The following is a 68,705-nucleotide window of genomic DNA, read 5'->3' as shown; positions in this document are numbered from 1 at the left end:
TACAAAAATTAGCTGGGCGTGGTGGCGGTTGCCTGTAGTCCCAGCTACTCGGGAGCTGAGGCAGAATTGTTTGAACCGGGAGGCGGAGGTTGCAGTGAGCCGAGATTGTGCCACTGCACTCCAGCCTGGCGACAGAGAGAGACTCCGTCTCAAACAAAGAAACAAACAAAACAAAAAAAAAACCCCATAAAATCCCCCAGATCATAACTCTGAATCTGGGTCTCCCAGCCTAGGACCCACCAAACCCTACCTTAGCAGCTGTGTGGGCTCTTCCCCCCACCTGGACTGCCTCCAGGTCCAGGTACAGGGAAAGGGCCTCTGGCTGGAAACATGAGTTCCACACTTAGCTCTGCCACTGATTCACTAAGTGACCTTGGGCAAGTCCCTTCTGCTCTCTGGGTCTCAGGGGGAATGTGTGAGTGATTTTTGAGGTTGTCTCTGGCTGTATTTTTCTACCCACATGCCTTCCCAGCTGGGGTGATATTACCCCCAAGGGGGCAAAAATTGGTTCTTTGGATATGAAAATAATATTAGTTATTCCAGCAGTGGTACTCCATTAAGCTTTAGTGCATAAACAGAGTTACAGTAGATCTGTAGAATTAAACTTTCATGGTTCATGGTAAGGGGGATGTTTAGGGATAATTATCTTAAAAAGGCTCCTTAGTGGGGTGATAATGGGGAAAAAAAGGTGAGACACTCTTTTCTTTCTTTTTTTTTAAAAAAAAGACAGGGTTTCACCATGTTGGCCAGGCTGGTCTTGAACTCCTGACCTCAGGTGATCCGCCTGCCTCGGCCTCCCAAAGTGCTGAGATTACAGGCATGAGCCACCATGCCCAGCCTCTTTTTTTTTTTTTTTAAAGATGGGGTTTCACCATATTGATCAGGCTGGTCTTGAACTCCTGACATCAGGTGATCCACCCACCTCAGCCTCCCAAAGTGCTGGGATTACAGGCGTGAGCCACCACACCCGGTGACACTCTTTTCTTTCTATTCTTTTGTTTTGTTTTGTTTTGTTTTTGAGATGGAGTCTCACCCAGGCTGGAGTGCAATGGTGAGATCTTGGCTCATTGCAACTTCCACCTCCCGGGTTCAAGTGATTCTCCTACCTCAGCCTCCCCAGTAGCTGGGATTACAATCATGTGTCACCACACCCAGCTAATTTTGTATTTTTAGTAGAGATGAGGTTTCACCATGTTGGTCAGGCTAGTCTCGAACTCCTGACCTCAGGTGATCCACCTGCCTCCGCCTCCCAAAGTGCTGGGATTACAGGCGTGAGCCACTGTGCTCAGCCTGAGACACTCTCTTCTATTGCAAAGTAGAGACTCCTTTCTAACCAGGTCACCCAATATGGGGATCTTTAGAGAAGCGGCACAATCACGGCTCACTGCAGCCTCAAATTCCTGGGCTCAAGGGATCCTCATACCTCAGCCTCAAAAGTAGCTGGGACTACAATGCCACCATGCCCGACTATTTATTAATTTTTATTTTTATAGAGACAGGGTCTCACTCTGTTGGTCAGGCTGGTCTTGAACTTCTGGCCTCAAGTGATCCTCCTATCTCAGATTCTGAAAGCTCTGGGATTACAGGCATGAGCCACTGAGCCCAGTGAATGGGGGGATTTTTATGTGAAAAATTCCCAACTAGATTATCAGTGTCTTTATGATCTTATTCAGCTTTATCTATTTCCAGTGTAGACAACACAATAATAATAATGATACTAATCATAATAGCTCAACAGCTATTGAGCTTTCTAGGAATGGTTCTAAGTGCCATACACCTGTGTAAACTTACCCACAACTGTGTGAGGGTAGGAACTATTATTTGTCCTACTTTAGAGATGAGAAAGCTAAGGCATAGGTTACATAACTTGCCACAGGTCATATAGAATTAATTGATGGAGCCGGGCTCAGTGGTTCTCGTCTGTAATCCCAGCACTTTGGGAGGCCAAGGTGGGCGGATCATGAGATCAGGAGATCTAGACCATCCTGGCTAACATAGTGAAACCCCGTCTCTACTAAAAATACAAAAATTAGCTGGGCATGGTGGCACATGCCTGTAGTCCCAGCTACTTGGGAGGCTGAGGTGGGAGGATCGCTTGAGCCCAGGAGTTCTGGGCTGTAGTGTACTATGCCGATTGGGTGTCCTTACTAAGTTTGGCATCAATATGGTGACCTACTGGGAGCGAAGGACCACCAGGTTGCCTAAGGAGGGGCGAAGTGGCCCAGTCCAGAAGCAGAGCAGGTCAAAACTCCCGTACTAATCAGTAGTGGGATCGCGCCTATGAATAGCCACTGCACTCCAGCCTGGGCAACATAGCGAGACCCTGTCTCTTAAAAAATAATTTAAAAAATTAAATAAAAATAAAATAAGAGCAACCTTCTTTTCAACATTTAATATGTGCCAAGAACTATGCTAAGCACTTTACATATATTACCTTCTTGAATCCTCAAAACAATGCTATTGATATATACCTAGCAGGTGGGTATTAGCCCCATTTTACAGATGAGGAAGCTGAGGCTCAGAGCGGTAACAGGACTTGCTCAGGGTTCTGCAGATGGTGAGTGATGAGGTCTGTCAGCCTTGCTGAAGCTAGCCAAAGCAGGCAGGGTCCTCTGAGCTGTGGCCCCTCTGAATCCCAGGGCCACAGATCAGGGGACCCAGTCATCTTTCCTCTTTGTCCCCAGAATATCCTGCGCCAGACGGAAGAGGGGTCCAGCCGCCAGGAGAATGCCCAGAAGGCCCTGGGTGCTGTCAGCAAGGTGGGCAGGAGGGATGCTGAAGCTGGGGGAGGTGATAAGATGGGAGAGAGAAATGGCAGGGAGTGAGGGCTGACTGCTGGGATGGATGATGAGTCTCCCCTTACCCAGATCATCGAGCGTTGCAGCGCTGAGGTGGGGCGCATGAAGCAGACTGAAGAGCTGATCCGGCTCACCCAAAGGCTGCGCTTCCACAAAGTCAAGGTACATCCCTGCCCAGGCTCCCCATCTTGTCCTGCCCCACAGTGCTGCGAAGCTAGAACCTCCTCTGCTTCTGTTTCCTCGCAGGCCCTGCCCCTGGTCTCCTGGTCACGGCGCCTGGAGTTCCAGGGAGAGCTGACGGAGTTAGGGTGCCGGAGGGGGGGTGTGCTCTTTGCCTCGCGCCCCCGCTTCACCCCTCTTTGCCTGCTGCTCTTTAGCGACCTGCTGCTCATCACTCAGCCTAAGAGGTGAGTCCTAGGGTAGGAAGGACCCCAGGCTGGAGTGGGCAGGAAGGGTCCAGCGGGACCCCTGCTGTCCTTCTGAACGACATAATCCCTGGGCAGTGGGCAGCGGCTACAGGTTCTGGACTATGCCCATCGCTCCCTGGTCCAGGCCCAGCAGGTTCCGGATCCATCTGGACCCCCTACCTTCCGCCTCTCCCTTCTCAGCAACCACCAGGGCCGCCCCACCCACCGACTACTCCAAGCTTCTTCCCTGTGAGTTGTGTTTCCTTCAGAAAACACCCTTGGGACCCTTATCTTACCTCTCAGACCTCCCCCAACTTCCCCAGTCTCTCTGTTTTGTGGCTCCTGCCTCAACCCCAGAGGATCTCCTGGGCCAACTGCAACATTTCCCAATATCCCTACCAGATCAGACATGCAGCGCTGGCTGGGAGCCTTCCCAACCCCAGGCCCCCTTCCCTGCTCCCCGGACACCATCTATGAGGACTGTGGTGAGTAGCCCCCTAGAAGGGAGGAGGGAAGAAAAAGTGAGTCTTAGGGGAATATTGGGGAAGAACCTCTATCCCACCTTAATGTCACCCACCCCCAACCAGACTGTTCCCAGGAACTGTGTTCAGAGCCATCTGCACCTGCCAAGACTGAAGGACGGAGTCTGGAGCCCAGGGCTGCCCCCAAGCACCTGCACAAGACCCCTGAAGGTGAGAGAGTCTTTCATTTATTTTTTAAAATGTATTTATTTGAGACAGAGTCTAATTCTGTTGGCCAGGCTGGAGTGCATTGGCATGATCTCAGCTCACTGCAACCTCCACCTCCTGGATTCAAGCAATTCTTCTGCCTCAACCTCCCAAGTAGCTGGGATTACAGGTGGCCGCCACCACACCTGGCTAATTTTTGTATTTTTCATAGAGATGGGGTTTCACCATGTTGGTCAGGCTGGTCTTGAACTCCTGACCTCAGATGATCTGTCTGCTTTGGCCTCCCAAAGTGCTGGGATTACAGACGCGAGCCACTCGTGCCTGGCCTTATTTCTATTTTTTTTTTTTTTAATTTCTTTTTTTCTTTTTCTTCTTTTTTTAGAGATGGGGTTTCTCCATGTTGGCCAGGCTGGTCTCGAACTCCTGACCTCAGGTGATCTGCCCACCTCAGCCTCCCAAAATGCTGGGATTATAGGCGTTAGCCACCGCACCCAGCTCTATTTTTTTAAATGGAGGTCCGGGGGGTCTCACTATGTTGCTCAGGCTGGTCTTGAACTCCGGACCTCAGATGGTCTGTCCACCTTGACCTCCCAAAGTGCTGGGATTACAGGTGTGAGCCACCCGCGCCTGGCCTTAGTTCTTTTTTTTTTTTTTTTTAAATTTTATTTCTATTTTTTTTTTATGGAGGCCAGGGGGGTCTCACTATGTTGCTCAGGCTGGTCTTGAACTCCTGACCTCAGATGGTCTGTCCACCTTGACCTCCCAAAGTGCTGGGATTACAGGCGTGAGCCACCTGCGCCTGGCCTTAGTTCTTTTTTTTTTTTTTTTTAATTTTATTTCTATTTTTTTTTAATGGGGGGGTCTCACTATGTTGCTCAGGCTGGTCTTGAACTCCTGGGCTCAAGTGATCCTCTTGCTTCAGCCTCCCAAAGTTCTGGGATTACAGGCATGAGCCACTGTGCCTGACCGTGTTTCATTTATTCATTTAATAAATATTTATAGTGCCACTTGCCGTTCTAGGGACTATGAATCAAACACACCACACTTCCTTCCCTGCTGGAGCTACGTTCTAGCAGAGGAGGTAGAGGATAAAGAATGAGCCAAGATAAGTAAGTTATAAAGTACATATGAAGGTAATGAGTGCTATGGATGAAAAAAAAAAATGAGCAGAGCAAAGAAGACCAGGAGTTCCAGGGTTGGGCAGAGTGAAATTTGCTTTTTTCTTTTATTTTCCCTCCCTCCCCCCCTTCCCTTCCTTCCTTCATTCTTTCTTCTTTCTTCTTTTTTTTTTTTTTTTTTAATGGAGTCTTGCTCTGTTGCCCAGGCTGGAATGCAATGGTACGATCTTGGCTCACTGCAACTCTCGCCTCTCGGGTTCAAGCAATTCTTCTGCCTCAATTTCCCAAGTAGCTGGGATTACAGGCGGCTGCCACCAAGCCCAGCTTATTTTTTGTAGTTTTAGTAGAGGTAGGGTTTTACCATGTTAGCCAGGATGGCCTCAATCTCTGACCTCATGATCTGTCTGCCTTGGCCTCCCAAAGTGCTGGGATTAAAAATGAGGTCATGGAGGTGGCAGGGACGGGATTATGGCGAAACCCTGTCTCTACTAACCCTGTCTCTACGTGAGCCACCGCGTCCAACCTACGAGTGAAATTTTCCATGGAGAGGCCGAGATGGACCTCACTGAGAAGGCAACGTGGAGCTTGATGGAGCTAATTTAGGCCCACAGTGACTGGGGGAAGAGTGACCCAGCTGGAGACAGCAGCCAGTGCAAAGACCCTGAGGCTGATATGTGATTGAGGAACTGTCAAGGGGTCAGTGTGGCCTGAGGAGAGACAACGGGGGAGAAGCAAATGAGGTCATAGAGGTGGCAGGGATGGGATCATGCAAGACCTGACAGTTTCCTGCAAGGACTCCACCTCTCACTCCAAGTGACATGGGCAGCCACTACTGAGAAGCAGCCCAGACCCTCCCCAAGCTGCTGTCACCTCCACTTCCGATGCCCTTTCTACTGATGCTCCAGGCTTGTCCATGAATTCTCACATCTACAATGACCCCGAAGGCCTGAGACCCCACGAGGCCCCCTTTCCCTCCTCACCTGCTCCTTGCTTCCACCTCACTGGAGCCCCTGTCTCTCTTCCCCCAGGTTGGCTGAAGGGGCTTCCTGGGGCCTTCCCTGCCCAGCTGGTGTGTGAAGTCACAGGAGAACATGAAAGGAGGAGGCACTTGCGCCAGCACCAGAGGCTTCTCGAGGCTGTTGGGCCTTCTTCAGGCACCCCCAGTGCTCCCCCGCCTTAATGCAGGCTGAGGAGAGGGCACAGGTTGGGAGACACCTACCAGTGTGGCAAGGAGAGGACAAAGCCCATTCATCCATTGGATTCACTGTCAGTGGAGATACTACCTCTTGTGGCAACCAATAGAGATCGAGCTTCAGGACAGGGCAGCCAATGAAAACGGCCGCCGGAGCCCACAGCAATAAGATGAATGAGGATGCCTTGACTGTGTGGCCAATGGAGACATAGGCTTAGTGCAGAGCAGCCAATGGGTCCTGAGCTGGCTGAGCCTACGGCCAGTGAGTAATCCTGCTACGCTCAGGACCAAGGAAGACAAATCTAGGTCATGGCAGTTAAAAAAGGGCCTCATTGGAGAAAAAGCCCTAGGATAAAATTGAGAACAGGAATGAGCAGGAACCCAACCAGTCAAAGAAAATAGTGATCTGGGCTCAAGAGACCAGTAGTCACCCTGCTTGGTTCTGCAGCAATGACTGGTCCTGTCTTTTGAGTCTGGGAAATACTAGTTTCCATTCCTGAGTGCTTCCTGTGCCCTCTCAAGCCAGTTTTTCTCTTCAGAAGAATTCAGAGTGTGTGTCTCAGAACATGTGTGTGTGTGCACGTGCATCTGTAGATATGTGTGCATATGCGACAGGGAAGGCATTCTGCTGAACGTGGTGTGTGTGTGGTGATTGTACCCCTCTCCCTCCTGCAAATGACTGAGAGCTCCATTTCTTCCTTTACCTCCCATTTTTCCTGTTACTCGCTCCAAGAAAGAGGCTAAGTCTGAGCTTCAGAAGAGACTGTGCTGGTGTGTCTCGACACCCAGGGGAGGAGAGCCCTGAGCTTTGGGTCTCTTGGAGACCAGCGTTCTGTGGCAGTTGCAGGGCTATCTTATGGAGCAGTCAACAGCCTGGCAGAGGAGCCCAAGGAACTGAAGATGGCTAGTAGCTGGGGCCTGAGGACCTTGAAGTCTGCAGGCCCTTCTCCTTGCCCCAAACACTGGCCTCTGTAATTCCTGCCTGTAGATCCCCCAACTTGAACTATAATCCATCAGCCAGCTTCAGCCTTGAGCTTCAGAACCACACTAAATTCCACATCCAGGTGAAGAAACGGGAGCTGTGGATCACAGGCCAGCCAGTGAACCCCCTGGGCTTTCTTGCCTTCGTCCTGATCCTCTCACAGAAACACTCGGCCAAACAGTGGGGAGAGATGTGAGAGCAGTGTGGCTGTCCAACCCCATCCAGAGAATCTGCTTCTGGATGAGCAGACGCCTTGCATGATACCAGAGGAGGTGAGGGACAGAGACAGCAAGGCAGACTGTGGCTGGCAGGGGGACCCAGGCCTGGGACAAGGCCTCCCCTTCAGCTCAGGCAGAGCAACTTGCCCAGGACAGACAATGTCACGTTGACCACAGGAGGAGCAGGGAGTCCGGGAGACTCAGAGGGAGAAGAGCACTGGCATTCGGCGTGTCCATGACGTTGGAGGCTCCCCTAGCATGGTGCCTGACATATGGGAATTCCTCAATAAATTGTGGTGCATTTGTACTGATGCTCTCCGGAGAAGTGTGTGCATATAGGAGCAGTGGAATCCAAGTGTGGTTTCACAAGGAGGATGGGGCTGGTGGGAAAGGAGTCCAGAGCAGGGGTCAATTCTGTTGGGAACTGGGGCTTGAAGGTCATGTGCAAGACTTGAGTGTGTCAGCCCACTCACGTTTCCTGAGGGACCTCAGGTGCTGGTGGTGGTGGCAATGGTGGTGGGTTTGCAGCAGCTGCAGGCTGGGCAATGCCTGGGGCTTTGGCAGGGGATGAAGATGCAGCAGTGAGGATAAAAAAGGCAGTCAGGGCCGGCACGGTGGCTCACACCTGTAATTCCGGCACTTTGGGAGGCTGAGGCGAGCGGATCTCTTGAGCTCAGGAGTTTGAGACCAGCCTGGGCAGCATAACAAAATCCTGTCTCTACAAAAACTACAAAAATTACCCGGCATAGTGGCATGCACCTATAATCCCAGCTACTTAGGAGGCTGAGGCGAGAGGATAGCTTAAACCCGGGAGGTCAGGGCTGCAATGAGCCATGTTTGCACCTCTGCACTCCAGCCTGGGTGACAAAACAAGAATCTATCTCAAAAAAAAAAAAAAAAGGCAGCAATAAAGACCCTTTACTGACCAGCCAAGCATCTCTGTGTTTAATTAAATTATACATATTTATTGAGTGGCTTCTATGTGCCAGGCATTGTTCTAGGATCTGGGGATACAGATATGAAAAAGACAAGGTCCTTGCCCTAGAAAGCCTACATCCCGGGGGTGAGAGGTGACAGGGACAATTACCAAGTCAACAAATTAATAAGGCAAGGTGGCTCATGCCTGTCATCCCAGCACTTTTGGAGGCTGAGGCAGGCAGATCTCTTGAGGTCAGGAGTTCAAGACCAGCCTGGCCAACATGGTGAAACCCTGTCTCTACTAAAAAGACAAAAATTAGCTGGGCGTGGTGGTGCACACCTGTAAGTCCCAGCTACTTGGGAGGCTGAGGCATGAGAATCACTTGAACCTGGGAGGAGGAAGTTGCAGGAGGTTGCAGTGAGGTGAGATTGTGCCGTTCCACTCCAGCCTGGACGACTGTCGAAAAAAACAAAACAAAACGACCCCCCCCCCCCACCAAAACAGATAGCAGTAAGATAAAATCAGTAAGCAGTAAGCAGAAAATACTGCAAGGGCCGTGACATAGAATGTTGTGTGTGTGTGTGTGTGTGTGTGTGTGTGTGTGTGTGTGTGTTTTGGAGGAGGGTGGTGGCTTTAGGGAAGATCCTAGAAGAGACGACATTTGAACTGAGACCCAGATGACTTCTAGAAGGAAGTAGCCGTGGGAAGATCTGGGGAAAGAGCATTCGAATGGAGACAACAGGGGATGATAGTCCAGGAACAGAAGGTAGTGGTAGTGGGGATGGGAGTCGGTACACGTGCCCCTTCAATTTTCCTGGTGGTGGGGAGCCCCTCCCCACCAAGGTCTCCCTCCCTCTTTGGCATAAGATGGAAACACACTGGGCTACTCAGAAAGATAGACCTCCGGGGGCAGACATGTGCTCCATATACTTTCTCTCCTGGCTCCTCACCCGCTAGAGTCCTGCCACTAAGGAAGCCCTGTGCTCAAATTCAGATGTTCTGATGGTGGGATAATGGGGAGATGCGGACCAGGTAAGGGTTACTTTGGAGACATGAAGGTGCATAAAATACAACCATATGTTCCAAAAGAGACTGAGAAGAGAGGAAGGGAGGGGACTGCCATGTTTCCTGACTTTTGGGGGTTGGTTTCTGTTATCTCAGAGCCCGCTTTCCATTTTGGGGTGACCTGAATGTGTTTGTCTTCGAGGGTTCTGCATTCTGCTGGCCTGTCCAAGGGGGCTGAAGGGCATGAAGCACAGCTAGATGGGAAAGGGGCAGATGTGGGGGAATGAGGCCCACAGCAAGGAGAGAGTGGACAGACAGAAGATGGAAACAGGGATGGGGTAGGGAGGACCGAAGAGGGAGGCTGATGGGGTGTTGCAGGATGGGTAGCGGTAGGTAACTCAGCTCATCCTGAATTGTCTCCCTTCCTCTCCCTCAGGCATCTCTGCTATGGCATCCTGGGGGTGTCCAGCGTCCCCTCCCTCCTGTGTTCTTCCTGCCCCTCTGGGTTGCCTCCTGCAACTTCCTCATAGGTGACATAGGAGGGTCCATGGGAGAAGCCTCTCAGGGGTGCCCTGTCTGCGTTCCAGGCGTGCTGGTGTGGGTGGTACAGAGAGGTTCACTGAGTCAGCTGGGGAGTCCTAGAGCCACCATCACCTTATTCCCTCACAGTCTATCATGCTGGGAGGTGGAGGAAACTGACATTTCTACAGGCTCAGGAAAGGTGCAGGCATCCCGGGGGGAGATTCCTGAGGGGACACGGTGGGAAAGCCGGGCCCCAGTTGGGGACCTCTCTCTGAGTCAGTGTGGGCACTCTTCACCCATGGCCCTGCTCCTTATAGCCGAAGCCTCCATATTCTGGGAGTCAATTGTCAACGCAAAAGGAAGAGGCTGAGACACAAAATGTGATTGAAAGAGTTTACTTGAGCCAAAGGGGGCCAGGTGTGGTGGCTCACGTGTGTAATCCCAGCACTTTAGGAGGCCGAGGCGGGTGGATCACTTGAGGTCATGACTTTGAGACCAGCCTGGCCAACATGGTGAAACCCCATCTCCACTAAAAATACAAAAAAGTAGCCAGGTATGGTGGCATCCACCTGTAATCCCAGCTACTTGGGAGGCTGAGGCAGAAGAATCGCTGCAACCCAGAGGTGGAGGTTGCAATGAGCCGAGATTGTGCCATCGCATGCCAGCCTGGGTGACAAGAGCAAGACATGGTCTCAACAAACAAACAAACAAACAAAAACAAAGGGAGGATGACTGCCAGGAAGACTCAGACCCAAGTAACCTTGGATATGAGCTCCATTAGGGCTTTGTTACAAGCAGGTTTTCAAAGACAAGGAAGTGGGCTGTGGGCTAATACAAAGTTGTTAGGAGTTTTCATTGGTTTACAGAACTCTCATTGAATAGTGATTGGCTATACACTGTTAAGCTACAGGGAGTGGGTTAGAGTGTCCAGTGTGGCATTACTAGGTAATTCATAGCTACTTACGGCAATAGCAAGCCAATGCAAGCAGTTTCAAGAGATGACTACATAGCTCAAAGGCAGTAATGGAATGTCACTGCTGTCTCCTTTTAATTCCCTCTCCGGGCCTGATTTTTTTTTTTTTTTTGGTCACAAGGTCTGGCTGTCACCCACGCCAGAGTGCAGTGGCACGATCTTGTCTGACTGCAGCCTTGATCTCCTGGGCTCAAGCGAGCCTTCTGCCTCAGTCTCCCGAGTAGCTGGGACCACAGGCAGGAGCCACAGCACCCGACTAATTTCCGTATTTTTGTAGAGATGGCTTTTCGCCTTGTTGCCCAGGCTAGTCTGGAACTCCTGGCTCAAGGGATCCTCTCAATGGGCCTGATAATTTTAAAAGGCTTGCCTTCCTCAGATAAAAAGTTTTTCTTTTCCTACAAGATAAGGCAGATCGTACAGGGCACGGATCTCTCTTCGCACTGGCCTTGTGTGGGCCCCAGGTCAACAGCTTCGTGGCCCATATCCCAGATAAGCGGGGGTGGGGGTTGTAATCACGCCCACAAATAACAGAGGAAAGAGAGGAGCCTAGCCCTCTTCCCCCTCCCCCGTGACCCCAAGCCTGCTCACTAGTTCTCTCCTCCTTCCACCCCCAAGGAACCCTCCAGCCCACTTCCTGTGATCCTTTCTGGAGCCCTTCAGCCTGGCTGGCTCTCTGGCCATCTTGGAAAGCTTCTCTTTCCTTCCTGCATACTCGCAGGTCTCCGCCTTCAGCTACAGAGATAACTGCAGGCTCAGGCTGTCCAGGGTGGCCAGCACACCAGCCCACCGTCCGGGTGCGGCAGTGCCTCTCGCGCGACAGCTTCACCACGAGCCTGGCCGGTTCCCGACCTTGGTCCCCAGCATGTCCTCTCCAAGCCACGGTCTCACCACCCTCCAGCAGCCTCGGGCGACACCAGGGTAGCAGAGCGCTGGAGCTCCTGGAAGTCCCCCCGACCCTAGTGGGGCGCCCCTCACCCTCCGGGGCGCGGCCAGGCCCTGCTCTGGCCCCGCCCCTCCCGCAGGGCTGCCCTTGACCCTGCGAGGGACCGGGACTCACTGCGTGAGTGCAGCGCGGCGGTAGGGGTTCCTGCAGCGGGTCTCAGCGCGTCTTCTGGACGGGCTCTATGGTCTCCCGGCCCGGCTGTGTCTCCGGGTTCTCAGCGGTCGCCTCCCACGCTGGGAGCAGTGTGTGGGGGCGTTACCCAGTGGAAAATCCTGGGGAAGTTGAGGCACTGGCTCCCGCTGTCCAGACCACTGCCCGACGCCCCCTCAGCGCGCCACTCCTCCTTCCCATCCACCCGCAGAACTCGAGGTCGCAGCGGCCGCCACGAGGTCCCGGGGCCTGCGTTCAGCTGCTTGATCCGACTAGGGTAGACTCCGGACCCGAGTGGGTCAGCTCCGCGCCCGATGGAGTTTTTCAGGCTGGTGCCTGCACGTGTCCCCGCCACGGGGCGTGGAGCCGTGGAGCGTGCACGAGAACTGCCCCACAACCACCGCTGACCGAAGCCTCTCCCATTCCTTCCACCGTTAGAAACCTCAATCTGCCCTCTGTGCGAAAGAGTTGGGGTTGAATCCAGATTTTGTGGGAACCTTAAAAAAATTGACTAAAAAAAAGAAATAAGAAAAAAAATTGACTAAAAATTGGACTTGAAAGTGAGCCTGAGTTTTTTTTTTTGTTTTTGTTTTGTTTTGAGACGGAGTCTCACTCTGTTGCCCAGAATGTCCAGACTGGAGTGCAATAGCGCGATCTCAGCTCACTGCAACCTTCGCCTCCCGAGTTCAAGCGATTTTCCTGCCTCAGCCTCCCGAGTAGCTGGGACTACAGGCGTCCACCATACCTGGCTAATTTTTTATATTTTTAGTATAGACGGGGTTTCACCATATTGATCTCAAACTTCAGGCTGGTCTCAAACTCCTGACCTCTTCATCCGCAAGCCTCGGCCTCCCAAAGTGCTTGCCTTCCTCAGATAAAACATTTTTCTTTTCCTACAAGATAAGGCAGATAGTACAGGACATGGACCTCTCTTTGCCCTGGCCTTCTGTGGGCTCCGGATCAACATTTTCGTGGCCTATATCACAGATAAGCGGAGGTGGGGGGTGGGGGTTGCAAAGTCTGACCATATGTTCCAAAATGGTCCAACCATAAGTTCCAAATGTTCCAAATGGCCAACCATATGTTCCAAAAGAGACTGAGAAGAGAGGAAGGGAGGGGACTGCCATGTTTCCTGACATTTGGGGGTTGGTTTCTGTTATCACAGAGCCCAATTTCCATTTTGGGGTGATCTGTGTTTGTCCTGGGGGGTCTGCATTCTACTGGCCTGTCCAAGGGGCCGAAGGGCATAAAGCACAGCTATATGGGAAAGGGGTGGATGTAGGGGGATGAGGCCCACAGCAAGGAGAGAGTGGACAGAAGATGGGAACGGGGATGGGTAGGGAGGACCGAAGAGGGAGGCTGATGGGGGTGTTGCAGGACAGGTGGTAGTAGGTAAAACTCAGCTCATCCTGAATTGTCTCCCTCCCTCTCCCTCAGGCATCTCTGCTGTGATTATGGGGATTACAGGTGTAAGCCATTGAGCCCAGCGCCTGAGTTTTATTCAAAATGACGAGCTCAGTTTTAAAAGCTGGCAAATACGATGACCAACATAAAAACCCAGAAAAACAAGATAATTTTATGAATTTCTTGACACATTTCTAATATTTTTCTCCTGTGGTTTTTGGCTGCATACTGTCATTGCCTTTTCATGTAATCACAATTTTATAATTTTCCACGGAGAGGACAATTCAGCTTTTTCTCTAGCTTGATGGAAATGTATTGTTGGTATTTTAGAAACAGTTTGTTCAGCTTCAATATTTATTGCTAATGTCAGGTACTTTTTTTTTTTTTTTTTTTTTGAGACAAAGTTTCACAATTTTTGCCCAGGCTGGAGTGCAATGGCACGATATCAGCTCACTGCAACCTCTGCCTCCCAGGTTCAAGCGATTCTCCTCCCTCAGCTTGCAGAGCAGCTGAGATTACAGGTGCCCACCACCACACCCCACTAATTTTGTATTTTTAGTAGAGATGGGGTTTCACTACGTTGGCCAGGCTGGTCTCAAACTCCTGACCTTAGGTGATCTGCCTGACTCAGCCTCCCAAAGTGCTGGGATTACAGGTGTAAGCCACCATGCCTGGTCATGGTAGGTACTTTTTTTTTTTTTTTTTTTTGAGATGAAGTCTCGCTCTATCGCCAGGCTGGAGTGCAGTGGTGGATCTCGGCTCACTGCAACCTTCACCTCCCGGGTTCAAGTGATTCTCCTGCTTCAGACTCCCAAGCAGCTGGGGCTACAGGCACACGCTACCACACTCAGCTAATTTTTGTAATTTTAGTAAAGACAGGGTTTCATCATGTTGGCCAGGATTGTCTCGATCTCTTGACCTCGTGATTTCCCGGCCTTGGCCTCCCAAAGTGCTGAGATTATAGGTGTGAGCCACTACGACCGGCATGGCAGGTACTTTTTAAGGAATGTCAAATTTGGGAAAGCTATCCAGTTTCACATATGATCTTAACAATTCCAGGGCATTGCAAGTTTCATATGCAGTTGCTAATCTTAAATGCTCTTTGAATCGACGGTACTCATTAACCAGTTTTTTAAAATAGATGTCCTCATTTTAAGAACATATTATGTGTTTTGTGCCAAATCATCAAAAAATTTAAATAATAGATGTTTGGAATTATTCCCTACATTTGTTTACTGGTTAACATATATGAGAGTTTTTGAAACTGAAATATTTCTTTATTTCGGGCTGATTTATTGTTGGTAATTATGTGTCCATTTCTTTTGGGACTGTCCGATTTTATCAGGACAGTATGTATCAGAAATGCCCAAAGTCCGCCTATATTTGAGGATTCATAAAACTTTTAACTTTTGGACCACTAGGAAGACAGTAAATAAATAAAGGAATCAAATAAAACTTTCAACTTTCACAAAAACATGCTTGCTAGTTGTAGTCATGCTACATATTTGTACCCTACAAACACAGGAATTCTGATAAATTCTAACTTATATGATTACCATTAGGGAAGAAAAAATGTACCTCCTGAGCTGAAGCGATCCTCCCATCTCAGCCTTCTGAGTATCTGGAACTACAGGTGCACACCATCACACCTGGCTAATTTTTTTTTTTTTTTTTTTTTTTTTTTGTAGAGATGGGGGTCTCGCTATGCCCAGGCTGGTCTAAAACTCCTGGGCTCTAAAACAATAGTCCTACCTTAGACCCCCAAAGTGCTGGAATTACAGGCATGAGTCACCACATCCAGCTCCTAAAACATTTATTTATTATCTGGATTTTTTTTTTTTCTGAGACAGAGTCTTGCTCTGTTGCCCAGGCTGGAGTGCAGTGGCACGATCTTGGCTCACTGCAACCTCCACTTTCCAGGTTCAAGCATTTCTCCTGCCTCAGTCTCCTGAGTAGTTGGGATTACAGGCGTGAGCCACCACACCTGGCTTTTTAATTTTTTTTGTATTTTTTGTAGAGACAGTGTCTCACCATGTTGGCTAGGCTGGTTTCAAACTCCTGACCTCATGATCCACCTGCCTCAGCCTCCCAAAGTGCTAGGATTACAGGCGTGAGCCACTGTGCCTGGCTTATTATCTGGATTTTTTTTTTTTTTTTTTTTTTTTTTTGAGATGGAGTCTCGCTGTGTCGCTCAGCCTGGAGTGCAGTGGCACGATCTCCGCTCTCTGCAACCTCTGCCTCCCGGGTCCAAGTGATACTCCTGCCTCAGCCTCCAGAGTAGCTGGGACTACAGGTGCATGCCATCACACCCAGCTAATTTTTGTATTTTTAGTAGAGACAATGTTTCACTATATTGGCCAGGCTGGTCTCAAACTCCTGACCTTGTGATCTGCCCGCTTTGGCCTCCCAAAGTGCTAGGATTACAGGTGTGAGCCACCGCACCCAGCCTATATGGATTTTTTTACAGAAAAAGTTTGTCAGCTCCTGTTGTAGGACATGTGTCGGAGATATCCCAACCTAGAAGCAAGGAATCTAGGGAATTTCTCTGTCAACTCTCCCTGTGTTATTAGTGGACAGCTGCCACCCTTCCCTTCAGCTGTCTTCTCCTTCCACCTTCCAGTTTACATCTTCTAGGCTTTTGCTTGGGCAACATCAAGGCTGATGACAGTTATGTTTATTTTGTGGCTATAATTAAGTCTTCCTTGCTTTGTTCATCTGTTGATTCCAAGAGTTGAAACTCAGCTAATAGTGTTTACCTTATACATTGTAACTATATAAATATCTTTTGTTGCTGAGTTAGTAATCACTAAGATTACATTTCCTTTCTTGAATTCTTTGTAATTACCTTCTGAAAAACAATGTTTGATACATTCACAAGATGATATGAAATCTAAGTTAGTTGTAAATGATTATAATTTAATGAATACCTGGCCAGGCACAGTGGCTTGTGCCTGTAATCCCAGCACTTTGGGAGGCCAAGGTGGGAAGATGGCTTGAGCCCAGGAGTTTGAGACCAGCCTGGGCAATACAGTGAGACCCCATCTCTACTAAAAATAAATTTAAAAAAATTAGCCAGGTGTGGTGGTGCAGTAGCACACCTGTAATCCAGCTACTCTGGAGGCTGAAGTGGGAGGATTGCTTGAGCCCAAGAATTCAGCTATGATGGTGTCATTGCACTATAGCCTAGGTGGTGACAGAGTGAGATTTGTCCCCCCCCACCAAAAAAAAGGGCCAGGCGCGGTGGTTCACACCTGTTATCTAGCACTTTGGGAGGCTGAGGCAGGTGGATCCCTTGAGGTCAGGAGTTGGCAGACCAGCCTGGCCAACAGGGTGAAACCCTGTCTCTACTAAAAATACCAAAAAAAAAGACTATCCTACTGGCTTGTAAAAAAAAAAAAAGTTAAAAAAAAATAATAAAAAGAATATCCATGCACCAATCACCCAACCCAGGAACTGGACTATTATTAATAATGTGTGCCAGGCGCGGTGGCTCATTCCTGTAATCCTAGCACTTAAGGAGGCCGAGGCAGGTGGATCACAAAGTCAGGAGTTCAAGACCAGCCTGACCAACATGTTGAAACCCCATCTTCACTAAAAATACAAAAATTAGCCTGCAGTGGTGGCGTGCGCCTGTAATCCCAGATACTCAGGAGGCTGAGGCAGGAGAATCGCTTGAACCCGGGAGGCGGATGTTGCAGTGAGCTGAGATCGCGCCACTGCACTCCAGCCTGGATGACAGACAGAATGAGACTCCTCTCAAAAATAAATAAATAATAATAATGTGTACGTGCCTGTGTAACACTCCTCATCCCATTCCTCTGCCTTCCTGAGAAGTAACCATCATATAATATTTTGTGTTTACTGTGCCTCTGCTTTTTAAAAACTACCATACAATCATAAGCTTACGTAAGCTTAAACAATGCTTTGTTTGTTGAGCTTGGTTATGAGCTCTATAAAAATGGCATCTTATGTACAGTGTAGTCTTCTGGGGGTCACATTTTTCAGGAAACATTCTGTTTCCGAGATTCTTCCATGTTGTGTGTTGCTGTGAGAATTGCTTATTATTAAAAACCCTTAGAAACTCCAGGAAAAGCTGAAAAACTAAAGAGGGTTTGAGGGAGGAAGCCCAATCCTGATGACGCTGGCTCTGTGTAAATGACATTCCCAGCAGGCCCACCACCTCCTCTCCCAGCATGCTTTCCCCTCTTTCTCCCGTCTTCAAGATTCTGTCTTCTGACCCAGTGCCCCGAGTGTGGCTGCTTATTCTAAGGGTGACTCTCAGGCCGGGCTCAGTGGCTCATGCCTGTAATCCCAGCACTTTGGGAGGCCGAGGTGGGCAGATCACCTGAGGTCAGGAGTTCAAGACCAGTCTGACAAACGTGGAGAAACCCTGTCTCTATTATAAATACAAAATTAGCCAAGTGTAGTGGTGCATGCCTGTAATCCCAGCTATTCGGGAGGCTGAGGCAGGAGAATCGCTTGAACCAGGGAGGTTGCGGTGAGCAGAGACTGTGCCATTGCACTCCAGCCTGGGCAACAAGAGTGAAACTCTGTCTCCAAAAAAAAAAAAAAAAAAAAAAAAAAAGGATGACACTCATCCCTGGTAAGGCCAGAGAATGTTTGGACTTGGGACAGATAGGTCTTCTCTCCGGCAGCTGGGGGTGTCTGATGCACAGCTTGGAGTGTGAAGACCACATTTCCCACCATGTGGACCAGAGCAGAGGAAGAGGCTGGTCTGCAGAGACAGAGCAAGATGCCCAGGGAGGAGCAGAGACCAAAGCCAGAGGAAGCACCCTTACAGGGTTTGAATTTCCACTTCCAACCGTTCCCGAGGTCCCACTGCACATGTGACATCGGGATTCATAGTTAACTCTCCTTTTGCTTACAAGGAGAGTTAATTTGGATTCTGTTCCATGATTTGCAGATGCCACTGACTAGCAAGGATCCTGCCAGGAATTATCTCCTGCATGTTCCGCATGTTTTCTCCTTCCCTGTTTGCTAGTATAAGACTGTAAAAACAATTAAAATGATAATTTAACAATATAATTACCAGTTACTGGGAATTTACTATGAACTAGTGAGTGCTTTTTGTTCATCATCTCATTCAGCACTCTTACCAAGTCCATGAGAAAAAATATTGTTCCTATGTTACAGATGAGTAAACTGAGGCATAAGGATATGACATCCAGGTTCACAGGGCTATTAAAAGGAAGACCCGGCTGGGCATGGTGGACACACCTGTAATCCCAGCACTTTGGGAGGCCGAGGCATATGGATCATCTGAGGACAGGAGTTTGAGACCCGCCTGACATGGTGAAATCTCGTCTGTACTAAATACAAATAATTAGCTGGGCATGGTGGAACATGCCTGTAATCCCAGCTACTTGGGAGAATCGCTTGAACCCCGGAGGTGGAGGTTGTAATGAGCCAACTGAGATCATGCCATTGCACTCCAGCCTGGGCAACAAGAGCAAAACCCCATCTCAAAAAAAAAAAAGAAAAAAAAGAGGAAGACCCACTTTTCATACCTTTGTCTGCTGGACCCCAAAGCCTATGTTTTGTTTGTTTGTTTCTGAGACAGAGACTCCCTCTGACCTGGGTGATGGAGCATGACTCTGTCTCAAAATAATAATAATAATAATCTTCTCAGATGGCATGACACCCCCAGGCCCCATTTTCATCCTACACCCTCCTCTTTCTGGTGCTGAGAAAAAAAAAAGAAAGGAAAATGAAAAGTCAAAAGAAGAGGGAAGGAATGGTGGTGATTGATTAGCAGTGAGTAGAGAGATGGGAGGGAGGTGAAGGCGTTGGGGAAAGCAGTGGGAAGCTTGATGACATCTTTGCAAGACATTTCCAAAGAACACTGGAGGGAGGATATTTTCCTGGGGACAAGCTCCTGCTCCCTCCCCCTGCCCCATCAGTGAGTATTTGGGGTTGGGGTTAGGGCAGAGGAAATAGGAAGAGGAGACTGTCCTAGTCCATTTTGTGTTGCTATAACAGAATATCTGAGGCTGAATAATTTATAAAGAAAAAAGGGATTATTTGGCTCACAATTATGATGGCTGGAAAGTTCAAGATTGGGCATCTGGTGAGAATGTCAGGCTGCTTCCACTTAGGATGGAGGGCGAAGGGGACCTGGCTTGTGCAGAGATCACAAGGTAAGGGAGGAGCTGAAACTGTGCCCCAAAGAGTTAAGTAAACCAGTGATTAACAGACATTTTTCAGTTTACAGGATGGCAGCTGAGAAACAGCTTGCTGAAATGCTGAAACTCCCTTGGCTTATAACAGAACTGGCTGAAATCAGTTGGAACCAATATGGCTGACTGCAATCTGCACAGAACGAGCTTGCTGATGTCACAGCCTGAATTTCCACCTGAAGTTTCATACTAATGCCACAAAGTTGCCCATGCAACCCATGAAGAAGCATGAAGAGATAAGTGCACATGGTCAAGGACTTTCTAGACTTCTCTTTTCTTTCCACCAATCACCCGCTAATCCCAGAATCCACCCCCTGAAACTTTTCTAATAAAAGTACCGTCTGAAGGCCAGTGAAGGGAGACAGATCTGAGCTGGATTCCTGTATCCTTGTGGGTCAACTCACAATAAAGCTTTTCTTTTCTTAAAACCTAGTGCCCTAGTATTGGGAATATTGGCTGCTATGCACATCAGGCAGTGAGCCCTCTGGCTTGGTAACAGTGCCAGGTTCTTTTAAACAACCAGCTATTGTGGGGAAATAATAGAATGAGATCTCAGGGAAGGTGTTCATCTGTTCACCAGGCATCTGCCCCCATGACCCAAACACCACCCACTAGGCCTCTCACCTCCCAACACTACCACACTGGGGAGCAAATGTCAGCATGAGGTTTGGTGAGGACAAATTCACCATCTCAAACCACAGGAGGGCCTCTCACAGACCACTGCTCATATGTAAAGGGAGGCAGAAGCTGGAGGGAGGTATCAGATCCACAGTTCTGAGCTGTGGCCTGAGGAGAAGGATTTCCAGAGTTAGAGCTGATTGGGTGTGGTGGCTCACACCTGTAATCCCAGCACTTTGGGAGGCTGAGGCAGGAGGATCATGAGGTCAAGAGATTGAGATCATCCTGGCCAACATGGTGAAACCCTGTCTCTACTAAAAATACAGAAATTAGCTGGGCGTGGTGGTGTACGCCTGAAGTCCCAGCTACTCGAGAGGCTGAGGCAGGAGAATTGCTTGAACCTGGGAGGTGGAGGTTGCAGTGAGCCAAGATTGCACCACTGCACTCCAGCCTGGCCACAGAACGAGACTCTGTCTCAAAAATAATAATAATAAAAAAGGAATTAGAGTTGAAGCCATGGGCCAGGCATGGTGGCTCACGCCTGTAATCTCAATGCTTTGGGAGGCCAAGTGGGGAGGATCTCATGAGGCCGGGAGTTTGAGACCTGCCTGGGCAAAATATCAAGACCCCATCTCTACAAACAATTGAAAAATTAGCCAGGCATGGTGGCACAATCTTACAGTCCCAGCTACTCAGGAGGCTGGGGTGGGAGAATCACTTGAACCTAGGAGTTCAAGGTTGCAGTGAGCCAAGGTTGTCCCACTGCACTCCAGCCTGGGCAACAGAGCGAGACCCTGTCTCTCTTTAAAAACAAACAAACAAACAAACAAACAAACAAACAAAAAACAAAAGCCAGGCACAGTGGCTCACACCTGTAATCCCAGCACTCTGGGGGGCCGAGGCGGATGGATCACCTGAGATCAGGAGTTTGAGACCAGCCTGGCCCACATAATGAAACCCTGTCTCTACTAAAAATACAAAAATTAGCCGGGCATGATGGTGTGTGCCTGTAATCCCAACTACTTGGGAGGCTGAGACATTAGAATTGCTTGAATCTGGGAGGCAGGCGGAGGTTGAGTGAGCCATTGTGCTCCAACCTGGGCAATAGAGCATGACTCAGTCTCAGAAAAAAAGCTGAAACCTTGGTCCCCCTGCCCCATCTCACTGTGCCCCAGGAAAATTCCGTGGCAGTTAGGAGAAGGAGACCTGTACTGCTGAATGGGTTGGGGCCTTCTCTTGGATCAAGAGTCTCTTAGGTCTCTTATTAGACTCCCTCATTCTTTCTCAGACCCCAGGCTCCATGGTGGCAGCTGATGAAAATATCTAAAAGATGAGAGACGACTTAGCCTGGAAGGGAAGGGGGAGATAGTGGGAGAAGTGATGCTCAAGATGGATGCAGGGGACTCTAGGAATGAGTTCCCTAGGTCAGAAGGAGGAAAAGACCAACATCAGAGACCTGGAAAGGAAAGGAAGAGCAGGGAGGCAGGCTGGGGCAGAGGTGCGCTGGGACGAGATGGGAGACTGCCGTCCTCCACCCTCTCCCTCAGCAGTAGCAGATCCTCAAACCAGCGCTGGAACTCTCTGCTGCCCTTTCGATGGAGAATCACACGCAGTTTCCACTGGATGGCCCAGGTGTTGGCTTCTGAGCTCAGCCTGGTTGCCTTTATCCTACTGTTGGTCATGGCCTTCTCCAAGAAATGGCTATGCCTCTCTAGGAGCTGCTTCTACGAGCGTTGGCCTGAAGATGTCAGCAACAGAATCTACACATCAGCCCACATCGTGTCCCTGGGACTCCTGTACTCCTGCAAATCCAGGAGCTGTTCCGACTTAGAGAATGGGAAAGGTGAGCCCCATCACCCTGCATCCCAGCCCAGGCCTCCAGCCCATCTTGGCCTCTACATCTGCACCCTGGATGTGTTCTTGTTCCCTCTCTCTGGTCATCTTTACTTTTTGGCTTGCAAGACGGTTCCACTGACACTGAGACCTCCAATGATCATTTCTCATCCCATGGCCTGGCTAAATAGATTTGGTTGGTGCAATGGAAAATGTCACTGCTTTTGATAAAACTCAGAGCCAAATCTGTGCTTCTAAGAACGCTGTGAGAGAGCTGGGCATGGTGCTGCACACCCGTAGTCTCAGCTACCCAGGAGGCTGAGGCAAAAGCATTGCTTGGGCCCAGGAGTTTGAGTCCAGCAGCCTGCGCAACTTAGTGAGACATCTATCTCTAAAAAAATAAATAAACAAAATAAAATAAAATAAAAATTGGGCCTGGAGAGGTGGCTCATGCCTATAGTCCCAGCACTTTGGGAGGCCAAGGTGGGAGATCACCTGAGGTTGGAAGATCGAGACCATCCTGGCTAGCACGGTGAAAACCCATCTCTACTAAAAATACAAAAAATTATCTGGGTGTGGTGGCAGCACATGCCTGTAATCTCAGCTACTCAGGAGGTTGAGGCAGGAGAATTGCTTGAACCCTGGAGGCGGAGGTTGCGGTGAGTGGAGATCGTGCCGTTGCACTCCAGCCTGGGCAGCAAGAGCGAAACTCCGTCTGAAAAGAAAAGAAAAAAAAGTTGTGAGGGACATGGACTCTTAGCACAAGGGAATCACTCATTATGGGGGTTTCCTTAGGCTTGCCTTCCCAGAGCTTTGAGAGGACTTCTTGCAATGTTCCCTCTCAGGCCCTGATCCCACACGCTCTCCTTTCCTTCTGCCTCCAGCCTTGCATTTCTGGACCATTTTCCTTTTGCCACATTTGGCTTCTGTCTTCCTTCCCTCCCTGAATTCTTGCAGCTGCTTCATTCCTTATTCTTGTTTATTTGTTTGTTTTGTTGATGTTTTTAGAAACAGGGTCTCACTCTGTCACCCAGGCTGGAGTGCAGTGGTGCAGTCATAACTCGCTGCAGCCTCAAACTTCTGGGCTCAAGGGATCCTCCTGCTTTAACTTCCTGAGAAGCTCAGACTATAGGCCCTGGCCACCACACCTGGTTCTTAGCTTCCTGAGTAGCTGGGACTACAGGCACGTGCTGCCATACCTGGCTAATTTTTGTATTTTTAGTAGAGACGGAGTTTCACCATGTTGGCCAGGCTGGTCTCGAACTCCTGACCTCGTGATGCTCCCACCTCAGCCTTCCAAAGTGCTGGGATTATAGGTGTGAGTCACCCGCTCAGCCTGTCTCTTATTCTTGTTAGTCTCTGGTTATACTCTTCCCTCACCCCTCAGGAATTGGGTGTTCTTTCTCAGCTCCTGGGGAAAGCCAGAGCTTTCGACCCTTATTTCCAATTTTTCACTCTCCTTAGCGTGAAAAAATCACACAGCTCTTATTTTCTTCCATTATGAAAGTATTTTGTCCTTATAATAAATTTGGGGAAACAAAAGCTATCATTTATTGTACATTTACTCCATTGGTTCAATTCAGTCCTCAGTCCACCCTAAGAGATAGGGATAATTGTCCCTATTTTACAGATGAGAACATTGGGACTCAGAGAGATTAAGTACCTTGCTCAGGGTCATAAAGATATTAGATTGAACCAAATGACATGCTAATATTTGACTGCTTTTCACCTACAAAAGGAGCAATTTCATATGGATCAACCTAATATGGCAGATTTGGAATTGCAATGCAGGTGTGTCTGGCTCCAAAACTCATGTAGGCGCCTTGCTATAGAGCTACTCAAAGACAGCCAGGTTTTTAATTTTTATTTATTTATTTACTTATTTATCTGAGACAGAGTCTTGCTCTATCACCCAGGGTGGAGTGCAGTGGTGCAGTCTTGACTCATTGCAACCTTCACCTCCCGGGTTCAAGCGATTCTCCTGCTTCAGCCTCCCAAGTAGCTGGGATTACAGGTGTGAGCCACCACGCCTTGCCAGGACTTTTTATTTTTGGTTGAACAAGTTTTGAATGATTTTGACATAGTTGTACTCATTCTTCAAAAACAATTTTACATTATTTAAATTATATTCATGTTTCGACTAATGCTAGGGATACATTCTGAGAAATGTATTGTTGGGTGATTTTGTTGCGTGAACATCACAGAGTATACTTACATAAACCTAGATGGTACGTATACTTTTATTTATATGTATTATTTCATATGGAAAACTATATCTGTCAGCATCGTTACTGAATATCAATCATTCCCCCTACTTTATCTGCAATGCCAGTATCAAGTGCCAGATATCAGGTTTCTATATTTGCTCCATTAATCTTATGGGATCACTGTTGTACATGTGGTCCGTCATTGGCCAAAATATCAGTACATGGCACATGTTTATATTTTTATCATTTAATATATATTATTAAAACTTTTACGTTTATAATATGTAACAAACTTTCCTTATTATAATATTCAACTTAATAGATTTATCTTTTACTTGATTATTTTATTTATTTATTTTCTTTTAGTCTAGTTATAAGTCTAGAAGGATCTTTTTTATTTTTCGAGATGGAGTTTTGGTCTGTCGCCCAGGCTGTAGTGCAATGGCACTGCACTATCTCAGCTCACTGCAACCTCTGTCTCCTGGGTTCAAGCGATTCTCCTGCCTCAGCCTCTCGAGTAGGTGAGATTACAGGCGCCCGCCATCGCACCCAGTTAATTTTTGTATTTTTAGTAGAGACATCGTTTCCCATGTTGGCCAGGCTGGTCTTGAATTCCTGATCTCAGGTGATCCACCTGCCTTGGCCTCCCAGAGTGCTGGGATTACAGGTGTGAGCCACCATGCATGGCCCTCTCCATTTTCTTTGGGGGCGGTGTGGGTGTTTTGTGGGAGGTGGGAGAACAGAACTGAGAACTGAGTTACATCATTTCCTGGTCATAGGAGAGGTAGAAGTGGAGGGGTTGACTCCTGGAACCTCAGGGTCTGGCCACCCTGTGCGTGGTGATGTGGTTTGTGGCCATAGCATAGCAGATGAGGAAGAACCCCCCTCAACCTCCCACCAGGGGACTCTTGCATGACAATGAGACCGCTCTGCTTCCTGTCTCCTAGTCACCTTCATCTTCTCCACCCTCATGCTGTTCCCTATTAACATCTGGATCTTCAAGGTGGAGAGGAATGTATCCATCCTCATTGGCTGGAGCTATTTCATTGGTTGGCTGGTGTTTGTCCTATATGTCACCTGTGGTGAGTGACCAGAGGGCCCTGGGGGAAGGAAGGGACATGGGTGGGTGAGGGCAGGGAAAGTGTGGAGGGAAGAGTGTGGCAATCCCCAGGGTTAGATTCTTAGGGTCTTATCTTCCCTTAGGCCTCACCCTGCTTGTCACTTTACCTCCCACTGACAACGTTCCTCTCCCCTGTCCCTGTCCTTTGCCAGCGATCCTTTGCTACTTCAACCGTAAACTTTTCTGGAGTCTGATTCTGAGCCTCCCCAGTGGTGCCGTGTCCTGCAGCAGCAGTTTCAGCTCAGTAGAAGAATCTCCAAGTGTGCAGATGATCACAGACACCCCCATCATCCAGGAGGGAGTCCTGGATCCTGAGCAGAAGGATACACACCTGTGACCTTTTCTGAACTCCTGGCACCAAGTTCTGTCCATTCATCTGACCCAGTCTCCTCATCTTCCCCTCAGCCCTTGAATAGGTTGGTCCTCATCATTGCAAGGAGTGAGAAAGGGGGTCGTCGGGCCAGCTTTGCACTCCTCTGCTTTCTCCTTGCCTTAATTGAGCTTGAGTGATGTGGAATAAATTGTCCATCTCTTCTTTCTCATATCGGGCTGTTGTTGAGGCCAGCTGGAGGAGGGAGAGAAAGGGAGAAAGAACAAGTTTGTCTTCCAGTTCTTCCTGCCCAGGAGACTTTTGGCATCCGTTGGCCCCTAAACCTGCCCAACCTCTACTTATACATGAGCATACTTATACATGGGCAAACACCTCCGGAGAGCTAAGCCTCTTTTTACTTCTGTTACCCCTAACCCATGGTTTGCTAGTTAGTGGGTGGAGGAGGTACAGCTGATTAGGAGAGAGATATCACTTACCACCTTGTTGGCTTAGGCATAGTGAAGGATTCAAAAGCCAAATGGCCCAAAGGTAAGAGGCAGATTAAATAATGAGTACATAATAGGAGTGTGGTCATCCCAGGCGTGTGTCCTGAGCCTCAGTCCCACCCTCTGTGTCCAGCTCCGATGACTGAGAATGCATAGAGCCTGTGCCCTGGCAACCACCACTACCACCACCCACCCTGGCTGCTATAACTTCACACCCAAGCCTCCCACACCGTCTACCACGTAACAGCAGGAATGCAACATGGCAAGAGGCCGGGCTCAGTGGCTCACGCCTGTAATCCCAGAACTTTGGGAGGCTGAGGCGGGAGAATCGCTTGAGCCCAGGAGTTTGAGACCAGCCTGGCCAACATGGCGAAACCCCATCTCTCTTAAAAATACAAAAATTAGCTGGGCGTGGTGGCATGCGCCTGTAGTCCCAGCTACTTGAGAGGCTGAGGCAGGAGAATCGCTTGAACCTGGGAAGCGGAGGTTGCAGTGAGCTGAGATTGTGCCACTGCACTCCAGCCTGGGCGACAGAGCGAGACGTTATCTCACAAAACAACAACCACCACAAACAAACAAACAAACAAAAAAACACGGCAAGAAAAGAAAGCATTAGAGTTAGGTCCTAAGACCAAAAGATAAGTTGTACATTTGGGTTTTAAAGCCAACTTGGGCAATCTGGCAATGCCCATCAGGGCTTGGACATGTTGCCCAGAGAGGCCAGCCTCCCAGGAGAGCATCCATAGCTGAACTTGGTCATGTTCATCCCTCCAGATGAAACCATGATACCGGCCAGCTACAGGAGTGCATGGACAAATTGTGAGTAGATCAGGTATGTTAAAAACATATGGATTAGGTTGGGCTGCATGAGGTGGCTCATGCCTGTAATCCCAGCACTCTGGGAAGCTGAGGTGGGTGGATCACGAGGTCAGGAGTTCAAGACCAGCCTGGCCAACATGGTGAAACTCTGTCTCTACTCAAAATACAAAAATTAGCTGGGCGTGGTGGCACATGCTTGTAGTCTCAGCTACTTGGGTGGCTGAGGCATGAGAATCACTTGAACCTGGAAGACAGAGGTTGCAGTGAGCCATGATCACGCCACTGCACTCCAGCCTAGATGACAGAGTGAGACTCTGTCTCAAAAATATATATATATACTGGCCGGGCGCGGTGTAATTACGCCCGTAATCCTAGCACTTTGGGAGACCGAGGTGGGTGGATCACCTGAGGTCAGGAGTTTAAGACCAGCCTGGCCATCATGGTGAAACCCCATCTTTAAGAGAAAAAAGAAAAAAAAAATACATATGTGTAATAACATATAATATAATATAATTATATATATAATATTAGGTTATAATAACCTAATACATGTATCTATGTATTAGGTTGAACTATATATGTTGTGTTAGCAGTTAAATGTTGGCAATTTTATATGGTCCAACCTAATGTATATATCTGACTTCTATTTATTTATTTATTTTTTCAGACAGAGTTTTGCTCTTATTGCCCAGGCTGGAGTGCAATGGTGTGATCTAGACTCACCAAAACCTCTGCCTCCCAGATTCAAGCAATTCTCCTGCCTCAGCCTCCCAATTAGCTGGGATTACAGGCATGTACCACCATGACCAGTTAAGTTTGTATTTTTAGTAGAGACAGGGTTTCTCTATGTTGGTCAGGCTGGTCTTGAACTCCTGACCTCAGGTAATCTGCCTGCCTCGACCTCCCAAAGTGCTGGAATTACAGGTGTCAGTCACGGCACCTGGGCTCATCTTGGCTATTGTGAATAATGCTACAAAAAACATGGGAGTTCAGTTATCTCTTGAGCATACTGATTCTATTTCCGTTGGATATGTACCCCATAGTGGGATTGCTGGATCTGAATGGCTCTTGCTCAGAGTCTCTCATGAGGTTACAGTCAGGATGTTACCTGGGGCTGCAGTCATCTGAATGTTTGACTGGGGCTGGAAGATCTACTTCCAAGATGGTTCCCTCATGGCTGTTGGCAGGAAGCCTCTGTTCTTTGCCACATGTAATTCTGAGAGCCAGCGGCTCTTGATGAGCTGTCTCTTAGCTCACTCTGGGAGAAGTTAGATCTAAATACTCAAGCAGTGTTTAGATCTAACTTCTCCCAGAGTGAGCTAAGAGACAGCAATGAGGGGGCCAACATGGAGAAACCCCATCTCTAAAAAAAACAAAAACTAAAACTAAAACAAAAACCACCCCTTTGCCCTGTGGTGACAAATTACTTATAGTCCTTCCACATGTAAAATATACTCACCTCCTGGTTGGGTGTGGTGGCTCACACCTATAATCCCAGCACTTTGGGAGGTCAAGGTAGGCAGATCACGAGGTCAAGAGATCGAGACCATCCTGGCCAACATGGTGAAACCCTGTCTCTATTAAAAAAAATACAAAAATCAGCTGGGAGTGGTGGCGTGCACCTGTAGTCCCAGCTACTCGGAAGGCTGAGGCAGGAGAATTGCCTGAACCCGGGAGGCAGAGGTTGCAGTAAGCCAAGATCGCGCCACTGCACTCCAGCCTGGTGACAGAGCGAGATTCCGTCTCAAAAAAAAAATATATATATATATATATATATATATATCTCACCTCCCAAGACCCCAAGAAGTCTCATCTTACTACAGTATCAACCAGCTCAAAGTTCCAAATCTTGACATATGTTATATGTCCCTCATGCCAAATTTCCATGCAGAAAGTGACAGTATTTGGAGATAGGCTTTTTTGTTTGTTTGTTTTGTTGTTGTTGTTGTTTTTGAGACAGGGTCTGGCTCTGTCAGCCAGGCTGGCGTTTGGTAGTGCTATCTCAGCTCACTGCAACCTCTGCCTCCCAGGCTCAAGTGATCTTCCCACCTCAGCCTCCCGAGTAGCTGGGACTACAGGCATGTGCCATCACACCCTGCTAATTTTGTATTTTTTGTACAGACAGGGTTTTGCCTTGTTGTCCAGGCTGATCTCAAACTCCTGGGTTCAAGTGATCTGCCAACCTCGGCCTCCCAAAGTGCTGGGATTACAGGTGTGAGCCACCACACCCAGACAAAAATAAGGTCTTTAAAGAGGTGATTAAGTGAATATGAGGTTGTTAGGGTGGCCCTAATCCAATCCAATCTGACTAGTGTCCTTATAAGAAGAAGAGATTAGGGTGTGCAAAGAGACATCAGGAACGTGTGAACACAGAGGAAAGACCATGTATCTGAAGTTTGCTGAAAAAAATCAACTCATGAAATTAATAAGAGAAAAGACGTTTAGTTAGTATGTATACTTGGAAACCATCAGAATGAAAACCAACACTCCAACAAGGTATGGGAACTTATACGTCATCTTGAGGTTACAGAAGGAATGTGGGGGGCTGGGCATGGTGACTCATACCTGTAATTCCCACACTTTGGGAGGTCGAGGAAGGAGGATTGCTTGAGCCCAGGAGTTTAAGACCAGCCTGTTGTTAAAACAGGATGCCCTATTATTCCAACCGGTACCTTACTATCCATTTAGAAGCCCTTTGAGTTCAACAGGTCTCCATGGTACTGTGGTCTTATAATTATGATGCCCTGGTTTTCTTTTTTGAGATGGAGTTTCACTCTTGTTGCCCAGGCTTGAGTGCAATGGAGCAATTTCGGCTCACTGCAACCTCTGCCTCCCAGGTTCAAGTGATTCTCCTGCCTCAGCCTCCCAAATAGCTGGGATTACGGGCACCCACCGCCATTCCCAGCTAATTTTTTGTATTTTTAGTAGAGATCGTGCTTCATTATGTTGGCCAGGCTGGTCTCGAACTGCTGACCTCAGGGAATGCACCTGCCTAGGCCTCCCAAAGTGCTGGGATTACAGGTGTGAGCCACCATGCCTGGCCATTACTTTGCTACTTCTAACTGCCTACAATCAGATATGGGAGCAAATAAATGACTTAAAGGTGGAACTTATCATTAAAAGGGAAGCAGAGAGTAAATTTTGAAAAATTTGCAGCCTGCCCATGTGATAGAGGAGGGAAGAGTGCTTTCAGGAGAGGAATCCAGGTGGTTGTGGAGTAACCACTTGCTAGAGGGATTAGCATGACTAAAAGGGAGCCAGATGCTAATAGTCAAGAAAATGGGAAAAGCCCTTTCAGAAATCTTCAAGGTCATTCTCCCATCACAGGCCCAGAAGCCTAAGAGGACAGACTAGTTTCAGAAGCAGCCCAGAGTACCGGGATGCCTTGAGATGCTGCTCCCCTGTATCTCAGCTGCTTTAGCTCCAGCTGGGACTCAAAGGGCTTGAGGAACAGTTCAGGCTACTGCTATGGAGGATGCACTGGAGTAAATAAATTTTTATCTTAAAAACAGCTTTTAAAAAAAATTATATTGTTGTTAGTTCAAGTTTGTAGTCTCTGGCTCTAGCCAAGATTAGCCAGTCAGCTCTGAGAGAAACAGAAAGAAGGTAAATAAAAACCAAATGTTGGGCTGAGCCCAGCCATGGAGGAGGCTGAGGCAGGAGGACTGCTTGTGGCTAGTAGTTCAAGACCAGCCTGGACAGCATAGTGAGACACCCAAGTATCTCAAGAGTATGAAAAGACAAAGCATGCACTGGGAGAAAATATTTGCAAAAGATATATCTAATAAAGGACTATTTTCCACAGCATGCAAAGAATTCTTTTTTTTTTTTTTGAGACAGAGTCTTGCTCTGTTGCCAGGCTAGAGCGCAGTGGCTCAATCTCAGCTCACTGCAACCTCCACCTCCTGGGTTCAAGCGATTCTCCTGCTTTTTTCTTGACTCATGATCCACCTGCCTTGGCCTCCCAAACTGTTGGGATTACAGGTGTGAGCCACCGCACCCGGCCGCAAAGAATTCTTAAAACTCAACTAATTAAAAAATGTGGGCCGGGCGCGGTGGCTCAAGCCTGTAATCCCAGCACTTTGGGAGGCCGAGGCGGGTGGATCACAAGGTCAAGAGATCGAGACCATCCTGGTCAACATGGTGAAACCCCGTCTCTACTAAAAATACAAAAAATTAGCTGGGCATGGTGGCGCGTGCCTGTAATCCCAGCTACTCAGGAGGCTGAGACAGGAGAACCGCCTGAACCCAGGAGGCGGAGGTTGCGGTGAGCCGAGATCGCGCCATTGCACTCCAGCCTGGGTAACGAGTGAAACTCTGTCTCAAAAAAAAAAAAAAAAAAAAAAAAATGTGCAAAAGGCAGGGCGTGGTGGCTCACGCCTGTAATCACAGCACTTTGGGAGGCTGAGGCGGGTGCATCACCTGAGGTCGGAAGTTCAAGACCAACCTGACCAACATGGAGAAACTCCATCTCTACTAAAAATACAAAATTAGCTGGGCATGGTGGTGCATGCCTGTAATCCCAGCTACTTGGGAGGCTTAGGTAGGAGACTCACTTGAACCTGGGAGGTGGAGATTGCAGTGAGCTGAGATCGAGCCATTGCACTCCAGCGTGGGCAACAATAGCGAAACTCCGTCTCAAAAAAAAAAAAAAAAAAAATTAGCAGGATGTTGTGGCAGGCTCCTGTAATCCCAGCTACTCGGGAGGCTGAGGCAGGAGAATTGTTTGAACCAGGTGGTGGAGGTTGCAGTGAGCTGAGATTGTGCCACTGCACTCCAGCCTGGGGGACAGAGTGAGACTCTGTCTCAAAAAAAAAAAAAAGAAAAAGAAAAAGAAAAACAAATGTGTAAAAGATTTAAAAATATGCAAAAAATCTACCGACATCTCACCAAAGATGATATACACATGGCAAATAAACATATGAAAAGATGCTTAACATCATATGTTCTCAAGGGAATTGCGAATTCAAACAATGAGATATGACTGCACCTATTAGAATAGTTAAAATCCAAAATACTGACACCAAAAACTAGTGATGATGTGGGACAATAAGAACTCACTTTCATTGTTGTTCGGATGGCAAAATGGTCAGCGACATTGGAAGACAGTGGAAGACAGCTTGGCAATTTCTTTTTCTTTTTTGAGATGGGGTCTTGCTCTGTTGTCCAGGCTGGAGTGCAGTGGCACAATCTTGGCTCACTGTAGCCTCTGTCTACCAGGTTTAAGCAATTCTCCCACCTCAGCCTACTGAGTATCTGGGATTACAGGGGTGTGCCACCATGCCTGGCTAATTTTTGCATTTTTAGTAGAGATGGGGTTTCACCATGTTGGCCAGTCTGGTCTCAAACTCCTGACCTCGGCCTCCCAAAGTGCTGGGATTATAGGCATGAGCCACTGTGCCTGGCCTGGCCCAGTTTGGCAATTTCTTTTCTTTTTTTTTTTTTGAGATGGAGTCTCACTTTGTTGCCCAGTTGGAGTGCAGTGGCATGATCTTGGCTCACTACAACCCCTGCCTCCCGGGTTCAAGTAAGTCTTCTGCCTTGGCCTCCCAGGTAGCTGGGACTACAGGCGTGTGCCACCATGGCTGGCTACTTTTTGTATTTTTTAGTAGAGCTGAGGTTTCACCATATTAGCCAGGCTGGTCTCGAACTCCTGACCTCGTGATCCACCCACCTTGGCCTCCCAAATTGCTGGGATTACAGGTGTGAGCCACCGCGCCCAGAGGTAATTTCTTAAAAAACTAAACATACTCTTACCATACGACCTTATGATCATCGTACTCCTATTTACCCAAATGAACCGAAATCTGTTGCCCACACAAAACCGCACACAAATGTTTATAGCAGTTTTATTCATAATTGCCAAAAATTAGGAGCAAACAAGATATCCTTCCATAGATGAATGCATAAACTGTGGTATATCCATACAATGGAACATTACTCAGTGCAAAAAAGAAATGAACTAACAAGTCACAAAAGATGCGGAGGAACCTTAAATACACATTGCTAAGTATAAGAAAAAGTCTGAAAAAGGAACATACTATATCATTCCAGCTTTAAAACATTTTGGAAAAGTCAAAACTATAGAGACAGTAAAAAGATCAGTGGTTACCAGGAGTTTGGGGAGTGGGAAGGGAGGGATGAATAGCTAGCTAGAGCACAGGGAATTTTTAGGGCAGTGAGACTATTCTGTATAATACTTTAATGGTAGCTACATGTAATTTTACATTTATCAAAACCCATAGAATGAGCCAGGCATGGTGGCACATACCTATAGTCCCAGTTACTTGGCAGGCTGAGGTGGAAGGATGGTTTAGGCTCAGGAGTTTGAGGCTGAAGTGAGCCATGACTGGGCCACTGCACTTGGCCTGAGCGATAGAGTGAGACCCAAACAAACACCATAGAATGCACAGCACAAAGAGTGAATCTGAATATACACTACAGACTTGCTGAGGCAGGAGAATCGCTTGAACCTTGGTGATGGAGGTTGCAGTGAGCAGAGATCACACCATTGCACTCCAGTCTGGGCAACAAGAATGAAACTTTGTCTCAAAAAAAAAAAAAAATGAAGTCCATTAACCAACAATAAAAAAGCACCCCAAAAACCAAGTGCCAAGTAAGAGGAAAAATTAATTTTCCTTTCTTTTTTTTTTTTTTTTTTTTTAATGGAGACAGAGTCTCACTCTTGCCCAGGCTGGAGCACAGTGGCACAAGCTCTGCAACCTCTGCCTCCCAGGTTGAAGTGATTCTTTGCCTCAGCCTCCTGAGTAGCTGGGACTACAGCCACACCCAACCACGCCTGTCTAAGTTTTGTATTTTTAGTAGAGACAAGGTTTCAGAATGTTGGCCAGGCTGGTCTCGAACTCCTGATCTCAAGTGATCCACTTGCCTCGGCCCCTCAAAGTGTTGGAATTACAGGCGTGAGCCACTGCACCTGTCCTAATTTTCTACAATGGAGAAAACACAAGGCTTATGATTTTCTGCTTTCACAGAGCATTTGGCAGAAACAGACCAGGAATCCCTATTTTGCAGCCAGGGGAAAGGAAGAATTGTTCTCAGTCGGGGACCACTGTTTCGGGTGAAGCCTGGTCAGTGCGATAGAAACTCCTTGGTATTTAGGGCTGGGCGTGGTGGCTCACGCCTGTAATCCAAGCACTTTGGAGGCCAAGGCGGGCAGATCACCTGAGGTTGGGAGTTCAAGACCAGCTTGACCAACATGGTAAAACCTCGTCTTAAGAAAAAAAAAAAAAAATGAAAAGAAAAAAAAAAAAGAAACTCCTTGGTATTTCTGAGAATTCTTGTTCCATGCCTATTTAGAAACTCATCAGACACCATATTCCAGTGAGTGCCAGGAAGATACCTGTGAACAGAAGGGGAAACCACACAAGGCCTGGAGGTTTTCAGGCAGCTTTTGGGATCTGCAACAAAAAATGCCAGACTTGAAGACAAGCGACTCTCACTCACGTGAATGCTGCCTTTGCAGGCCGAAGAGCAAACTGCCAAGTTACTGCCCTGCATTTCCACGGTGGAAGCTATGTCTCCTCTTTGGTGGGACCTTGTCAATTCTTCTAACTTTTTTTCGACATAATTGTAGACTTACAGAAAAATGCAAGAATCGTACAAAGAATTCCGACTCCTCATCCAGATTCCCAAAATGTTAACATTTTACTGCATTTGTTTTATATCTCTCTGTCCCTCCCTTCTCTCTCTCCACACACACACACATAGACACACACACATACACACATTTTCCTGTACTATTTGAGAATAAGTCGCCAACATAATGCTACTTTATCTCAAGATATTTCAACATCTATTTCCTTAAAACAAGGACATTCTCTTACATAACCACACTACAATCCTCAAGATCAGGAAATTAACTTTGATCCAATATGATAATATTCAGACAATATTCACATTTTGCCAGCTGTCCCGGTGATGCTTATTATAATGAAAGAAGATCCTGGATCAGACACTGCGTTCGGTTGCCACATCTCTAGCCTACTTTAACTGGAATTGCTCCTTGGTCTTTGTCTTTCTCAACATTGCTTTTTTTTTTTTTTTTTTTGAGATGGAGTTTTGCTCTTGTTGCCCAGGCTGGAGTGCAGTGGCGTGATCTCAGCTTACTGCAACCTCGGCCTTCTGGGTTCAAGCGATTCTCCTGCCTCAGCCTCTGGATTAGCTGGGATTACAGGCACACACCACCACGCCTAGCTAATTTTGTATTTTTAGTAGAGTCAGGGTTTCCCTATGTCGTCAGGCTGGTCTCAAACTCCTGACCACAGGTGACCTGCCCGCCTCGGCCCCCCAAAGTGCTGGGATTACAGGCATGAGACACCATGTCTGGCAACATTGCCATTTTTTAAAGGGTACAGGGCAATTATTTTGCAGAATGCCCCTCAATCTGGGTTTGTCTTTTGTCTCTTCTTAATTAGCTTCAAGTGGTGCATCAGTGGTAGAAATGTCACAGAAATGTTCTCAGTGCATCCTATCAGGAGCAGCAGTAGTTGTACGTACACTGGGGCAGCTAACTTTGATTACTGAGTTAAGGTGGCGTCTGCAAGGTCTCCGAGTGAGGATCCTGCTGATTACATTTCCCTGCAAGAAGTCCTCTAATACAAAGTAGGCAGCATGGAGAACATTCAGCAGTGATCCAAAACTTAGCCTGCGTGACTTCTCACTGAGCACTCCTTTAGACTTACAAATCTTTACTCTGTGCCCATTTTTCTGCATTTAGCAGTCTCTTTACTTGTTGGTACCTCCAAAGGCCAGCATGATGCCTGGTTACATACTTGGTGCTTACAAATGTCTAATCAATAAATGAAACTGACAGGCTAGAGAATGGGGTAGGTAAGGAGAGCTGGTCAAGGAAAACCCAGAATGACAGTGGATTTCAGAGAGGCTTTCTTCCTGATACAGAGAGCCCCTGCATCTAGAGATGAAGAAGGATGGCAGTTTCAGGTGTCTGGAATGGCTCTCTACACCCTATTCAGGACTGGGAGGCAGCTGTATTATTACAGGTGATCCGGGCTGTGTGTTGAGCAAGATCCTAATGGTCCCTACATTTAAGGCAGCCATTTCCAGGATTCCTGCCATTGCATCGGGAGAAAGAGAGGCAAAAAGAGAGGGGATGTCATTCAAAGAACAGTACACTGAACTGTGGGGGTAGAGTTGGGAGGAGGAAAGAGGCAAACATCTGGCTACTGAATGACTCGCCAAAGTTAGGAGTGAGCCATCTGTGCAAAACCCAGAGGAAAGGCTCACAAACCCTCATCTGCTACATACCCACCCCGTAATGTCGTGGGAAGTGCACAACCATAAAGAGAACTCTTATGTCAAAGTTCCAGGTGTGGAAAAGTTATTCTGAGCAAGGAGCTAGTCAACAGAAAGGATGTAGCAGTTCAAGTTAAACAGAACAATAAGATTTAACAAATTGAGATGTGGAGAAGCAAAAAGCAAAATATCAGGACCAAATTTTAACTGGAAAAGGGAAACCCTAACTAGATCCAAACCAAAATAATAATCATAAATCAATTGTAACTAAGAAAAGTAGACAAAGATAAATATGATTCTAAAAGGCAAAGTCTCACATTAAAGCGGAAGGGCAGTTTTACTCAGGAAGCTTACATTTCCTGCCTACTTTGTTTGCTTGGAAAACACAGTAGAGTCGACCATCTGGGGTAATTCATTCTAGGGTAAAAGTGTCAGAACCTGGGTAAACAAAGATTAGCACCAAGATAAAAATAAGGAGAACCAGGAACTAAAAAAGAAATCAAATTCAATAAGTTCAAAGGAATAGAATTCTGAACAAAATTCTGAAGATTCCAAGGACAGACTTCTTTTGCCATCAGTCAACTTTTTGAATAAGAGTCCTGGGATACCTCTTGCTCTTTTATATTTCACAGTATTTCAGGTTTCAAATCAATTTCTGCAAAACTTTCATAAAACAAGTGGAAGGAAGAACTGTAAATCACAAACAAACAAACAAAACCTTTTCCCTTAAAATTTAACAACCAAAAGTCACCACATTGAAGAAGGTTAAAGTAACTGCAGAGGTAACTGGCTTATGCGGTGATTGAACCTAACCTTGGCAAACCATACTTTAATGGTCTGTTTGCACTAACGTCCAGAAAGCATGCAAAATAATTTGGAAGCAGGACCATAAGTCTGAGCTTCTCAGTTGCCTCCCTCGCTGCCCTTCCTTCTCAGTACTAATTAATGACATTCCAATGCTTAGTCTCAAAAAACCATTGGTAATAGGATCTCAGAAATGTCAGAAGAAAATATTCCTTCTACCCCTAGAGCTGCAAACAAGCAGATTCTATTCCGCAATAGGAGGCCAAAGCTAGTTCTGAGACAGTGGTAAATAGAGAACATTCACAAAAGCGTTCATCTCTAAGCCTCCCATTTTCTCTCCCTCTCGGAAGTGGGGACATGTGCCCCAGCAGGAAGCTTGGGCTGGGGTTCTAGAAGAGGTAGGAAGTACAGAAGTACAAGATGGCAGTTTTCACACTACACAGAGCAGAACTGGAAGAGAACTTTAATACGAGTTGGTCCAATTGTCTCTCACTTTACGTGAGGAAGCCAAGTTCCAGAAAGAATAAGTGACTCTGGCAGTGCCTAGAGTAGCCAACGGCCTGAGTTTCTTCCTGCCACCCCACACAAAACAAGTGCAACCAGGAAATTCATGTGTCTAGACATGATGCCTCAATTCCAAAGCTGCAAAGGTAGTTGGGACCATATTATATTCCAACATGAATGCCAGGTTTAAGTTGTTACCCTGTGAGTAATGTGGAACCCCTGTGGATTCTTTTTTCCCCTTAAGTGCTGTGGTGCAATTATAGCTCACTGCAGCCTCCACCTCCTGAGCTCAAGAGATCCTCCCACCTCAGTCACCCAAGTAGCTGGGACTACAGTGTGAGCCACCATGCCTAGCTAATTAATGCATGCCTCACTATATTACCCAGGCTGGTATCGAACCCTGTGGCTCAAGCAGTCCTTCTGCCTCAGCCTCCCAAAGTGCTTGGATTACAGGCATGAGCCACCACACTTGACCCACTGGAGATTCTTGAGCAGGGGAGGTGGGTTACAAGCACAGACCTTGGACTTAACACTGAGGTTTGAGCCCTGGGCTAGTTATTATTTTCTGAGCTTCATTTCTTTCTTTGTAAGAGAGGAAAATTAAGTCCTTACTACACCTATTTAAACTAATTTCTTCAGCTTCAACTAACTTTGTAGGGCTGTAAGGAATAAATAAGAAAATGAATTTAAAGCTCAGTACTAATAATGTAGGTAAATCAGCATTTAGTAGTGTTAACTATTATTCCGAGCAGAGCTTTACTTCTGGAAGATTCACTAGATGGGTTGTCTTCCAATCAACCAAGGTAACAAGGGCTTATCCTGGGGGGAATGGAGAGATGGCAATAGATTTAAGACATTTCAGAGTTAGCTTATCAGTTATGTATTGTTGCTTAACAAACCACCTCTAAACTTCGTGGTTTGAAACAACAACATTCATTTATTTTGCACATGACTCTGGAATTTGGCCAGGGCTTGTCTCTGTTCTATACAGTATTGAATGGAAGATGAACTGTGGCTAGAAAGTCTACTTTTAAGATGACTCACTCACATGGTTGGCATGTTGGTTCTGTCTGTTGGCTAAGAGCTTAGCCAGGGATGAGGGCCCAGGGCTTTGGCACCTCTCCATGTGGGCCTCCGCAGGCTGCTTGGGCTTCCTCAGAACATGGTGACTGGGTTTCAAGAGTGACCATTCCAAGAGAATGAGGTGGTATTTTTATGACAGCCTCAGAAGCCACATATTATCACTCTTTTGTACTAGACTGGTCAAGGAAAGAACAAATTTCTGCCTAGGTTCAAGTAGAGGTGATAAAAACTCCATGTCTTGATAGGGAAGTGCAAAGTTCTAAAAGAACATGTGTTATAGATATACTGTTGCACACATATTTGGAAAATGTAATCTGGCACTGGTAGGGATGACATGATTTAGCAAATTGGCTAGTGGCAGTGAGGGAGAATGAGACCCTGAGGTTTCTGGCTTGGGTGAACCGTGGTGCCATTAATAGAACTAGTGGAAAACAGAAGGAAGAATATGTTAGGGGAGATTATTGACCCTGAGAAGCCCATAGTATTCAGAAGACTGGAGCCTGGAAGAGGCATAAGGGAGTCTTGCACAACAAAGTCACAGCTGAAACTGAGACTAGAAGAAATGGCCAAGGATGAGAAAGAAAATCATAACAGATTCTTAGAAAACAAAAATTTTTTTTGAGAGGGAGTCTCACTCTTTTGCCCAAGCTGGAGTGCAGTGGCATGATCTCAGCTCACTGCAACCTCCGCCTCTTGAATTCAACCAATTCTTGTGCCTCAGCCTCCCAAGTAGCTAGGATTACAGGCACTCGCCAATATGCCTGGCTAATTTTTGTATTTTTAGTAGAGATGGAGTTTCGCCACTTTGGCCAGGTTGGTCTCGAACTCCTGACCTCAGGTGATCCACCCACCTTAGCCTCCTAAAGTGCTGGGATATTAGGCATGAGCCACCACACTCAGACTATTTACTACTTTTTTATTTTTTTTTTTTGAGATGGAGTCTTGCTCTCTGTTGCCAGGCTGGAGTGGAGTGGCGTGATCTTGGTTCACTGCAACCTTGTGGCTCACTGCAACCTCCACCTCTTGGGTTCAAGCGAGTCCCCTGTCTCAGCCTCCCGAGTAGCTGGAACTACAGGTGCACGCCACCACACCTGGCTAATTTTTTGTATTTTAGTAGAGACGGGGTTTCACCATGTTGGCCAGGATGGTCTTGATCTCTTGACCTCGTGATCTGCCTGCCTCAGCCTCCCAAAGTGTTGGGATTACAGGCGTAAGCCACCCTTCCTGGCCCTATTTTCCTTTTAAATGGCATTATTTTCCATACCAGTTTTTATTTTTACGTAGCCAAATATATTAATATTTTCTCCATTCCAAGGTCACAAAACTTTTTTCCCCAATATTTTTATTACAGTTTTTAAAATTTTAATGTTTAAGGGTCAGACTTCATTTTTGTCAAATGGACAGTCAACTGATCCAGCACTATTAACAGAATAATACATCCCTTCCCACTGATTGAAATGCCACTTCTTTTTCTTTCTTTTCTTTTTTTTTGAGATGGAGTTTCGCTCTTGTTACCCAGGCTGGAGTGCAATGGCGTGATCTTGGCTCACCGCAACCTCCACCTCCTGGGTTCAGGCAATTCTCCTGCCTCAGCCTCCTGAGTAGCTGGGATTACAGGCACGCGCCACCATGCCTAGCTAATTTTTTGTATTTTTTTTTTTTTTTTTTTTTTTTTTTGAGATGGAGTCTCGCTCTTGTTACCCAGGCTGGAGTGCAATGGCGCGATCTCGGCTCACCGCAACCTCCGCCTCCTGGGTTCAGGCAATTCTCCTGCCTCAGCCTCCTGAGTAGCTGGGATTACAGGCACGCGCCACCGTGCCCAGCTAATTTTTTTTGTATTAGTAGAGACGGGGTTTCACAATGTTGACCAGGATGGTCTCGATCTCTCGACCTCGTGATCCACCCGCCTCGGCCTCCCAAAGTGCTGGGATTACAGGCTTGAGCCACCGCGCCCGGCCAGAACTGTGAGACTCAATTTCTGTTAAGTCACCCAGGTGGCGGTAATTTTTTATTTTTATTTTTTTGAGACAGAGTCTTGCTCTGTCACCCAGGTTGGAGTGCAGTGGCACAGTCTTGGCTCACTGAAACCTCTGCCTCCTGGGTTCAAACAATTCTCCTGCCTCAGCCTCCCAGTTAGCTGGGATTACAGGCACATGCCACCATGCCCAGCAAATTTCTGTATTTTTAGTAGATACAGGGTTTCACCACGTTGGCCAGGCTAGTCTTGAACTCCTGACCTCAAGTGATCTACCCGACTCGGCCTCCCAAAGTGCGGGGATTATAGGTGTGAGCCACGTGTCCGGCCAGGCTGTGGTAACTTTTTATAGCAGCCCTAAGAATAAATACACAGACCCAATCAAGTTTTCCCCTTTTGAGCAAGGACTACCATGTACAACTTGACCCGAGAGTGGGGCCTTCAGTCCCTTCCCCTGTGGCCTCTGGCAACAGTTCTCAGATGACTAATGCTCAGAGACACACCTGTGTGTGAGTCTCCCCAGCAGGCATCTGTTCACCAGCAGAGGAGGCCGGAAGCCCCTTGTGAGGTGCTGGGTACTGTAGCTTCAGGAGTGGGATCAATGTCATCATCCATATCAGATCTGTCAGCTCCAATCTCAGTCCTTTCTTCCTGCCTGATCCAAAGGCTATTTTCTAGCTGTTCTTCAGCAATTTCTAGCTCTTCTTCTGTTTGTAAAGTAGCCACAGTTTCCCGAGGCAAGTTTGAGGAATATAGCCCAAATTTGGCTTTACAACCAAACATTGCCTCAAATGGACTTTGCTGCAAGGAAACGTCGAAAGCCTGATTCCTCACCATCTGCACGAATCGGAGGCCTTTGGCCCAGTGACATGAGTAGTTACTCTGCATCCAGGCACTTATCATGTTCTTTATATCACGGCTTGCTCCTTCCAGGGAGTCCTGGGCGTTGCCAGGGTGGTGCTTACCAGACACAATCCTTAGGTCTGGCCACAACTCATTGAGCTCATGAACAACCTGGTTTGTAAACTCAATGCCACTGTTGGAGTCTAACACACTGGGTGTACCAAGAATTGTGAAAATATCTAACAAGACACTGACCACCTCATGGGTCTGTTTGCTTTTTAATGGCCGTAAAATAATAAACTTGGTCAAGTGGTCTTGGTAGTATAAAATGAACTTGAACTCACCATCAGCACTTGACTGCATGTCAAGTATTTCAACTTGGCATGTGGAATCTATGTCCTTAAAAGTCATGGGCTTGGGTGCAGGGCCTTTCTTGGGTACTGGGTTCTTCTGGTGGCACTGTTTACACAGAGTCAGATATAAGGCAATAACTTCTTTGGTGACATTCCCATATTTTCCCTGCAGTTCCTTGAGCATGCGTGTCCGCCCACCATGTCCAATTCTGAGATGTGTGTCATGCAGAATATCAAACAATTCTTCTTTATGCACATAATACCGTATTCGATCTCGTTCTCCATGAGTAGCCTCTATCAGTTTCTCTGTGCCCTGTACAGAGATCACATCGTATTTTGCTGCACGGCGATAATCACGTGATGACTTTTTCCCTTTTTCTTTAGCTTCTTTAACTTCCTTTATTGTTTGAAAGTACTTTTCTTTGGAAAATACCTTGCTGTTGTAACTTTTGCTTTCTACTAACTTTGTTACACTCAAAAGAAACTTTTCTCTCATGTTACTTATCTCCATTTCCATTTCACTTGCATTTGAAGCCCCAGGTGGATCATTTCCAGCTCTCTGAGGCATCATGGAGAACTGTAAGAAGGATCCTAAGAAAGGAAGAGAACAAAGTTAAATTCACTGACACTCCCACCTGGAAGACTTTCCCTCTAACGTTCCTCAATTCTTTCATCTAATTTTTGAAGATGATTACATGGAAGAATGATAATAGAATATAGTATAAAGCAGCTAGAAAGCCAACTAGAACCATCCAAAACCAGAGCATAGCAATAGAATTTGACATCAGTAAGATCACAAATATGTAGAGGTTTTAGACTTTAGGTGAACAGAAAAAACAATAAAGCCGTTAGTTTATAGCATGAAACCTAATCAACTGGTTATTATTAATTGAATAGGACAAAGGATAAACAGAAACTCCTAAGGCAGCAAACTAAAATCTTACCCTTAATATCCTTTAAAATAATATAAATGGGAGAACGCTGCTAAAAGGTACCATATAATAACAGCAAACTTTTTTTTTATTTTTTATTTTTTTGAGACGGAGTCTCGCCCTGTCGCCCAGGCTGGAGTGCAATGGTGTAATCTTGGCTCGCTGCAACCTCCGCCTCCTGGGTTCAAGTGATTCTCCTGCCTCAGCCTCCTGAGTAGCTGGGATTACAGGCATGTGCCACCACACCCAGCTAATTGACAGCAAACTCTTAAACTGAAATTAATACCAGGGATTGCTTCTGAGCCTTCCCATAATCAACAGAAACAATTTCTTGGCTGGGTGCAGTGGCTCATGCCTGTAATCCCAGCACTTTGGGAGGCCAAGCTGGGCGGATCACTTGAGGTCAGGAGTTTGAGACCAGCCTAGCCAACATGGTGAAACCTTGTCTCTGCTAAAAATACAAAAATCAGCCAGGTGTAGTGGCAGGAGCCAGTAATCCCAGCTACTTAGGAGGCTGATCTGATGCAGGAGAATTGCTTGAACCTGGGAGGCAGAGGTTGCAGTGAGCTGAGATCATGCCATTGCACTCCAGCCTGGGAGACAAAGTGAGATTGCCTCCAAAAAAAAGACAAAAAAAAAAAACCCAAAAACCAACAACACAATTTTTTAAGGCTGAAGAGTCTGTCTTTATTTTGGGGGAATCAAGAAGAAAACTGTGGGGATATTTTTAAATGACGGTTTCCCCTTGACAATTGTCTACAGGATTAATAAAGGAAGATTCTGAGTCCTTACCCTGTGGGACCATGTTCTCATAACTGTCCAGCATTGTGTCCCTGTAGTAATCCTTTTGAGAGGCTTCTAAATAATTCCAATCTTTAGTTATATCTTCAAATGCTGTTGCCTCTGGAAACAATGCTGGCTGCTGTCATAGGGCCTGGGCTAAGGAGCAGCTTCAGCAGGACTGGAGAAGAGACGAGAGGGCACCAGGAAAGAAGGCGTGCAGCATAAAGGACTCTGAAAGCAAGTGAGGTGAATAAATGGAAGAAATAAGAAATAGGTCTCATATCCAACACAATGAGTACAGCTTCATGGATGAGGGAAAGTTTTGCTTTCCTGGGGGGTCTATCAGTCTGGCCTGTTTTGATGCTGCCAGAGCTGCAGCTGATGAATTAATATTTCCAGAATAAAGCAGAGTCCAAGTGAATCTGGGCACTCCAAGGTCAGGAGATGCTTTCAGGTACAGGCTTGATGCTCTTAATAGGAGTGGCAGGATCTGTTTCCAATGGAAATACTATGTCTGTGTACACAGAGATATGTCAGGAGATTATCATGCAGAAAAGAGATACCCCAAATGGAGCCCCCATGCCACTGAGAACTTGATACTCAGATGTCTAAACTGGGATTCCTTAGTTAGAACAGCCCTAAGACAGGATGGTGATGAGGCCAAGAGAGTTCACATGAGGACTGCAGGAATTCCGGCAAGCTTAGGAAAACAGGATCCCAAGATCCCAGCTGTCAGATGCAGAGCTGAGGGGCAGGGCAGAATCCTGAGAAGCAGAGAAAGATGGAAACTGTTAAAAGCTCTGAGCAGGAGTCTCGGTTAAGCTGGACCTGCTTCCAGGTACTGAAGGTCCTCTACTACAAGGGCTTCAAATTCCCTTCCTCAGCATTACCGGTTAATCATGAATACTCCTGATTCTAAGACATTGCTAATTATCAAACTACTGACCTAATGACAACTTTGAGAGGAAAATGTATTAAGACACATTCAAATTTTAATATGTGAAAAATATGCATTTTTGTTTTCTTTTTTGTATTTTTTATAGAGATGGGGTTTTGCCATGCTGCAGAAAGCCTAGGCTGGTCTCAAACTGCTAGGCTTAACTGATCCACCTGCCTCAGCCTCCCAAAGTGCTAGGATTATAGGCATGAGGCACTGCGCCTTGCAGAATTGAAGAAACTGCACATTTGCAAAATGTTCTTTACTCTAAGCCTGTGTTCAAGATCTTTTGCAAACTGATGTATCAAAGGCTCTGAGGCTGGGCATGGTGGTTCACACCTGTAATCCAGTACTTTGGGAGGGCAAGGTGGGCAAATCACCTGAGGTTAGGAGTTCGAGACGAGCCTGGCCAACATGTTGAAACCCCATCTCTACTAAAAATACAAAAATTAGTCAGGCAAGGTGGTGCATGCCTGTAGTCCCAACTACTTAGGGAGCTGAGGCAGGAGAATCCTTTGAACCCGGGACGCAGAGGTTGCAGTGAGCCGAGATCGGGCCATAGCACTCCAGACTGGGCAACAGAGTGAGACTCCATCTCAAAAAAAAAAAAAAAAAAAGGCTCTAAGAAGTCCTGCAGTAAAGAAACCAATTTCACTTTGTTTCATCTACCAGTACTATTAAACCATTGACACAGGGCTTTGTTTCCCAAAGAATATCTATTACCATCCTATGGTCTTAGCATTTTTTTTTTTTAACACTGGGTACACCACCACACCCAGCTAATTTTTGTATTTTTAGTAGAGATGAGGTTTTGCCATGTTGGGTAGGCTGGTCTTGACTTCTGGCTTCAAGTGATCTGCCCATCTTGGCCTCCCAAAGTGTTGGAATTACAGGCATGAGCCAGCACACCTGGCCAGTCCTACTAATTCTAACAGACTTGAAACCACAAGGTATTCAATGGAATCTAGGAAGAGCACCTTCCAGATTCCTTTCTGAAACCAACATCTCTCAGAACTTGAGTACTGTGTTGGTTGCTATTTGAGTCCCTCAGGGGACTGCAATGGAAGGAAAAGCCTCATATTCATTCTATAAAAGAATGAAGGCAACTGGGCATGGTGGCTTACGCCTGTAATCCCAGCACTTTGGGAGGCCAAGGTGGGAGGATTGCTTGAGGCCAGGAGTTCACGACCAACCTAGTCAACATAATGAGACCCTGTCTCTAAAAAGAAAAGAAAAAAGAATGAAGGCAACAGGCTAGAAACAATTTATAATCAAAAGATGCAATATCTCAGTCTTTAGTAAGAGATACAGTCCTTACTATACCATGAAATATTACAGTATAGTCCAAGGGCCACAATTGTCTAATAGACCTATTTTGGTTGGTCCACTCTAGTGATTTTAAAAAATTTGAATGACTCACCTCTAATTACAGATTGGGAGACTTCACATTAAAAAAATCTCGATTTCTGGCTTTCTTGAAAAGAAGTTCTGGCTGCACTGGCTGCATGGTTGCCTGGCAATAACTGGCTGTAATGGAGAGGCGGCATCCTCCTTTGGATTAAACTTGTCCAACCTGCAGCCTGTTTGCTGCATGCAGCCCAGGATGCCTTTAAATGCAGCCCGACACAAATTCATAAACTTTCTTAAAACATTTTTGCAATTTTTTTTTTTTTTTTCAGCTCATCAGCTATTGTTAGTGTTGGGGTATTTTATTTGGGGCTCGAGATAATTATTCTTCTTCCAATGTGGCAGGGAAGCCAAAAGATTGGACACCCCTGCTTTAGATGGGGCCTGAACTCTCTTGTTTCCCATAATCTCTAAGGTATCTACTAACCTATTCATCTTATTTGCCCACTCCTGTAGATTTCTAAGCTTTCAGTGTCTTTTTTTCTTTTTTCTTTTTCTTGAGATAGGGTCTCACTTTGTCATCCAGGCTGGAGTGCAGTGGCAAGATCCCGGCTCACTGCAGCCTCAAACTCCCAGGGTCAAGGCATCCTCCCACCTCAGCCTCCCCAGTAGCTGGGACTACAGGCAGGCGTCGCCAGGCCAGGCTAATTTTTTTTTTTTTTTTTTTTTTTTTGTAGTTACGGGCTCTCGTTATGCTGCCTAGGCTTCAGTATCTTTTCCAAAAGCAACATGAAAGAGATGTGACCCTAAATCAATTAGCTTCTTGGTGTGATCTGTGCTGACAGCTAAGCGATAACCGAGTTGGTTAGAGGAAACTGGAAATAATTCCAAAGCCATGTTTACTCCCTTCACCCACCTGTGAGTCTTTGCTTTGGCTGTTTCCGACTTGGAATGTCCTCGCATTGATCTTCCAAATCACTGCCAGCTGAAATCAGCCTCCTTCCTGACATATTCAATAACTTCAGCTGATTGCCATCTCTCCTTTCTCTCTCAACAACCTGTACCACACTCACCGGAGCACTTTGCTTTGCATCTTTAGTAGACCAGTTCAGATGTTTACAACCCAGAAGGTAGGGACGGAGGCTTCTACCTGCCTGTACCCCCCGGAGGGCCCACGAATACAGAGCTGAGCACAAAAGATGTTCAAAGGACATTTAGTTTAAAATGTCGCTTATAGGCAGGTCTTTAATTAGCGAGACAACAGCGGTATGGCTGAGTCTACGCTTGGGAACTCATTTTCTGACTCTTACCATTTACGGACTAAAGCAGTTACTTGGACCTCAGTTTCCTTATCTACAACACGGGGAGTTGACCAGTACCTATCACAATCGATTGCTATGAAGATTCAATGATAATGCAGATAAGGCACCTAATACAGGGTTCCCGCACCATCCACACCACATGGGCACACCCACTTACTCCTGAGGACCGGGCTGGGGCGTCGCCTCCTTTGTGCAGCCTTCCTATCCTGACAACGCAGGCCGCTCCCTCCGCCTGGATCCACGCCCGTCCGAGCCCCGCCAGATCAGGGCTGAACGGCTGAGACTGGCGGGCGATGGAGAAAAGGATACACCAGAGAAAGCGGCGTCTGGATCCCGCTCCACCTAGATGTCCGCGGGCAGCCACTCGCAGCCTCACCTCCGGAACCCTCCGCCGGAAGCCGAACAGCGCCGGCCGGAAGTCCCGCCCCTCCCCCCGAGGCGACACGGAGGGGAAGCTACCGCTGCAGGCTTCGCCCAGCCAGAACAGCATTGGGGACACCGAGCAGCGCTTCCACCTAGACAACAGCTGTGACCTTGGCCAGGCCAGTGACTTAACTGGGGCTGTTTCCACATTGCTGCAAAGCCTCCAGCCTGCAAAGTAACAAGTATGCTGTTTTGATCCTTAAAACGAAGCATGGCGGGAGCACACACCCCGCCGCCACCTCACACCTTTTCACTCCATCCTGATGAAACTGCATTTTAGATCAATATTTCATTATTTCAACTAAAAATTTGTTAGGGTTTGGTCTCATGGCACTCAACCAGGACTCGCACAGAAAACAAGGTGAAGGGGGCCCCCATGGGTAGATCAGAGAACTTGAACCTGAGGCCTCTCACTCTAGAGCAACAGCTTGAATAAGAAATCTAGATGCTATAGGAAGTCACTGAAGCTGCTGCTTCTATTGAAAGCAAGACCTCCTTTCCAATGGTAATACAAACGTTTATGCAGTAAGGTAAAAAATATAGGCTATCTGTCCGTATAGCAGCCTATCCATAGGAAGAAAGTTAAGACAGGTTCAAGAAGAGGAAGTGTTTCCAACTAGGTTTTCTTATAGGCCGCCTTCTCAATGAGACCCTCCCCTAGCTATTGATATATCCTGAAATGCTGCTGCCCACTATAAAGAAGTGCCCTAAATCACCACACACAAAACACAGACTCCTCGTTTCAAGTTTTAATCAAAGCTTGTATATAAGATTACTTTATTCCTGCATCTTCTCGATTGTTTCTTCCTTGTATTTGCCCTTTTCCTTTCCTACTTGGCGAGATTTGGCTTTCCGTTCAAGGATCTTTTTGCGGTCTTTGTCCAGTTTTAGCCTAGTGATAACCACCTGCAGAAAAATGAGAAACACTCCCAAGCTTTAAATAATCACCAAGAACCACGGGAAAGCCCAACATTTAATACCATTTCCCACACCTGAGGCAGTGGATGCCTAAAGAAATGATTAACTTTTAAAAAACTCCAGAAATTACTCTTTAGTCATCAAACCTGGCTTAAATATTTGCTAATTTCCTACCAACAAAGGAGAAAAGGCAAGATGGCATCAGTAATTCTTATTGTAGCCTCTTCTGTGCTTATGTTTTTTATTGAAAAATATATATACGATTCATTCTGCTTTTGTCATGACAGTCTTACAAACTATCATACACAAATCTATTTGTTTCTAAAGTAACTTCAGGCTGGGTGTGGTGGCTCAAGCCCCCAATCCCAGCACTTTGGGAGGCAGAGGCAGGCAGACAACCCTGGCCAACATGGTAAAACCCTGTCTCTACTAAAAAGACAAAAATTAGTGGGGCGTGGCGGTGTGTGCCTGTAATCTCAGCTACCTGGGAGGCTGAGGCAGAAGAATCGCTGGAACCTGGGAGGCGGAGGCTGCAGTGAGCTGAGATCATGCCACTGCACTCCAGCCTGGGCCACCAAGTGAGACTCAACAAACAAACAACAAAATTAGCCACACGTGGTGGTGAGTGCCTGTAACCCAGCTACTCAGGAAGCTGAAACAGAATTGCTTGAACCCAGGAAGCAGAGGTTGCAGTGAGCTGGGAATGCACCACTGCACTTCCAGGCTGAGTGACAAAAGCAAAACTCTCTCAAAAACCAACAAAAAACAAAAACCAACACCCTAAAACAGAAAAATTATAAAGTAACTTCAGAATTTTAATGTTAGAAATTAAACGTAGCATTCACATGTAATTCCACCTGCAAAATCTTTAGTGAGAAGATGACAATACAGATCTTATTCCAACAGTTCAAATCCTAAAAGACATCCAAATTATGATAAACTTTAGTCTTATGAAGGCCAAGAAAGGGTGAAAAGAGGTGCTGGAAATACAGCATGCTGACCAATCAATCTCTGCTGTTGTGGAACTCACATACCACTATAGGGAGACTGAAAACATTTATAAGTGAATGTACATCACTTTGATAGAGAAAGAAGGCAAGTGAGGAGGCCGAGGGGCTTTCTAGAGTGATCAGGAAAAGCCCTACTAATAAAGCTACATTTGAAGAGACCTAAAGTGGTGAGTATCTGGAAGAGAACAGCAAGTTGAAAGTTCCAAACGCAAGAGATTATAAAGTTTCACAGGTGTGTTTCCTAAACTTGAGTAAGAATCAACTGGAGGGCTTGTTGAAACTGACACCTGGGTCACAAACCCTAATTCTGCCTCACTAGGCCTGGGCTCCTAGAATTTCTAATTCTACCAAGTTCCTAGGTCCAGCAGACCAGAACATATAGAATGGAAAAAGATGTCAAAAGTGAAGGAAAATCAAAGTCTTTTTTTTTTTTTTGAGATGGAGTTTCACTCTTCTTTCCCAGGCTGGAGTGCAATGGCACAGTCTCAGCTCTTTGTAACCTCTGCCTCCCAGGTTCAAGCGATTCTCCTGCTGCAGCCTCCCAAGTAGCTGGGATTACAGGCACCTGCCACCACGCCTGGCTTTTTTTTTTTTTGTATTTTGTATTTTTAGTAGAGATGGGGTTTCACCATGTTGGTCAGGCTGGTTTTGAACTCCTGACCCCAAGTGATCTGCCTGCCTCGGCCTCCCAAAGTGCTGGGATTATAGGCATGAGCCACTCCGTCTGGCCACATCAGTTAAAATCTTAGAGGACAATGTGATGGCAAAGAGCAGACAGAATTCTAGGTATTTAGACAGTAGTCCACAGATCTTATAAACTGATGTGGGGTACATAATGAATCAGTCAAAATGACATTTTTGGTTGGACATGGCGGTTCACGCCTATAATCCCAACACTTTGGGAGGCTTAGGTTTTGGGCAACATTGCAAGAGCCTGCATTAAAATAAATAAATAAAAATTTAATGACATTTTGGCCTGAGCAATTAGGAAGATAGCTGCCATACACTGTGATGGTTTGAACATGCCAAGTTTGGGATACTTATTAAGATATCTAAGTTGAACTGCACAATTGGCAATTGGATATTGAGTACTGAGTTTAGGGGAAGAGGAGCTTCCAGACAGCTGAAGTCCTAAGACTGGAATGAGATATGAAGATGACTATTGAGTTACTCAAAGATTGACCATCACATGCTGCACTAGCATGTACCGCACAAAAAGACTTAGTGACCTAAAACAACTGATCTGGTGATGGGAAGCAAAAATATGACTAGAGTAGGTTAAGGAGTGGGAAAGTCCTTGGTCCTAAGAGATACATACTGAAGTAATTACAGGTGAATGTCATGATCCTTTTTTAGTAAATTCACTGGGAGTGGAGAAATGGGATAAAGAAAATGTGGCAAAATTTTAATAGTGAATTCTAGGTCAGAGATATAGACGTGTTTTACTATATCAGCCTTTGATTTCTCTGAGGTTAAAAAATTACATTTATTGCACCAACCCAAGATCAACCCCTGCCAACCCGTGTTTGAAGGATCACAGTGTGCACTCATTACCTTTATACTAAACATAAACACATTTTTAAAACCTTGAAACATATAAATCAGAGGCCATAATTTTTGCATTAATTATGAGCCATTACAATTTTGGGGAGAATTCACATAAAAATCCAGGGCAAGCTTCTGCTGCTACGGGAATCAAACCAGATTTTCTATCTTGGCTTAGACATAATCACTATTCGTGGGATCTTAACCTCTGAGTTTTGGGTTTTCCTTTTTTTTTTTTCTTCAAACATCTGTAAATGGTTTCATACCTATTTCTGAGGGTTGTAAAGACACGTTACTGCTGAATTCTAATACAGGAGGCCAGGTGCTATGGCTCAGCTCATGCTTGTTAACTGCAGCAATTTGGGAGGCTGAGGCGGGCGGATCATTGAGGTCAGGACTTGGAGACCAGCCTGGCCAACATAGTGAAATCCCATCTCTACCAAAAAAAAAAAGAAAAAAGAAAAAAAAGAAAGAAAGAAAAAATTAGCCAGGCATGGTGGGACACACCTCCTGTAGTCCCAGCTACTGAGGAGGCTTAGGCAGAATTGCTTGAATCTAGGAGGTGGAGGTTGCAGTGAGCTGAGACTGCGCTACTTGTACTCCAGCCTGGGAGACAGAGTGAGACTTCCCTCAAAAAATAAAAAAGATAAAAAAACCTCAACAGGGCCAAAGTGCCATTTCCCTTCCCACATTTTGGGAAGCCAAAGGAGGCAGATCACCTAAGGTTAGGAGTTCGATATCAGCCTGGCCAACATGGTGAAACCTCATCTCTACTAAAAAATACAAAAATTAGCCAGGTGTGGCAGTGCATGCCTGTAGTCACAGGTACTTGGGAGGCTGAGGCGGGAGAATCGCTTGAACCCAGGAGGTGGGAGGTTGCAGTGAGCTGAGACCGCGCCATTGCACTCCACCCTGGGTGACAAAGTGAGACTCTGTCTCAAAAGAGAAAAAGAAGAAAAAAAAAAGATATACATAATGATTGTTAAAGACACTTTGATTTCAGAAACATTTTAAATGATAATAGATTTTCAATACAAGTGCAGTCATATTTAAGACATGATTTTTTTCTAGCACATCTAAAATCAAGGACTATTTCTATGGGCATGCTCTGTAAACAATAATGTGTCAACAATAATTGCCATAATTTCCTTTTCTCGAGCATTCTGAAAAACACCTACCTTGCTGGGGTGAATGCCTACATGGACAGTTGTGCCATTAGCCTTTTCCCGCTGCACCCTTTCAATGTAGATTACGTATTTCTTCCTGTAAACCTGGACTACTTTGCCAATCTGCTGACCTTTATAGTGTCCTCGTACAACCTACGTGCAAGAATTCAAAAGTAACAAATATTTGAATAAAAGATTAACCTTGTAAATCATGAAAGTGAACTCATGCATACAGCATTCACCCTATCACTATGTTAAAAGGTTCAAAGAGCCCACTTTGGGTGTAAGAGGGTGACAACAAGGAACTTGTTACTCCACCTCAAAAGCAGCAACAGACCAAGAGTATTTACATCAGAACCCATTTGTGTGTCCAACCTAGTGCTAGTCAGAGGACAGCAATCAATGCTTAAGGGGACAAACCAATTCTTTCCCAAAGGTTAACTGACAGGAATCCTAGTGGTCCCCAGTTTGTAAGGACAAGTGTTTCTGAACAGACTCTTCTTCCCAGTTTGTGACTTTCTTGCACTGATATGTACTGAAAACAGAGCAAGTTTAGCACTACTACAGCAGGGACCAACAGCTGTTCTCTACCCACACTGCTCCTTATTTGGGAACCCATTTCATCTTAAATAGGCATGAAAAAATATTGATGATGTGTAAGTGGCTCTAGAGACTGCCTGAATTCTTTAATCACTAGCTGCACTACAGATTACACCTAAGGATCATTTGTAGAAACCTTCACCTAAATAGATTCAACAAATTATTTACCTGTAAGCACAAACAATCATGTGACACTGTTCAGTTAGAGCTCCTGAATCTAGATTTGGAGCAATTCTGTTTACTGGTCCTCAACTGCGTCTTCAATGACCAAACATTGAAACCGCCTTTGCAAAAATTCTAAGTGAGAAAATTACAACAGTTAAAGAGATCTGACCTAACTAACTCCATCTTGCTTCTAACCTCCAAGCTGTCCTTGTTCATTCCTGGGCATAGGCCAAACTTTGGGAGGAACTTACATAGTTTAACTTTGAAACAAAGATGGTACAGTCCTTTCCTGAAGCAAACTCCCTTCTTGCCTAGGGACCAGACTGCTTTTATAGGACTAAAAAATTAGCTGCAAGACTATAAATTATGGTTTAGGCAACTAGAGGCCAAAAGATTCTAAACCTCCCCAATTGTTCCTAGGGATAACATGACTACTGTAAAGCCTAAGATTGGCATGATATTTTTTTCAGACTCCGCACTGATGGATCCACTGGGGCCACCCAGATCAATAAATTGATCTTGTGGACCAACTCAAACCAAGACAGCTTCAACTCCCCATGCCTTCATCTCTGATGTGACCAATCAGCACTCCCCACTCCATGGCCTCCTACCTGCCAAATTATCCTTAAAAAACTCCAGTCCCCAAATTTTCCAGGATACTGATTTGAGTAATAAACTCCAGTCTCCCATTCTGGCTCTGCATAAATTAAACTCTTTCTTTATTGCAATTCATGTCTACATAAACGGCTACATCTGGACAGCAGGCACAATGAGCTTGTTGGGCAGTTACAACATATTGATAAAAGGATAATCCCAAAGCAATGTTCTCATTATCTGTCCATCTGTCATCTAATTATTGCCACATCATCTGACATTTGAGAAAACTGATTTTCGGGCAGGATCCCCAGGAGCTGGAGACTAACCTGGGCAATAAAATGACAGCCCTGTGTACAAAACAAAAGTTCCCATCTCTGAGCATCACTTGAGCTCAGGAGTGAGCCATATTTGCAGTAGGTCATGATTGGGCAAATGCACCCCAGTCTGGGTAAGACTGAGACCCTGTCTTAAAAAACAAACAAAATAAAAAAAAAATTGATTTTCATCAAAATTAAAAACTGAAAAGCAGCTTACTTATTGTTTTTTTGGTCCCTAGCTCGACTCACCTTGCCACACTCTCTGAGAGCAAGAGTCTCAGAATGCAATCCCTCTGCTAAACCAAGTGCGTGAAATATCCATCAAGACAACGAGAACAAGTAGGGATACACACCTGAACTTCATCATCCTTTCGGATGGGCATGGATCGCACGTTGTACTTCTGTCTCAGCTCTTTGGAAAGAGGGGAGGACATAATCTTCCTGCGAATGTGGGAAGGTGCATTGAAATGCCTTTTGCGATTCTTGCTTCGGTCGGAAGTCACAAAGGGATTGAACTTCATTTTGGCTAAGTAAAAAGTTAAAAAGACTCTTAAATGACCAAGATCTCATCCAGCTTCCAAACAAATAACCGTAATGCATCTTGATAGTCTAGAATGCTCACAGGAACTGTCATGTTCTGAAACTTCATAAAAAACTGCTTGATCGGAAGGGCCTATCAACCGAAGCTCGAAACCTTGTATTTTTTTATTCGGATGTTTTCCGTTTATGTTTATGGGATGAAGACTTTTGCATCAAAAACACCTGTCCTAGTTTTAAGACCTTTTAGTTATACTCTCCCAACTCCTTCAGCAGCACCTGAGGGAATCAACACTGGACTTAGATCTCTGCTGAATTACGGCAGAGCAGACCAACAACGCAGTTCTCTTAATTATAACGTCAACTTTTAGAAGACACTATCAACGTTCATCCTCTACGGGCTTGAGCGTGAATACATAAAGCCTCTCCAAAATGAATAAGGCTCTCCATCCCGAACCTGGAAAATCCTGCACGTCTCGGGTCCTAAAAGCCTCCCGGGGGCAACTGTGGTGTGAAAGTTCCGAGAAGTTACTTCGAGATCATTCTTTAGGAAACGACACTGCCCAGACTAGACTCTATTTCCACAGACGCCTTCTCCTCAGCTCGTTTTTGAGTCCCCAGTTCCCTGGTCCCTCCATCACTCTCCGGCCCGAGGCCCTTGATTTAAAGGGAAAGCAGGTAAAAAAAAAAAAAACCATCCCAGCCTCCCCTCCCTGGCTGCTACTTGGCCGACGGGAGAGTCTCGGGGCCCCAGAGGTCGGAAGCCACCATGCCCAAGAACGGATGGCTGTAGATTACACCCGCTTGCCCGCCGACTGCTTACCAGCTCCCGCTAAGGTGATGGCCGCAAAAGGGAAGAGAATTACACGCTGCTTCCGGTTCTGTAAGTTTACGAAAGATCTCGCGAGCATTATGTCTCTTGGAGCAAGAGGGGTGCAGAGTTTGAGCGAGATGAGTAAACTGGGAAATAAATGTATGGCTTTTGCCACCTACTGGCTAGGAGGGGAACTGCGAGGGACTGCAAAAATCCCTCCTTCCGGGTCTTAGTGTCTCCCTTCGGAGACCCGGGTGCTGCCGCGGAATCCTCTGGGAAAGGTAGTCCCCGAGCGAGTGGCGAAGGATGCTCAGGGTCCGGCTGCCCTTAGGGGTGATGAAGGAGCGAGCAGCCCCAGGAGACCCTGGTACCTTCATTCCCAGATGCCGGGGGAGCCGGCGTGCCCTTAGCCAGGGAAGGGCAGTCCCTGCTTTGGGCCGCCAGGAGGCGCTGGGACGCCGGCCGGCCGGTCGCCTGGGTCCCTGCACTCGCCGTCCCCGCCTGCCCGTGGCGTGGGCGCGGCCAGCGTGCCGATCCTTTAATGAGCCCCAGCGCGACGCTGGGCACCGCCCCTGCACCTCGGCGTCTGCTGACCGCACCGCGGATCCCGCCCGAGATTCGGTTCTGGGTGGCGAGGGGCCTTGCGAGGACCGGGGACACCGATCGCCCCCTGCTTCCGCGGAAATAGGTCCAAGGCCGCCTTTCTAAGGCGCTCCCAGTGCTGCGGGAGGCGCTGGTCCAGACCCCGCTTTGAAGGAGCCGGGCGGGAGGAAGCCTCTCGGTGCCGGAAGCTGCGCGGGTTTCTGAATGTTCGGCCTGTTCGCTTCCAGTTCAGGACCAGACGGCAGCGGGGAAGCCGTGCGCTCCCTGTAAATGTTTTTTTTTTTTTTTTTCCACGTTTCTTTCTTTTCTTTTTTCCGAGACGGAGTCTTGCTCTGTCGCCAGGCTAGAGTGCAGTGGCGCATTCTCGGCTCACCGCAACATCCGCCTCCCAGGTTCAAGCGATTCTCCTGCCTCAGCCTCCCCAGTAGCTGGGACTACAGGCGCGCCCCACCTCGCCCTGCTAATTTTTTTTTTTTTTTTTTTTTTTTGTTATTTTTAGTAGAGACGGGGTTTCACCATATTATCCAGGCTGGTCTTGAACTCCTGACCTTCTGATCCGCCCGCTTCTGCTTCCCAAAGTATTGGGATTATAGACGTGAGCCACTGCGCCCGGCCTCTTTTTCTTTTTTTTTTGAGACAGACTCTCGCTCTGTCGCCCAGGCTGGAGAGCACTGGCACATTCTCGGCTCACCGCAACCTCCGCCTCCCGGGTTCAAGCGATTATCCTGTCTCACCCTCCCCAGTAGCTGGGATTACAGGCGTGCACAGTAACACCCGGTTAATTTTTGTAGTTTTAGTAGAGACGGAGTTTCACCATGTTAGGCTGGTCTCGAGCTCCTGACCTTGTGATCCGCCCGCCTCGGCCTCCCAAAGTGCTGGGATTACAGGCGTGAGCCACCGCTCCTGGTCCCTGCAAATGGTTTCTGAGGCTGAGGCAGTGTAGTGCCCCAGTGCTGAACGGCTTCTGCTGAATGAATGACACAGGTGTCACAGTGACGGAGGACACGAGTTTCACAAGAATACGGAAGATGTAGTGAGCCTGCTGGGTGTGGGAACGCTCTTCTTTACACTTTACATCATGAATTCTTTTAATCCACAAAATGGCCCTGTGGTTGCTGGTATTGTCCCCAATTTACAGATGGGGCAACTGAGCCACAGAGAAAGGAGAGGAACTTGGTGCCAGGTTATACAGAACCCATAAGTCACAGCGGAATCCTTGCAAGCTGGCTCCCTGGACTCTTCTAGGCACTGTAGATGGCCCCAGCTTATGGGAACCTCATACCCAGGACAGCCCAGAGGAGGGAAAGCAAAGAACATGTGTTTTCATGATTTAAAAGTAGTTGTGTTCTTAAATATGCTGTGAAGGAAGTAGCCCTAGATTTTATTCATAACTGAAAATTGCAGCAAGAATTCCTCTGCTGTGGCTCTTTTCAACACATATTTATGAGGCATCTTTTTGTTTGTTTTTGTTTTTTTCTTTTTTTTTTACGAGGCATCTTTAATGGGCCAGCCCTGAAACTAGACACTGGAGGTGCAAAATAGGTCAAAGTCTGTGCCTGCAGAAAGTTTACTGTCTAAAAGGAGAGATAGTTGGGTTTGATGGCTCACGCCTGTAATCCCAGCACTTTGGGAGGCCAAGGCAGGCAGATCACAAGGTCAGGAGCTCGAGACCATCCTGGCTAGCACAGTGGAACCCCGTCTCTACTAAAAATACCAAAAAATTAGCCAGACATGGTGGCACGCATCTGTAATCCCAGCTACTTGGGAGGTTGAGGCAGGAGAATCTCTTGAACCAGGGAGGTGGAGGTTTCAGTGAGCCAAGATTGCGCCTCTGCACTCCAGCCTGGGTGACGGAGGGAGACTACCTCAACAAAAAAAAAAAAAGAGAGAGAGAGAGAGACAAGGGAATTAACAGCCACGAGGCCACAGGAAAAGTGCTCGCTGAGCCAGCTGCCCTTGGTGCTTCTGTGATTAGAGAGCGAAAGGGAGCTCTGGAGTTGGGGAAAACTTCCGGGGTGAGGTCAGCATCGACTGGAATTGGAAGAATGTTAACATTTGCTCCATGAGGCAGAGGGAATTGCTTGGAGGAAGGCTTGGAGGTGTGAAGCAGCATGACTGGTGTTTTCCAGGAACCAGCTCCTTGCGGCTGAAGAGAGGCATTCAGAGGGGAGCCTAGGGGCTCTGGGGCTGAGCTGAGTGTGATTTGGGTGCTGGAAGTTGTAGGAAGCTGCCAGAGGTGCCCGCCTTCCTACCTTGCCTGCCTTTCTGGCCTTCACAGTGTCACTCCTCTTTCTTCCTAGTGTCCTTCCTAGTTTCCCAGCTACCCTCCTGTTCGGGTGTCCCCACCGAGGCCCTCTCTGTTTCCTCAGCTCCCATGTCCTCTGCTGCCACCCTACCCTCCCAGGCCTGCCTTCCTTTCTCCCTCTGTTCAATACTGAGTCTCAAAATGAAATCTTTGGCCCCAAAAAGGACATGTATACTGACAAGGAGGTCAAAAGGAGATAACAACTGAGTGGTCTTGTGAGTCACACAGGGTTCAGTGAGGGGAGAGGTCATGGAACTCTTTCTGAGGGGCACAGAGGTCTCTAATATGCCCACCCGGGCTCCTGGCAACCCTCCCCAGGTCCCCACTGGCAATGCTATGGATCCTTAAGCTTGCCTGGTAGGCTCAGACTGTGCAAGTGTGTATTACAGTTAAAGGTTATTGTGAGGCTGGACACAGTGGGTCATGCCTGTAATCCCAGCACTTTGGGAGGCTGAGGCAGGAGGATCATGAGGTCAGAAGTTTGAGACCAGCCTGACTAACATGGTGAAACCCCATCTCTACTAAAACTACAAAAATTAGCAGGGTGTGGTGGCACATGCCTGTAATCCCAGCTACTCAGGAGGCTGAGGCAGGAGAATTGCTTGAACCCGGGAGTCGAAGGTTGCGGTGAGCAGAGATCACGCCATTGCACTCCAGCCTGGGCAAGAGTGAGACTCCATCTCGAAAAAAAAAAAAGAAAAAGTTATTGTGGTGATGGGAAGTGGCACTGTGTGTGTGTGTGTGTGTGTGTGTGTATGTGTGCCCGTGTTTGTTTTGCAGTGGTTGGGGTGCCTCTAGGCAAGGAGAGGAAGAGAAGAGCAACAAAGTTGAACCCCAGGCCGCCATCCCTCTGTCTATCATTTATTTATATCTATCTATATCTGTCTGTCTAATGGTGGTGTCCTGTAGTGCCCTGACCCCACAGTGGTTGCTTAAAACCAAAGCTTTCATTTGAAAACAAAACGGAAAAGAAGAGAAGGGGGAATCAAGACAAGCACATTCAATGACAGCGCCCAGAGAAATGCACAGGGACTCAGGAACACCGGGAACATTCGACCTTTAAACCTTACTCCTTGGGCACCTGGTAAGCATAAGATGTCACACCTCTAACCAGACAAACCAGCCCCATCAGCCAGTAGCTGACACTCTCAAACCACAGGACAGGCGGTTTGGCAGCTCTCGAATGTTCTTGGGGCAGTCTTACCACGCAACGGGTGTGTACACTGAAGATATCTTTAGCTTCTAATAATTTTTCAGTTCAGTTTTTGAATGATATCTTTACTTGGTTAAAACATCAAAAGGTATAAAAGATAAAGTGAAAACTCCTTCCCATTCCATCATTTTCTTATCCCTTTCCATGGTTAGTCAGTTACTCGTTTTTTGTATATCTTCCCAGTTTTCTTCCTCCTTCCCTCCCTTCTCTTTTTCTTTTCTTTCTGTCATCAGTGTCTCATTCTGTTGCTCAGGCTGGAGTACACTGGCACAATCATAACTCACTGCAGCCTCCTGGGTTCAAGTGATTCTCCTCAGCCTCCTGAGTAGCTGGGATTACAGACATGTGCCACCACACCCTGCTAATTTTTGTATTTTTAGTAGAGACGGGGTTTAACCATGTTACTCAAAAAATTTTTTTTATAGAGATAGGGTCTCACTATGTTGCGCAAGCTGGTCTTGAACTCCTGGCCTCAATTGATCCTCCTACCTTGGCCTCCCAAAAAGCTGGAATTACAGGCATGAACTACCGTGCCTGGCATTCCCAATTTTTTGATGCATAGGTAAGCAAATAGGAATGTAAATTCTTATCCTCCCCTACTTTCTTTCTTTTTCTTTTTTTTTTAGATGGGGTCTCACTCTGTCGCCCAGGCTGGAGGGTAGCGGTGTGATCTCAGCTCACTGCAACCTCCGTCTCCTGGGTTCAAGCAATTCTCCTGCCTCAGCCTCCCTAGTAGCTGGGATTACAGGCTTGTGCCACCATGCCTGGCTAATTTTTGTATTTTTAGTAGAGACAGGGTTTCACCATGTTGGCCAGGCTGCTCTTGAACTCCTGACCTCAGATGACCCACCCGCCTCAGCCTCCCAAAAGTGCTGGGATTACAGGCATGAGCCCCCGCGCCTGGCCTATTCCTCACTCTTTCTACAAAATTGTAGTATCCAGTATTCAGTGTTCCACACCTTGCTTTTCCTCATTTTCCATTGTACCTTGGAGACATTCTGTATGAGTTCATTGAGTCCTTTCTTGTTCCATTTATTTATTTACTTATTTTTTTTACAGCTGCATGATGTTCCCTGGACCTTAAGATAAATAACCCGTACCCTATTGATTAACATTTAGGGTTTTTTCAGTCCTTTGTTGTTATAAACAACACTGTGATTATGTAGCATCATATGTATACTGCTGCCCATACAGCAAGTATACCTGTAGAATGTTTCTAGAACAGAAATTGCTGGATCAAACCAGGAATTTTCATAGATAATGTCAAATTTCCCTTGATAGGGATTTTACCAATATGCATTCCCACTAACCATTCCCCTGCCTCCCTCAGCTTCAGTAGCATAGGTGAAAAACGGCATACCAGCAGAGTTTTAATTAATTTTAATTTTAATGTCTTCCGTAAGTGTGGTTGAATAGGTGTGTAAGAGCCATTTGTATTTGTATTTCAAACTTTTTCATCTAAAGTGAATTGTCCTTCAAGTCCAGGCTCGGAGCTTCCCACATACATGGCAAAGTCTCTGGAATGTTTGAGAAAATATATACCTTTATTTAAAAAATAGCTTTTGGCATTCTCTGAAAATAAAAGAAGTTCCAGCTACAGGTCACCACTAAACAGTATGAAAACACTGAGGGTATTTTGAAAGAAACTTTTGGCAAACACGACAGAATCTGAAAAGACTAGAATCCGGTTCCCAGAAATTCATGACACCATTGAAAACATCCTGGCTGAGGTTGAGAGACTCACTGGAGCCTGCACATTTAACATTATTTTTATTCCTATAATAAATATTTCTCCATGGAATTCATCTGCATCCCTCCCCGCAACCCCCTTCCAATAGTACCTGTGCTCTTCTGTAATCCTTTTAATTTTAATTTTTGAGATGGAGTCTTACTCTGTCACTCAGGCTGGAGTGCAGAGGCGCCATCTTGGCTCACCGCAACCTCTGCCACCCGGGTTTAAGCAGTTCTCCTCCCTCAGCCTCCCAAGTAGCTGGGATTACAGGCGCGTGCCACCATGCCCAGCTAATTTTTAAAATTTTTAGTAGAGACGGGGTTTCACTATGTTGGCCAGGATGGTCTCGAACCCCTGACCTGAGGTGATCCACATGCCTCAGCCTCCCAAAGTGTTGGGATTATAGGCATGAGCCACTGCACCTGGCTCTTCTGTAATCTTGGAATGGGCACAGAGAAACCCATGAGTGCTTTAAAGCAGCCCTCTCTTGTCCCAAATATCCCCTGTAGGGGGGCCCAATTCCCCAATGGTCCCCAAATGACCACCACAGCAGGCATTTAGGAACTAGATAAAACGTAGAGTGCTGTTTCTTCCCCCCACAGACAGCAAATTTCCGAGAGGGGTATAGGTTGGGGGGAGAGAGGCTCAGCTGTGGCACACCTGGGTGCAGACCACTACTTATTGGGAATCGCTGGAGGTTTTTGTTGTTCTCCATTGTAAGGTGTTAGTTGACTTACGGACCTCAATAAACAGCCTATAGCTATCCCCGAATGACCCAGGCTAGACCCAACCTGAGGCTCTTCACAGTCCACCCTGGGGGCCCCAGGCAAAGAAACCTTGGGGAGCAGCAGATAGCACCTGGGCCTCAGCATTCCTTAGTTGAGATGGCAGCGTCCCTGACAAGCACAGCTGTTTTCCTCCCCACCCTTCCTCACCTAGTCCAGCCTGGCAGTCCACCTCGGAAACTGGCCCAGCTGGTGTGGCCTCTAAATGAGTGGCTGGGTCATGAGGAGGATGAGTTGGGAGGGAGGTGGGGGCCTCAGGGGTTCGTTTGCTCACATAGTTCTCAGCTGAGTCAAGGCTCGACTGTCAGCCTTCCCCTCCACTTCCTGCCACCCTTGAGAACCCCAGGACTCAAAGTGTGGATCCCTCCTTGGGTCTGGAAGGTTCAGGGAGACCTGTGGCCCTGTTTGTGGGCCACTCTGCTGGCGTGGCCTCTGTCAACAAACCCCTGGCTCTGCATGTGGCCTCAGCTCTCCAGGAAGTTTCTGTTGATTCTCCCAGAAATCCTGGGGCAGCCTCTGAGATCAGCTTCTCCCTCAGGGAAGCCCTTCTAAGCTGGCAGGGTGGGGACAGGAGGGCTTGGGGATGGAGTGTGGTGGAGGTTGAGGATGAGTGCTGAGATTCTGGGCTCTGCTTCTGTCTGTTCCCGAGGGTAAGCCACAGAATCCTGGGTGGTAATTCTGGCCTGGAGGATCCTGCCATCGGCCTGCCCAGCAGGACGTCTGCCAGCAGGACTTCCTTGTCCCTGGAGGGGCCCACCCGGCTTTGGGCAGGTCACCTGGCAGGTAAGTTCTGCCGCTCAGGGCTGGTGAGCCCTCAGGAGAGCAGTGACCTCCCATCTTCCCAGCCTAGAGGAAGGGGAACATACCTGCTAAGGATTCATGTGGGGAACACACAAGTGCAGAGTCAGCTCCAGCCTCCCTGTCCAGCTGAAACCCCAGCGAGGCTTGGGGAAGCCCAAGGCCCTCTCTGTACCCAGGTCCTCCCCTCTGTCTGCCCGCGTGTCCCTTGGAGCTTGGTGGCACCAGGGCTGCCGTGGGGCCTCTTGCTCCCTCCCAGGCCACAGCCAGCCTGATGACCTCCCTGCGGTGTGGCTCACGCCTGCTTCCTCACCAGCAGCACCCAGGGCAGGATGGCGGCCACCACGGCCACCACAGCAATGAGTGTGATGAGCAGCAGGGCCCGCGATCGGCAGCAGAAGGCGCGGGCAGAGCGGGGCGCGGGTGAGGCCTCTGAGAGCTCCGCCAGGCTGTGGCGGGGCAGCACGCTGTCCTGCTCCCCCAGGGGCATCCCGTGGCGGCTGATGACGAAGACCTGTGACTCCCGGGGCAAGCTGGGCAGCAGGTCCAGGGGGAGCTGGGCACTCTGGCCCGGGCTTCCCGGTGGCCTGGCCTGGCCGTGGGGTGGCCTCCAGGCAGATGAGGAGGCAGCCAGGGGGTTTGTGTGGCCCAGGCTGTCCAGCGGGGGTACAGAGGGCAGGCCCATTGGCACAGTCAGGGTCTGGGAGCTCTTGTCCAGCATGGAGGGCCAGCGGGAGCTCTTCTTGCTGAGGAAGGTGACGTAGCGGCAGATGGGGCAGACCAGGATCCTCTGGACCTGCCCATCCACGCGGGTGGACAGCAGGTACTTGACCAGGCAGTCATGGCAGAACACGTGGCCACAGCTCAGCGTCCGGCTTGCGCCCTCCAGGTCCCGGAACTTCTCATAGCACACGGGGCACTCGCTGCCCGAGCTGTCCTTGCTCTCTCCTTCTGACATGGCCCCTGGGAGTTGGCATGCTCAGCTGTGGGCGGGAAGGGTTGTGAACATTGGGGTGTTTTTCCTGTTTCCCACTCCTGTGCTAACTCCTACCTACACTTCTGTCTCCACTGCCTCCTTTATCCCTCTCTGTCTCCTGCCCCTCTCTCTTCCTCCAACCGTTGCCTCTTCTGCTGCGCCTCCTCTACGGCCCACCTGACTCAAACCAAGGGACTGAAGACCTAGAGGGGGAGATGAGCAGATGCTTCTGAAGGGAGAGTCGAGAGACAGAGAACCAGAGAACCCAGTCACACTGGACCCCAAGAGGGTGTGTGGATTTCCTGATGTCTCACTTCAACCATCACGTACACACATGGTGAGGTCACCACCTCACCTCTTCCTGCTTCAGTGACAGAGGTGAAGACAGGAAGTCCCTGTTCCCAGGGGAAGCAGGTGGCTAAGAAGATTCGTGCACAGCCTCAGTCCAGTCTCCAATTTGGGCCTGTACCCAGAGTGACCATTTTCCAGAAAAGCCTGTGCTAGTCTCAACCTCTGCCCTCACGTGGTGTTGGCGAGCCCATTGGATTTCCTCCTGCCATGGGATTGCATTCCTCCATGCTAAGTGTGGCTATAAAGCAGTGACTGTTTAAAAAAACAAAGCTCAGAACTTACACGTCCAAATGCCTGCTGGCCCTCCACATAGTCGCGTCAGGGAGCTGTGGGCTCATTCCTTCACCTGCCACAGCTCGGTCATTCTCCAAATTCTTCTTATGGGGCTGCCTAAGGCTAAGAGAAGCATCCGATTAACCTTGATGGAGGCAGAATTTCATCCTTTGAGACTGTGTCTGATATTTTGGAAATGGCCAAGAGTCACTGGGAGCCATGTCTGATAAGAAAGTAAATGAGTGATCAAGTGGCATCATATTGTTTGAAATCAAAGCTATGGCCGGGCACGGTGGCTCACGCCTATAATCCCAGCACTTTGGGAGGCTGAGGTGGGAGGATCACCTGAGGTCAGGATCACCATTGCACTCCAGCCTGGGCATAAGAGCAAAACTCCCTCAGGAAAAAATAGCAAAGCTATAGAGTCACTACAAAGAAACAAGATTATAATAATAATTATTATTTTTGAGAGGGAGTCTTGCTCTGTCGCCTGGGCTGGAGTGCAGTGGCACGACCTCAGCTCCCTGCAACCTCCACCTTCTGGGTTCAAGTGATTCTCCTGTCTCAGCCTCCTGAATAGCTGGTATTACAGGTGTGTGCCACTATGCCTGGCTAATTTTTGTATTCATAGTAGAGCTAGGGTTTCACCATGTTGGCCAGGCTGGTCTCGAACTCCTGACTTCTGGTAATCTGCCTGCCTCGGCCTCCCAAAGTGCTGGGATTACAGATGCAAACCACTGTGCCCTGCCACAAGATGAGTTTTAAACAGAATCTGAGAGCAAAGGAGAGGCCCCAAAGATATTGTCAGCAGATTTGTTTAAGTACAAGGCTTCCCAAGTTGATGGCTTTGAAGGGGAACATTCACTTGGGTATGTGGTGAGGTCCAAGTGTCCTCATTGAAAAGTCCCCAGTGGCACAACTGTGTATCCTAAACGTATCTAGAACAACTTCTTTAGAAGGAACCACGATTCCTTGTTATTGATACAGTCTTCCATCCATGACAGAGACCAAAGACCCTTGGACACACTGACAAGATGGAGCTGTATGGCAGCCCCGGGCCTGAGAGATGACATAATCGGAACAAAATCAGTGAGTAGGAAGGACAACTATTAAGATCACAGATCTTTCAGAATCCCTCCCTCTATTGGCTTGGCTCCACATCCATTTTGGTTAATTGAAAATGTCCCATAGTCTAAGAAAGAGCAAAAATATTTGGAGGTGGGATAAGGAACCTGGGATCCTGGAGGTGGCCCCCAAACCTCCTCGGGAGTTTCCAGCTTTGGTCTTTGAGGTGGTCAGTGTGGCCCCAGGCTGGGGGAGGGGGGTTCAAATCCTTAATCTATCCATTCCTGTCTGTATGAGCTTGGCCTAGTTGTTTAACCTCTCTGAGCCTCAGTTTCCTGTCCATAGGATGAAATTGATAATAATGGTACAATCTTCCTCGCAGAGTTGTCGGGGGAATTAAGGGAGCTTATGTGAGTGAAGAGTCTAGCTCAGAGTAAGTGTTCTTACAGTAAATGGCAGTTGTCATTATTAAAACAGGCCACATCCTGTCCCCTCTTCTCCCAAAGGGGACTTGGAGACCCCTGTCACAGCTCTTGAGGCAGCCACAGCATTTGCCTTCCTTTCCTTCCCTCTCATCCTGAAATGTTCCTTATTATGTGGATGACTAAAATATCGCACCCTCTTGACAGAGGGCAGCTCACCTCAATTTAGAATAACTGAACAAGATGACAATGGATGAGATAAATGATGGGCGATGGATTAGAATTTAAATGTTTATTCCAGTGTTTCTTAGTAGTTATCATTTCGTGACACATTTGCAAATGTTTATACCAAACAGCCATTATAATCAGGATGGCCATGATTTTCTTAAGCCAATCAACTATTAATATGTTTCCCTGCATTTCATAACTCCACAAAGTATATGATGGCAAGAATTCCATCCTTCTGTCCATCCATCCAGCCATCCAGCCATCCAATTATTCAACACGTATTTATTGAGCACCTGCTATATGCTAGGTACTGAGCTTACATATTGGGGATAAGTAGTGGTCAAGGAAGTTCCTATAAAACTTCAGAGCCTAGTGGACATATATAAGTTTTCTTGAGAAAGACTTTTTTTTGAAAGGAGGATTGATGATCAATGGTTTAAGTTGTTTGAATAACTGAGAAGTAGAGATCAAGGCTGACAAGAGAAGAGCAAATAAGGAATACTAGAGGGAAAAAAGGACTTTGGAGATCATTTAGTCGAAACTCCTAGTTTCAGAGATGAGCAGATGCAGGTCTAGAGAGAGGGAAGTGACTCGCCTGAGGTCACCGGTGAAGGTGACAGGGAGTTAACAGAGAAGATTCCGTAGATGGTAGAACATTATTAGAATCAGCTGATAGGTTGGGTGAGTAGATATTAGCCAAGTTAGAAAACACAGTCCCGCTTGAGACAAGCAGGGAAGGTGGAGAGCCTCTACTTTTCATCTGAGTTATGAGAAAGTAGAAAGGACCCGGGGAGTACAGAAGACATCCCACACCCCAAGGATGGCCTCTCTGGGCAATCTTTCCCCCTTCTCGTGCTTCAAGAGAGCCACATCATTCACACCTGGACAATGCTACCTCCTTCCCCACCTTCTTGCCTCCCTTTCTCAGTCTTTCCCTGACCCCTCCCTGCCTCTTTGCCTCTCTCCCCTTCGGAATCCCATTCCATTCTCCATCCTTGAGTTCCTCTTATGGCCTGATTCTGTCTTGGGTGCTGGGGTGAGGGAGACGGTAACAGAAGAAATGCAAGAAACATACTCTAGTTTGAGCACAAAAAACATGTTCCATAACAACAGTAAGTGCCAAGAGCAACCCCACTGGTGCCTTAGGAGACTGAGGGGAGAGGAGGGCTGGAAAGTCTTCCTAGGTGAAGTGGGACCAGTGTTGAGCTAATCGTAAATAACGACAACAGCGACCATTTATTGAACCCTAATTATGTGCTTGGCATTTTTCGTCCCTTCCTCATTTGATCCTGACAACAGCCTGGGAGGTAGGTATTATCTCCATTTCACAGATAAGAGAAGTGAGGCTCAGAGCTTAAGGAGCTTGTTCAAAGTCACACTGCTAGTTTGGCAGCGCCTCCATGGGGGACATTCCAGACTTTGGTCAAAGGAGTAGAAGAAGTAGCACTGATAGAGAAGTGATGACCCTAACTGCCTTCCTCAGAGTGACCCTAAACAAGGATGCCCTTCTGGCCACCTGTGAGGCAGGGGGAAGACAATGGCTGGCCCAAGGGAACTGACCTCGGGAACCCCAGTACTGAGCCTCCCCACAGCAGTAGCCCATCTCAAGGACAAGGTGAGGGGGACAGGTGTCCCTAGCCCAGAGAAACACCCCCAATCCCCAACCCCAGCAAAGGAGCCTGTGAGACAGAGTGACACTTCCAGGCACCTGGGATTCCCTCCTGGAGCCCCAGTGCAAGCTCCTATAGCTTTAGCTGTGACTACTTCCCCACCCACAGGTATCTCTTCTCTATCTCGCTTTCTGTTTCTCTCTCTCTCTCGTTCTCCTGCATCCTTCCAGCGTCAGCCCAGAACATTGCCAAGCTCCTTCCCCACCACAGCCAGGCCCCTAGACTCACTTTGGCTGGGACCAGAGAGAGCAGCATCCACCTTCCCACCTGGGGCCTCCAGCAGATCTGAGCCACCCTGAGGTGCGGGGTAGCAGCACGATCTCCTCCTGTTGCTGTTAGTGTGACTGCTGCTGCCGAGGCAATTCCTAATGACAGAGCAGGTCGGGAGGACAGCGCAAGGAAGTGAATGTCACCCAACCCGTTTGAGGCCGGGAGGCTTTGGCGTTGCCCAGGGGGTTGGCAGCTGCTGGAGTCAGGTGATCTTGATGAGGATGCTAGGAGAGGAACCCCCAGCCTTAGGAGGAGCCCAGGGGTGGGTCCTCAGGAGAGTCGGAGAGTCTCACAATGGAGGCAGTGACCCAGGACCCCTTTGACTGAGGCTCCCCAGGCATGGGTTTCCTTATCAATAGTAAAGTCACCCACATAGTCCTCCCCACCCCCCTGGACCCATTTCAGTGATCCCCATCTTCCACCCTCACCACACCCCTATCTCTACCCCATGCACATGGTGCAGAGGTCAGTAATAGATCAGCCTCAGGAAGTCTATGACACTCAGAGTCATATATTTGTGGGATCTGCCTGTGTGCATTTGTCATTCATGGAACACCCAAAGGGGCTCAGAGCTCCAAAGACCCAGCACCACTGGCATAAAGAATGAGGCAGCGTAAGATCAATGAAGCAGGAATGCACCGAGATACAGAAAGAAGTCCCCGACATCACGATAAATAGAAGCAAGTTTCAGAACAGCCTGTGTAATACAATTGTATTTATGAAGATAATACATGATCATATTCATAGAGAAAAATCTGGAAGAAGACACATCAAACTGTTAATAGCAGTTATTACTGGAGAGACTTTCTAAGTTTTGTATTTCTGTGATGTTTGTG

The 68,705-nt window shown here is 47.2% G+C and overlaps 5 protein-coding genes across 9 annotated transcripts in view; 2 read left to right on the top strand and 3 right to left on the bottom strand.

The window, feature by feature from the left end:
* ARHGEF15 (Rho guanine nucleotide exchange factor 15) overlaps positions 1–7,711 on the top strand; it is a 13,983-nt gene extending 6,272 nt beyond the window's left edge. For 2 of the 3 annotated variants that reach the window (XM_012457565.2, XM_012457566.2), the window contains exons 10-16: positions 2,685–2,759; positions 2,868–2,960; positions 3,045–3,205; positions 3,302–3,454; positions 3,608–3,690; positions 3,793–3,897; positions 6,041–7,711. In XM_012457565.2, coding sequence (XP_012312988.2) covers positions 2,685–2,759; positions 2,868–2,960; positions 3,045–3,205; positions 3,302–3,454; positions 3,608–3,690; positions 3,793–3,897; positions 6,041–6,192 — 822 coding nt within the window. In that variant the 3' untranslated portion in view covers positions 6,193–7,711. The remainder of the gene's footprint in view (positions 1–2,684; positions 2,760–2,867; positions 2,961–3,044; positions 3,206–3,301; positions 3,455–3,607; positions 3,691–3,792; positions 3,898–6,040) is intronic. The other variant, XM_012457567.2, reaches the window with a different exon arrangement.
* Positions 7,712–21,319: 13,608 nt separating this feature from the next.
* ODF4 (outer dense fiber of sperm tails 4) lies at positions 21,320–25,837 on the top strand. Of its 2 annotated transcripts, none has more exons than XM_021674736.2 (3): positions 21,320–21,633; positions 25,123–25,257; positions 25,448–25,837. In XM_021674736.2, the coding sequence occupies exons 1-3, from the start codon at positions 21,516–21,518 to the stop codon at positions 25,630–25,632; spliced, it is 438 nt and encodes a 145-aa protein (XP_021530411.2). In that variant the 5' UTR covers positions 21,320–21,515; the 3' UTR covers positions 25,633–25,837. The 2 variants fall into 2 exon arrangements, with proteins under 2 accessions (XP_021530411.2, XP_012312819.2); XM_012457396.2 differs by having other exon boundaries at positions 21,320–21,978.
* Positions 25,838–39,496: 13,659 nt separating this feature from the next.
* KRBA2 (KRAB-A domain containing 2) lies at positions 39,497–48,148 on the bottom strand. Its single transcript, XM_012457569.3, has 3 exons — positions 47,396–48,148; positions 46,681–46,857; positions 39,497–42,356 (listed from the first exon to the last, which is right to left on the bottom strand). The coding sequence occupies exons 1-3, from the start codon at positions 47,574–47,576 to the stop codon at positions 41,104–41,106; spliced, it is 1,611 nt and encodes a 536-aa protein (XP_012312992.2). The 5' UTR covers positions 47,577–48,148; the 3' UTR covers positions 39,497–41,103.
* A 95-nt stretch (positions 48,149–48,243) lies between these two features.
* RPL26 (ribosomal protein L26) lies at positions 48,244–55,275 on the bottom strand. Of its 2 annotated transcripts, none has more exons than XM_012457570.3 (4): positions 55,188–55,275; positions 54,181–54,353; positions 52,161–52,301; positions 48,244–48,415 (listed from the first exon to the last, which is right to left on the bottom strand). In XM_012457570.3, exons 1-4 carry the CDS (start codon positions 55,273–55,275, stop codon positions 48,287–48,289), a joined length of 531 nt encoding a protein of 176 aa, XP_012312993.1. In that variant the 3' UTR covers positions 48,244–48,286. The 2 variants fall into 2 exon arrangements, with proteins under 2 accessions (XP_012312993.1, XP_012312994.1); XM_012457571.2 differs by lacking the exon at positions 55,188–55,275 and adding an exon at positions 54,822–54,943.
* Positions 55,276–60,824: 5,549 nt separating this feature from the next.
* RNF222 (ring finger protein 222) lies at positions 60,825–67,972 on the bottom strand. Its single transcript, XM_012457572.2, has 3 exons — positions 67,840–67,972; positions 64,288–64,437; positions 60,825–63,597 (listed from the first exon to the last, which is right to left on the bottom strand). Exon 3 carries the CDS (start codon positions 63,570–63,572, stop codon positions 62,910–62,912), a length of 663 nt encoding a protein of 220 aa, XP_012312995.1. The 5' UTR covers positions 63,573–63,597; positions 64,288–64,437; positions 67,840–67,972; the 3' UTR covers positions 60,825–62,909.
* Positions 67,973–68,705: the final 733 nt, after the last annotated feature.

Source organism: Aotus nancymaae, unplaced genomic scaffold (assembly GCF_030222135.1).
Source record: "Aotus nancymaae isolate 86718 unplaced genomic scaffold, 86718_ANA_hifiasm-v0.15.2.pri h1tg000018l, whole genome shotgun sequence".
Taxonomy (NCBI): Eukaryota; Metazoa; Chordata; class Mammalia; order Primates; family Aotidae; genus Aotus; species Aotus nancymaae.
This window is presented reverse-complemented; position numbering and strand designations above follow the sequence as displayed.

Excerpts from the sequence above, each read along its gene's own strand:
- ODF4 (XM_012457396.2), top strand. The coding sequence starts at position 21,516 with ATGCTCAAGATGGATGCAGGGGACTCTAGGAATGAGTTCCCTAGGTCA. Across the intron at positions 21,979-25,122 it reads CGACTTAGAGAATGGGAAAG|TCACCTTCATCTTCTCCACC; the intron begins GTGAGCCCCATC and ends CCTGTCTCCTAG. Across the intron at positions 25,258-25,447 it reads TGTCCTATATGTCACCTGTG|CGATCCTTTGCTACTTCAAC; the intron begins GTGAGTGACCAG and ends GTCCTTTGCCAG.
- RNF222 (XM_012457572.2), bottom strand. The coding sequence starts at position 63,572 with ATGTCAGAAGGAGAGAGCAAGGACAGCTCGGGCAGCGAGTGCCCCGTG.
- KRBA2 (XM_012457569.3), bottom strand. The coding sequence starts at position 47,576 with ATGCTGTTCTGGCTGGGCGAAGCCTGCAGCGGTAGCTTCCCCTCCGTG. Across the intron at positions 46,858-47,395 it reads CAGACGCCGCTTTCTCTGGT|ATGCAAAGCAAAGTGCTCCG; the intron begins GTATCCTTTTCT and ends GGTCTACTAAAG. Across the intron at positions 42,357-46,680 it reads GCCAAAGCAAAGACTCACAG|GATCCTTCTTACAGTTCTCC; the intron begins GTGGGTGAAGGG and ends TTCCTTTCTTAG.
- RPL26 (XM_012457570.3), bottom strand. The coding sequence starts at position 55,275 with ATGCTCGCGAGATCTTTCGTAAACTTACAGAACCGGAAGCAGCGTGTA. Across the intron at positions 52,302-54,180 it reads GAAAGGATGATGAAGTTCAG|GTTGTACGAGGACACTATAA; the intron begins GTGTGTATCCCT and ends TCTTGCACGTAG. Across the intron at positions 48,416-52,160 it reads TAGGCATTCACCCCAGCAAG|GTGGTTATCACTAGGCTAAA; the intron begins GTAGGTGTTTTT and ends ATTTTTCTGCAG.